This window comes from Durio zibethinus, chromosome 3 (genome assembly GCF_047325235.1).
Source record: "Durio zibethinus cultivar Kanyao isolate XHJ-2024 chromosome 3, ASM4732523v1, whole genome shotgun sequence".
Taxonomy (NCBI): Eukaryota; Viridiplantae; Streptophyta; class Magnoliopsida; order Malvales; family Malvaceae; genus Durio; species Durio zibethinus.
This window is the reverse complement of record NC_143164.1, coordinates 1,175,569-1,247,657: the sequence shown is the minus strand read 5'-3', so window position 1 is coordinate 1,247,657 and position 72,089 is coordinate 1,175,569. Positions and strand designations below refer to the sequence as shown.

The following is a 72,089-nucleotide window of genomic DNA, read 5'->3' as shown; positions in this document are numbered from 1 at the left end:
GCTAGAAGAAAGGCTAACAAGAAAACAACAAAAAGGTTTAAGTCAAGAATAAGGATGTTATTACTTAATGGTTCTAGTGTAGGTACAATGAGCATGAGGGACTCTTTATTTATAGCTAAGTCCCTTTTACATTTAGTGCTTGAGATACATTCCTAAACTCTAGAGAATGCCATCCCTTGATTCCAAGAGCAAAAATACAACCTTTGATTCTAGGGGATTTGGTGCTGTTGAACAATCCTTGACTTGCTAAAATCATGTTAAGCACTAAGCCTTCTAGAAACCTCCAAATCTAATCTTGCCAAGTCTGTGCTCAGGCATGGGCAAACCTAGGCCTAATCGTATACCCACACCTCAATCATCAGTGCTTCCATTTGGGTCTGACTGGGTGACCCTACATTGCTCACTAGCACCTGCCCTTAAAGTTGGCTTAATCCTGCTGAACTTGAACACCTTTTCTGAGCTTCTAGAGTCTTGATCACTACCTGCCCCATTGTTTTAGGCTAGTTCCAAGCAACCTGGATCTCTAGTGCACCTCATGGCTTGATCCCCTTGGCTGTCAGACTTTATCCCTATAGAACTAGAACTATCACTTGACTTGAAAAGAATCTCTAGGCTTGGCTAGCTTGTGAACTATGATAGATGCACTATGGGCATTTGGTGCTGATGATGGTCAAAGCATGTGCATGTGTCACAGTCTGCAAGCTGGTTGTCATGGGTCATACATTCTTTAGACCAAAATCATGTGTCCATGCGGCACCAAGACTACTCTTAGTCAAGGTCAACCTTTCTCAAATCTTTTTCTCCATGGGTAGATCATTTTTAATCTTTCAAGCTATATACTCGTGAGCCTTTCTTGGCTTGAACCCCATGGGTTGCTCACAATAATCTCAAACTTGGTAAGGAGGAACTTAACTCCCATCATCATAATCAACCCATGATTCTCAGGTGGCCCTAAACACCCATCTCTACCTGCAGGCATTGAGGTTCTAAGCACTAACCCACCTGGCTCATAAGGGTGCACACATTCTGGCATGTGAGAACTTAACACTATGCCTGCTTACATCATATACAAGCTTTTGTGCCTTAAACCCTAAGGCACAACATAGATGCTAGTCAACAGCTAGCTTAGAGCCACTATTAGCTAATCTCATCCCATTAAACTCATATCTCAGGGCCTCAGCCCTTAGCTTTATTCTAGGTTGCTCATATGCATGATGGACACTTGACATGATGCTTGGCTCACTTCAAGGAACTTGTGTGTGCTACCCTAGCCATAGCACACCTCTGTCGATTGGCCATAAGGGTCTAGCAACATGTTTGCTTGCTAGCCCGCTCATCCTTCAGGCTTGATAGTGCCCCTCCTATGCAAACACCATCTCATGATCCTTGGTTACTTATCGAACTAGCTCAAGAAAGAAAAACCGAAGGGTCTAAAAAACATTAGCATCTAAACCCATGGTTGAACACAAAGGCATGATACAAGGCATACTGACCCTAACTATCCTCGACTTTATGATAACCCAAGGAGGCATCATGCCACACTCATAACCTGATGATGCCTACCCATCTAGACACCACATGTGCCTAAGAGTTACTTATTTCAGACTAGCCAAACTGCCTTCTACCTATTACCCAAGGGGGTGGTGGAGAGCTAACACCAGTCATCCCCTATAAAGAGTGTAAGAAATTTCTTAATCATCCTACCTAGACATGTAAGACTGTCTGAAACGGGGACACTTTTTTCCCAACCATCTCAAAGCCTTTCTTTAGCTAGCTTAGGGCTTAGTGACCTATCTCTTAGCCATTATAATTCTCAAATTCAGCTCATTGCTACATTAACACATTCAAGGGTGCCTGTTCATGACTTTGACTGATAGCACCTGACTAGGTAACCAATTCCAAGGTGCCTGTCCTTTAGCTCACACTTACCCAAGCACCTTGGGACCTTAATTGTGCCCCTAGGGTATGATGACCATATGAGGGGAGATTAAATGAGATGACAAGTTTATAGTTTAATGCATCAAGCATGGAGACTACCAACTTGCATAACCATAGCATAATTCATATGCCTATTACTCAATGAGCGAGTAGAAAAAATAATGTATGAAGTCGGGCCATAACCGCTTGGCATTGGAAAAACACAAGCAATGGCTAGAAGACTACCCCTACCATCCAACAGGCAATAATGACACAACACAACTAATGGTTCGTCTAGCTGGGACCATACATGCAAACTCTATTGTCACCACCCTTGGGGGACATTGCCTAATTTGAGGATTTTTTTTTGGGGTTTTAGGTAGCATCAGTTAAATGTGTCATGAACCATGTAGGAGTCCAAAACCAAGAGGGTTTTATGATTAGACTTGGTCAAGATGATATGGGTAATGGACCAGGAAGGATCAAAATTGAGTCCTTAAAGGCACATACTTTACCCAAGTGTGTGGGCCAAGGCCAAGGTCAAAGTGTAAGAGTACACTAAAGGTAAGTTCATAGTGCCAGGGATGAGAATTACTCATTTGAAGGTTTTAAAAAGCCCTAGGATATGGCATGAATAGTTAGGCATAGAAAAGCCTAGGTCAACCTAGAGACTAGCTAGGTGAGTGGGCATGAAAGAGTCTAAAGAAGTTGAAAGGCTAGCTAGGTACGTGGGTACCAAAGGTTCTAGAAGGGTCAGGTGCAGGCATAGTGATGGGCATTATAGCACCCATATGAGAAAGCCTTTAGAAGGCTCTAGCTGTGGGTAAGGTGGCACCCAGATGGAGAAAGCTTTAAAACCTACTAGACGCAGGCACTCATTGGAAGTGTTTGGACTTTTTTAGAGCCAGGGGTTCGACGGGGAGCTTAAAACAAACAAATCTTTAGAAAGGCCTTAGCTAACCATGGTAGAGCCTGGGCACCCTAGTACTATCTAAATGGCCCTTAATGGCCATACACTCGGATTCATTGCAACCATAAGTACCAAAAGAGCTCAAGATAAATAGGAAAGCCTCCATTTCATTTGTACATAAGCAATAAAGAAGAGAAAAGTTAGAAGCAACAAGATAAGTAAGGAAGAAGAACTAAGAAATAGACTTGGGCATTGAGCAATTGTACATAGCATCAAGTAAATAGAAATAATATTGCTTTAACTCTCCTTCCTAGCTTTCTCTCAAGCTCATAGGGAGCTAATGGAGTGCACAGCAAAAGTGTTTAGCATAGAGTCAAAAAAAGGCTTACCTACGCACTTGAAGGATAGTTTCTAACCTAATGCCCCATGGGTGCTAGGCTTAAGCCCCAACTTATGACATATGCATAGGCTTGGCCAGGCTAACACATTTTTATGGTCAATAGGAAGGGACCATGAGACTACCAAATACCTAAAAGATTTGGCTAGACCAAGCTTGCGATCACAGCTTCTATTTGTATCCACCCAAGGAGTCATTGCCCAATTTAAGGACTTGGTCTAAGGTTTGGGATGGCATCAGCCATAGGTGTCATAGGCCAAGGGCTTAAGCCTAGCACCTATGTGGCTTTAGGCTAGAAACAACCATCCATGTGCCTAAGTTAACCTTTTTTCTGACTCTATTATGTATGCTTGTGCCATGCACTCTATTGTCTTCTTATGAGATTAGGAGAAAGTTAGGAAAGAGAGTTAAAGCAATTGTATTTGTATTTACTCGATGCTATGTACAATTGTTGAATGACCTTACAATGACTCCTATGTTTACCTCTAAGTCTCTAATATAGCCAAGTCTATGACTTGGTTCCTCTTACTTTTTTGTTATTGCTTCTTTTGTTAACTATAAATGAGGGAAAAGACCCCTATTTATACCTAAGCCTCCCAACACATATGGCTTTTATTGATCCAAGTGTGTGGCCTTTATAGGCCATCTAGACCCCTCCACGGCCCTTAGACACTTCCATAACCTTTGTAGAATCTAGCTTGTCTACTCTTGGTGAGTGCCCACACCTAGCAAGTTCCACAACTTTCACCATTTGATTCGTGCTCCACCTACAGTTAAGGCCTTTAAGACCCTTCTTCATTTGGGTGCAATAATACCTATTACTATTCCCATGCTAGGCTATTTTGGAACTTTTAGTGCCCGTGCACCTAGTTGGCCTCTAAACTTCTCCAGACTCTTCTATGCCCATACATCTAGCATGTCTTTAGGTTAATCTAGAGCCTTCTGTGCTTGTTTGCCCGTGCCACTCTTGTGAGGCATTCTTGATCTTTCCAATGAGTAGTCTCCATTCTTGGCACTAGGCTGCTCACCTCGCCAAGCTTTTGCACCTTAGCCTAGGCCTTGGTTAACACACTTGGGCATTGAATATGCCTTTAGGACCTTAGTCTTGATCCTTTCTAGTCCTTCACCCATACCAACTTGAACAAGCTACATCTTTTAACCCTCTTAGCTCAGGACTTTTGCATAGACCATGACATTCTCCCTTACTAATTTTAGCAATGCCCTCATTTTTAAGGGATGTGATACTTTCATCGTACATACATGTTGGATCAATGTCCCACTCTTGTCCTTATGGTCCTTGGCACATAATGGTTTTTGTTACATGATGGTTCTTGGTACACCTTCATAGTTGTCCGCTGCTTCACTCATGATCCCAATGCAATTCCCATGAAACCAAGCTTGTCAAAGCATGTAATGCCTTTGCTAGTGACATGCCATTACCCTTTTTCAATACTTAATAGGCCTTTTGAGGTGTACAATGCTCACGTCACATAGGCTTCTATGAATCTTTGCTTGTCGAAGCATTTAACACCTCTATGTCTGATGTGCCATTACCTTCTCCTCTTCACCATGGGGTCCTTACCCTTTCCCTACACTCAACGAGCCTTTTAGAGTGTACAGCAACACAAGTGCAGGGTGTGCGTCATTCATGACTAGGCTATTCCCCTTTCTTCGACAAACCATCCATCTTTAAGGTGGTGGCTCTTTACAGCCACTCATCTTGCCTTTATTATGAGCTTGAGAGATAATCTTTTTTTGCCTCAATCACCATCATGATTCTTATCATTAGACTCTTCCTAAGTCTTCATAATGGCTTTAGGCTTTTTCCACTATGGGAGCTCCCTGGCCATATACGATCCTAAATATAAGAAGTAATTAAAGGACATGGTCATTGTACCTTTATCCTGAATCGAACCTTTAGTCCTTACCTTTTGATGTTGTAGATTTTCATTTACTTCCTCTTCCCCTGAAGAATTGTTACTCTCACCTCTCCCATTCAAGCTCTTACCCCTAGGCTCAACTCTTACCCTTAGGCTATGGTGACTTAGTACACTCAGCCTCGACCACCGACTGAGCAATGGCAATACTCTGGCTTCAAGTCCTATACCTTACTACTTCACTTGGCTCTTACCTATAGTTTTTATGCTTATTTGGAGTCCTCTCATGCAGAGTCTAGTAATCATATATGATCTTTAGTGTTCTTAAACTGACTTTCAAGAATGAAAACCTCACTTTCGAATTAGCCTTACACATGGTTTAACGACCCTTATACACATCACTTGTGCACTCGACCATAAAAGCAAAGTGTAAACTAAGGATCGTCAACACATCTTTATAAGCAATCAAGTGTGCCCTACTCTCAGCACCAACAACCAGCAATGCCCATACCATGCAACTCCTTATGCAAGCTATCATCATAAGTGGCACACTAGCACATAAGCTGCCGGTACAACTCAAACCGACATCAACATTGATCACAACAAAGGTTTTTATCCCCATGTTGGGAACCTAATTTGATACCAATTGTCATGGGTGGAGGGCTTAAGCCTAGCACCTGTATTGCCTTAAGCTGGAAACTATCATCCATGTGCCTAAGCCAGCCTTTTTTTTGACTTTGTGCTAAACACTTATGCTATGCATTCTATTGGCTCCCTAAGTGCTTGGAAGAAAGCTAGGAAGAAGAGCTAAAGCAATTGTATTTCTATTTACTTGATACTATGTATAATTACTTAATGACAATGACTCCTAGGTCTAGCACCAAGTCTCTAATATGGCAAATTTTATGACTTGGTTCTTACTTTTCTCTTGTTAATTCTCTTATTAACTACAAATGAAGGGGAGGGCCCCTATTTATACCTAAGCCTCCCTAGCACATATCGCCCATATTGATCTAAGTGTGTGGCCTTTATAGGCCTTTTAGATCTTTTCATGGCCATTAGACACTTCCTAGGTTGGCTAATGGCTTTGCAAATTGTAGCTTGGTCTAGGCTCCCCATTAAGCTTTAGGTCTAGAAGAGTCTGGGCACTCCTGTTAAGTGCCCACGTATGGTGGGTTCTAGAACCTTTTATGTCTGGTTGCTACTTTGCTCGTAGCTAGGGTTTCAAGAGCCTTCCTTATCTAGGTGCTACAGTGCCTGTTACTATTCCCATGCCAACCTATTTTGGAACCTTTGATCCTTACACACATTGCTAGCCTCTAGGTTTTTCCAGACTCTTTTGTGCCTGTGCACCTAGCTTGTCTCCAAGCTAATCTAGAGCCTTTTTTGCCTATTTGCCCATGCGATTATTTTAGGGCATTTTAGATCCTTCTAATGAGCAGTCCTCATTCTTGGCACTAAGCTACTTACTTTGCCATGCTCTTACACATTAGCCTAGGCCCTAATCTACACACTCGAGCCTCGCATGTGCCTTTAGGGCTTGGTCTTCATTCTTCTCGGTCCTTTACCTACACCAACTCAAACAAACTATGTCTCTTGACCTTTTTGGCTTAGGACTTGCATATAAACCAAGACGTTCTCCCATACTCACTCTAGCAATGCCCTTATTACTAAAGGATGTCATTCTTTCACTATACGTGCATGCTAGACGATGTTCCACTCTTATCTTGATGGTCCATGGCATATGATGGTTCTTTGTACATGATAGTTTTTACTACACCTTAGCAGTCATCCCTTGCTTTGGTTTTGATCCCAATGTGGTTCCCACAAAATGATGCTTGGCAAAGCATGCAGTGCTCACATTACATAGGCTTCCATAAATCTTGGCTTGTTGAAAAGTGTAGTGCCTTTATGTTTGATATGCCATTACCTTTTCCTTTGCACTATGGGGTCTTTTCCCTTTTTCCACACTCAATGGGCTTTTGGAGTTACACAGTGACATAAGTGTAAGGCATGTAGGGTGTGCAGTGCTCATGTCTAGGACATTACCCTTTCTTCAACAAATCACCCATCTCTAAGACCTATGGCTCTTTGTAACAATATTGACCTTCCCCTTATCAGGAGCCTGAGAGATCATCTCTTCTCAGCCTAACTGCCATTACAACTCTTGTCATTGGACTTTCCCTATGTCCTCATAATTGCTTTAGGCTTCTTTCGCTATGGGTTTTCTCTAGCCTTATGTTGAGCATAAGAAGCAGCTAAAAGATATGGTCACCATACCTTTATCCTAGACCAAATCTTTGGCCTTGCCTTTCGATGGCGCAGCTCTTCATTGGCCTCATCTTCCCTTAAGAAACTACTACTTTTTTTTCCCACTTAACCTTTATCCCTGGGCTTAGCTTTTACCCTTGGGCTATGGAGACTTAGTGCACTTAGCCTCAACCACCAACTTAAAAATGGTAATATTTTACTTTAAATCTCGTACCCTACCAGTTCATTCAGCTCTTACTCATGGCTTTTACCCTTTTTTGGACTCCTCACACATGGAGTCTAGCAGTCCATGTGATCTTTGGTGTCTTCAAACTGGCTTTCATGGATGACATCTTCTTCAAAATAGCCTTTCTTTTCTTGTGCATGGGTGGGTGGCCCTCATGCACATCACCCATGCATTTAACCACAAACATGAAGCTTAAACCAAGGATTTCCCACATATCCTTATGAACAAACAAGCATCCTTGTGCCTTACTCTTGGCACGAACAACCAATAATGCCTGCACCACGTAATCCCATAAGTAAGCTATCATTATAAATGGAACATTAGAGTGCAAACTGCCTGTGCAACTTAAACTAGCATCAACATCAATCATAACAAAGGTTTTGATCCCCTTCGATTAGAACCTACTATGATACCAACTACCATAGGCTAGGGGTTTAAGCATAGCACCTGTCTGGCCTTAGACTAGAAACTACCAATGTTTCTAAGTTAGCCTCTTTTATGACTTAATGCCAAACACTTGTGCCATGCATTCCATTGGCTCCCTAAGAACTTGGGAGAAAGCTAGGAAAGAGAGTTAAAACAATTATATTTCTATTTACTTTATGCTACGTACAATTACTTAATGACCTTACACTGACTCCTATGTTTGTCCCCAAGTCTTTGATATGGCAAAGTCTATGACTTGGTTCCTCTTACTTTTTTCTTATTACTTTTCTTGTTAACTAAAAATGAGGGGGAAGGCCTCTATTTATACCTGAGCCTTCCTAGCACATATAGCCTTTATTAATCTAAGTACGTGGCCCTTATAGGCCTTCTAGATCCTTCCATAGCCATTTGACACTTACTAGGTCAGCTAAGGCCTTTGCAAAAATCCAGTTTGTTCTAGGCTCTCTATTGAGCCTCGAGTCTAGAAGAGTCTAGACACTTCTGCTGAGTGCCCATACCTAGCGAGTTTTAGAACCTTCCCTGTCTAGTCGCTATTCTACCTATAGCTTGGAACTTCAAAAGCCTTCCTAGTTTGGGTGCTACAATACCCACAAATATTCCCATACCAGGCTATTCTAGAACCTTTGGTGCCTGCACACCTAGCTGGCCTCCAAGGTTCTCCAAACTCTTCTGTGCCTATGCACCTGGCTTGTCACTAGGCTAACCTAGAGCCTTCTCTAACTATTTTCTTGCACCATTTTTCTAAGGCATTCTAAAGCTCTCATTGAGTATGCCAAGCAAGGTAAGACTAGGCAGTTTTGGTTGCAAGATGACTTATTATACATCAAGGGTAATAGGCTATTTGTCCCATAGCATGGGAAGCTCTGTAGGGAAGTTTTGCAAGAGTGTCATAATTCGAGGTGGGCTGGTCAGCTGGGAGTGAGTCACACCTTAAGCTTTTTAGAGGAATGGTACTACTGGCTACACATGAGGGAGGATATGAAGGCCTATGTGAAGATTTGTCTTAAGTCTCAATTGGACAAGGTGGAGCTTAAGAAACTAGGTGGTTTCTTGGAGCCATTGCCGATACCAGAGCGACCATAGGAGAACATCACTCTAGATTTCATAGTCAATCTACCAAAAATAGAGGGGATTGGGAACATCATGGTAGTGGTGGATAGGTTTTCCAAGTCAAGGATTTTCATTCTAGCAACCAAAGAGTGCCTAGCCAAAAAAGAAACATTATTTGTTCCTAAAGAATGTGGTGAAGTACTAGGGAGTATCGAGGACCATTATTAGTGATTAGGATGGGCATTTCATAGGGCAGCTCTAAACTGAGTTGTTCAAGCTATTAGGGTTAAACTTGAACTTTTCTACCAACATGCATCTGTAAACCGACAAGTAGACTGAGTGAGTGAATGGATTGTTTGAGGTACAATGTGAGTGCCATGCAAAGGGACTCGCCAAAGCTATTAGATGTCACCCAATTTTCATACAACTTGTAAAGGAGTGAAGAAATGAACTAGAGTCCTTTTGAGATTGTGATAGGTTAGCAATTGCTAACACCTAGTTTGATCATTATCAGTTATACAGGGCCTAATCTAGCAACGTACAAGTTTGCCAAGGCTCAATAAGAGTAAGCCAACTTGGCTAGAGTTTGTCCACACAAAGTTGCGAAAAGGTCAAAGAAGTGGGTAGACCAGAATAGGAGGGACATATAGTTCCAAGTAGGGGACTTGGTTTTGGTGAAGTGCACCTCATTGTGCACTACAAAGTGCTACACAAAGGCTTAGTCCAAAGGTACAAAAGACCTTTTAGAGTTCTTAAGAGGGTAGGCAAGGTTGCCTACAAGCTGGATATGCCACCCAAGCCAAGGGTACACCTAATGTTCCATGTTAGCATGCTTAAGCCATTCCATGAGGATGAGAGAGATCTAGGACAGGCAAAGTTGAAGTGTGCACCATTAAAAGTCAGGGCTTTATATAAAATGAAGGTCCATAGCATCATTGCTGATCGAGAGGTGAGACAAAAGAACTGCCAGCAAAGATAGGAGTACTTGGTGCATTGGAAGGGACTTCCAGACAGTAAGGCAAGTTGGAAGCTAGTAGAAGACTTATGGTAGTTCTAAGACCAGAATAGGTAGTTCCACATAGAGGATGTAACAAGGGCACTGTGCCATTAGGTGAGGGAGAATGTCATGCCCTGGATGAGTGCACCAAGCACTCAGGCCCGAGCACCAGGGATCAAAGCTCGAGCACTAGGGATAGTTGTAAAAGTTGGCACAATAAGCATGGAAGATAAGTCCAGACTGCCCGTACAACATACTAGCCTACTCACACATCTAGGGCCAACCTTGCAACATGCTCGCACTATACCTAGGTGGACCGAAAGGAGCCTAACCAATCTAAAATCTTCTAGAGGCATCTAAGATTGGTAGCATTCAGTAGGAGGATCTGGTTGACCCTAAAATTCAGGAGGAGCCTTATGTAATCTGTGTAACAATGTGTAATCCTTGATTTTTAGGAAACTTATAAATCCCATAATTTTAAGAGTTAGCCATAAGTAAAGCTAGGAGCCTCAACTATAAATAGAGGGTCACCCAATCCTCAGTTATACATCATCACATCCTTAGACACAATCTATCTTTAGTAATATACAACATATTCCAACATTCTCTATTGTGTTCTCTAACTTGTATATTCCACCCTTTGTTCTTCTTGTTTGCATGTACACTAGTTGTATAGGTTAGACTTAGGCATACAGACTTAATTCCAAGCCTTAAGGCCACATAGATTCAGGCTTAAGTTCGGAGCCCATGACACAATGACCAATTGTGTGAATCAGTGGTTCCACTCATACTAGGTTGAGTTGCTATTGTGATGCTGCCATCAATAGGGTTAAACTAACCTATCTCACAATGGTCTAAACCTAGCTTATGTTCCCTATTGGCAACACTTGGTGAATTCTACTTCATAATGATAGGAACACCTGATATCGAAGGATAAAAAAGCAACGTTGGCTACCACAAGTGGGATAATAAATAGGGATAGTGGGAATCTCATTAATCCATTCAAGCACATTACTAATTAGATGATGAGGCATTTGGCTATCTTAAGAGGTCACAGTTACTCCTGCTATTTACTCGTGCTTGGTTGAATTTCTTCACTTTGACATTCAAAGCACTAGGTAAAAATCACATTACTTGAGCATCTCTAGGGACCATCACAATGCTTTGGTTTAATTAAACAGTTGGATTTCCCTTCTCCGTATCAATTTTGAGCTGACTGTTCATTGCCTAAGGAAGGCCTCTAAGGCAGCTATTCTTAGTTCATCCCTTGGCTGACATGCGGTGGCCCACTCTCACTATGGGAATAGCTCAAGTAGTGCAATGGTAGCTGATGGGTTTAGAACTAGGACCCTTATGCCCAATCATTGGGCCAATCTTTTTCCTAATGTTACAGATACAATTTGCTGACTTTTTTTGTCTACATTGTTCCATTGACTAGAAGCTACTCATTTTAGAGACTTAATGTGATTATTAGTATGATTGGGCACTGACAGCACTTGCTCCTCCAAATTTTAGGGGCTACCGATGGTGAACCAGACACTATGCAACATATGGCACTCTTTTGGCCTTTGTTTGAGCTATTTCCAAGGTGGGCAGGCCATTAAAGAGAAAATAAAACTCTTCTTAAGGCCTTTACCTATGTCTTTAGACTCCCTGACATTATCATCAACCGTTGCATCCTGATTCAAGAATTTTAACCTGATTCCCTTTTGAAGCTTGCACTGGATGCACAATGAGATGGGCTTCCCTCATCTCTTAGGAATGACTAACCCATATGCAAGTGTATTCACATGAAACTTTTCCCTTTTTCATTCTCATTTGAATATTTGCTATTACCAGTAAGATTTGCTATTACCAGCAAGATTTGCACTGATGGCTACTCTGTTAGAACTTGTACCCTAAGTTTTACAGAAATCGTTGCACCTTCCTACTCATTGAGGCCTGGCCCTTACCCCGACAATTAGGTATAGGTTATGCACTTAAGTGCCATCCACTTTTGAGGTTACTTGATTTGGTAGGTGAGTTATTACACAATCCTTAGTGGATTTTAACTTCCATGACCACCATCCTGCTGTCTTAATTAAGCAACATCCTTTATAGGTTCTAAGATCATACATAGTTGGGCACTGTAACCTGGCTTTTGATTCATCCCACATCGATAGTTTGATTTACCAAAAATGGCCCACTTGGAGCTCTCGATTTTGTGGCACAGCTCAATGAAACAACCATGCCATCTTACCAATTTAAAGTTTGAGAATTGGTCAAAGATGTTATGCCTCTGATGCCTTTAATCATTGACCTTACCCAATAGAACTTGCTAAGGGCTCCAACTATCCTAAGGGAAACTTTAGAGGGAACTAGCTATCAGATGGTTCCATTAGTCTTTTAACCCTATACCTAATAAAATGAAAGATTTGCATGTCAGTATTATTGTAGGCCTCCACCAAAGTTTCTTTTGGCTTTGTCTTGCTCAAGTACAGTTCACTATCTTTTGGGTCTCGATAGGCATGCTCACACTTAAACCCTTTTTAGAAGATTAAGGTTAGTTAGCAGTACACTCATAAGGGATCTTACAAACTAGCTACCTTGTGTTTTATGGGTTTTCTAGCCCATTAACTAGCACACATTCAGACTCCTTGGTCCATGTTTCAATATGGGCCAGATAGGGAAATTGTAGGCTAATGCTAGGAACACACATGTGCTGAGGCACATTGATATGGCATGTGCTACATTTCGTGATTGCGATGATGATGTCTCCATAGGCATATCGAAAGCCCGAGCTTGGGCTATCATCATGACCTGTATCGATCCACACCCTGAGTTAATTGGTGGACCAACTTTCACCTATCTACATCTAATTGGGGTGTATCGTCAGCCCCCATCTACTTCTTTCCCCATAATTTCAAGCACTTTTTGACTCTCTTTTCAAAGTCCTTTTCATCTTTCCCTTTTAGTATTTGTTCACTAGCAATCTCTCACCTGTATTCAGCCTTGGACGAAATTTATTACCCAATTGGGACTACATTCCCAAACTACCTGACTCATAAATAGTGCCTCTTGGTGTGATAGGGTGTAAGCACAATGAGGCTCTCACCCTTTTCGGTCCACTACTAAGGATGCTTTTCCACACTACAATTTGGATACCATGAGTGCACAATTCTCAGGCTAGGCTCTTTCTGATTCACTCACCATTACTAAGGGAATCCTAGTAAGTTTCTTTTTGTATGCTTATTGATATACTTAAACTTAATCGATAATCTTGCTTGATGTAGGGTTGCAATACAAGCATCAACTAAGTGATACGAAGGTTCCAATAGGGTCCAAATGGATAACAAGAGCACATCACTGGAGACAAGGCATGCTGGGAGATTTACCACCAATGGTCATGGCGTTATCATTGTTGAGGACTCAATTTTGGGCCAACCATGACCAATGAGATCATAAGAGGCCATTTTCCACCCCTTCATCTGGAACCAATAGGCAGGGGGTTAGAAGGGGCAACAATGCATGACACCTAGGTAGGCATGCCCTTAACTAATGGCTTGAGGCATAGCTTGCATTTAAAGACTCAATGGTTCATAGGATTTTGCAATTCACACAAAGTATTGAATTTAACTATGTTCTTCATTGATGTGAGAGTTGAAATATCCATTATCAAGAGTCATTTTCGTTTTTCATAAAAAAAAGAGTTAAGGTGCTATACGCATACACAAAGCAAATGGGATGGCGATGGCACATGTGCTCTTTTTCATTTCAGTTTCATGGTGTAATTTGTGTCGAGGGTTTGTTATTTGGCTGTAGGAAATAATACTAATCATTTCAGTCGCCTGAAAAGTAGAACAAATCAACCATCATGGATGCTCAGGGCCAGAAGGGGTTTAGGCACAGAGGTGGCCTTGCCCTCACCCTTGATGTTTTGTTAACAGGTTCATAAGTCATTTATTGAGCAAGTTTCAACAATGATCCTTTCACAAGTTCACCTATGTAAACCTTGTTAAAACTTCTCCTTCTTCTAAATGATAGGATCTAATGGACTTTTTATGACATCTTGGGTAGTTAACCATCTACATCACTATGGTCTGAACACTTCACTAGACCATTCAATTAGTAGAAACAGCGGGTGGTATGTACAAAGGGTAGGGACATAGTCAACATGAGTTGATGACTCACGCTTACTAGGAATTCCTTATTGAAAACCAACAATTGCAATGATCTATCCCCATCATGATGAAATTTCAAAGATTACCTGAGCCTATCAACCAAGGCTATAGATTTCTTGAATACATCAGTATGGGGCATGTTGCCCAAAACATCTAAAGAAATAACAAACCTGTTATTGCCTTAAACTTTCTTGGCCTAAGAGGCCATAGTCCCTCTAAGAAGCTAGCCACAAAGGATCACCTCTACTAGTTGGTTAGTAGACTAAGGTTTCATTTCTTAACGAAATTAACTAGACAAATTGCTCCGCTAACTAAGAATGGCCATGCACCACTTCTTATAAAATCAAGAAAGAGCGCTCCTAATCTATCAATCTTTACTATATCTAGACTAAGAAGTTTCTCTGTGTTGAGTCAAATTATGCCTAGGTTCCATTGCTAGTGTGCCCTTCTATCAATTCCTTTAAGTTTCAACCTTGTGACCACACTCCCCTTAGAACCCAAAGACTTCAATTTCTCATAAGGTGTTGGTAGAGTCTTAAAAGTAACATCCATTAGTCTTTACTCGATATTGTTTATGGTTAAGACTAAGATAGTCCCCTAACTTTTGTTCTTGATTAATGAAAACATCATTGGCAAATGCTTTCACAATTGTTCATCTTTCATGAATCTAAAAATTTCACCTCTGACTATGAAATACAAATGCCCTTAATTATCCTTGTTAATCATTACTCCAATGCCAAAGGCTAACACATTATGATCGAAATCCTATGATGTTATCCAATCCTAATGTATACAAGCATAGGCCTACTTTGAGAACTCTAATTTCTTCAAAGTAACAACATCAAAGAAACAACTAAGCCAGTTAAGGTTAGGAGCACATTGTTGATAGTAGGGATGAGTAGACACATGTTTACCATGAGGCGAATCAAACAACCCAACTATAGCTCCAACCAAGAGCTTTTTAACTGCATCAACTTAAATATATGCAATTAGAGCTAGAATTATAACACCTACTAGCAATAGACTTGCCCTTAAATGGATCCTTATTAAGGGATTTAGATTGTATTCATTCCAATTACTAGACTCATAAAGCCCAGTATTGCTATTTATTATCACTACCTCCCCTTATCAAGATTGAATGATTAGCACACCTGTTGTTTTCCATAGATGTGGTAGCCATTTCTCATGCTTTCTTTCTAAAATCGAACCTTAATTGTCCTTTACTTGTCACCACTGTAGTAGACCACTGTCCAACCATCAAAAGTTGATAACGTAAAATTTGAATGATGTGTCACCAATACAAAGGTCGTATGATTCATCGAGTTATCATGAATCATTAGAGCAATGGGCAAAGCTCACATTAAGCTTTTATCCAATAAATGCATCCTTTCCAAAAGTCAAAGCTTGTTGCACAAATTAGCTTTAGAGTTGCTATAATTATCTTAGTAGTAAATACCATCAAACAAACTATAATTGATTTAACGAGCCATTCATAATTTCACAGTCTGAATTAGTTTGTACTTAAATGTGCATGGCTTAACCATTGAGACAAGCATATGACTACTGGCAAGATCAACTAGGTAGCATTCTTTTGGGATGTTGGCACTACATGGGCCTCAATGCATCGACTGAGCGACGAAGAGAGCCAACATGGAGCATGAGTGTCATGCATGTCAAGCATATTAAATCATAGCATTGGATGAACAAAGGTCAAAAGTCCACACCCACAAAATGTTTTGCATTTGATAGCATGATCGAACACCAGTGTACCAAAGTGGCCACAGAGGTTTGGGTGGTACACTTGGGACACAAAGCATGATTGAGGTCTAACGCATTGCCTCTAAGGACATAAGATAGATGAGGGATGGCAAGACATCCAGTTTCCATCAATTTAGGTATTAAGCATAGGATCCTGATTATGCCTCCAGGGTACATGACCATATGAGGGAGATTGAAGAGGATGATGGGTCAACAATTCAATGCATCGAGCATGAAGCCTACCAACATGCACAACCATAGCACCACTCATATGCCCGTTGTGTACAAGTGGCAACATTCATGCACACCAATCCATAACCCACCCAATCGATTACTCGATGATTGAACAAAGGAAACAACGTATGAGGCCATGCCATAACCATTTAGCATGGGAAAAACATAAGCAAGGGCCATGAGACTACCCCTAGCATCCAACAGGCAACAACAACATGACATCACCAATGCTTGGTTTGGCTAGGACTACATACACAAACTCTATTATGACCATCTTAGGGGGATATTCTCGATTAAGAGACTTGCTCTTGGGGGGTCTTGGGTAGCATCAGTTGTATGTGTCATAGGCTTTAATCTTAAGACCTGCAATCATGTAGCCCTAGGTGGAAAACTACCATTGATGTATGCCTAAGTTAGTCTTTAACTAGGTTGAATATGCCACTCACTAAGGATTAGTCAGACCCTAGAGGCAATCAAACACTATAACACACTAAAAAAGCACTGGTAAAAGAATACAAGATCTTTTTTTTTTTGCTAAAACAATGTGGCTTATGTACAAATTTGCTTAAATAGCTTTGTGGATTCACAAGCTTATTAGATCATAAGTTGCTTCTATAGGGGAGGAGGCACCCTTATTTATACTTGAGCCCCAATGGCCTAGGTGGTAATCAAGGAGCTAATGTGTGGCTTTAACAAACATCCTAGACGGTTCTAAGGCCGTTAGACACATACAAAGTTGGTTAGGGAATTTTTAGAAAAAAAATTGGTTCCAAACACTTTGTGGCACATCGAGTCCAAAAGTTTCCTGGCTCTCTTACAGAGTGCCTATACCTTAGGCCTTCCAGAAGCTTTCTTGCCTAGTGTAACAATAAACATACCCATTTTCGTATTTGGCTCTTCTAAAAGGTTTTATGTCCATGTATCTATCTTGTGTCCAAGGTTATATAGAGCCTTCACACCTATAATGCTTACACCTCTTTTTTAGGGCTTTCTATAAGCTTCTCCTAAATGGTCCTCAAGCTTAGTATTAGGTAACTCTAGCAAGGACTGATTCTTGTAATCCATGCGCTAGTGCTTGGGCCTTGGCCTCAATGGTGCACATGGAGGTGTGACATTCTCCCCCATTTGTTTCATTGATGCCCTCATTGTGTATTTTTCGTATAACCTATCGACCTAATCCTAGAACTACCATAATGTTTTAATTGGCTTTTAGCTTATCTTAGTATCTAGCTAACTTTTCTATTGTACCAAGTACTCATGCCTAGGTATTTTTTACATCTATCGTACCATGTGATTGATTAAGATGCGCTCAACTTCTCGATCATAAGAAGCCTTAATGCCCACTAGTGCTTTCTTTGATTGGCCTTAAAATGGATCATTTGAGTCTTTGTGGTTGGGTTTAAGCAAACTTACATGAAAACTCAGATGTACCTTGACTATAAAAGTAGCTCAAGCTTGTATGCAGTCTTGCCTACTAGGTTAAAAACTTTGAAAAAACCTTCATACCTCTAAGTAAGCCTCTTATGCATCCCTGGATGCTATAGCACCAAGTGTAGCTTGACTAATACCGAGTCACCTACTTGATACTGCATGTTCCTCCACTATTAATCATCCCACTTTTTTGATTACTTCATGGCCTTGTGTACACACACTCAAGCTAAATCAACTTTTTCTTGCCATGCTTTGGAAAATTTGTAAGCTACTAGGTTTAATCCCATGTACCCTATGGCAATAGCACCGAGTGCACATGGCTATTGCCCTATTGTAATCTCAAAGGGTCTTTGATTCATAATGTCACTTTGCTAAAGATTGTATGAGAATTGAGCTATGTCCAACAATTTGGGCCAATATCGCTAGAAAGCACTGACATAATGTCAAAGGCACCTCTTTTAGAAGCTATTCACCCTCTTAGTTTACCATCTATCTAAGGGTGCATAATGGTAGAAAACCTCAAGTTAGACTCATGGAGCCTAAACAGTTCACTCTAAAACTTGTCGATAAATCAACCATCTCAATCAATGATGATGGATTAAGGAACACGCTAGTACTTGACTATGGTTTTGAGGAACAATTAGGTTGCTTCCTTTATTAGGCATTCTTTAGTTGCTAGAATAAAGGTTTCATACTTCAAAAACTGGTCCACCACTATGAAGATGTTGCCATACCCATCCACCTTGGGTAATCAAATAATAAAGTCCATGGAAACACTCTCTCATGGGTGTTTAGGAACTGACAGTGGTTCTAGGAGGTCGATTAGGGATTTTGCTCTATCTTGTCTTGTTAGCACACAAGACAAGTTCTAATATAGGCCATCATATCATCCCTTATCCTAGTCCAATAATATCGATCCTTAATAAGAGCTAAGGTGTGGTGCACACCTGGATGACCTACCTATCATGAGTTGTGAAACTCCTTTATGATTTCCTTTCACAGCTTGCTAAATTGTGCAACAAAGTTGGTTTTTTTTGTTGTAGAGTAGATCCCCCTAAAGATAGAACCATCTAGTCTTCCCTTGTTTCACATCTTCAATCAAGGTTTTGGTCGTGGGATCTTAGATTAGTCCTTTTTTGATATGTGCAAGTAGGGAACCCTTTGGCCTACTAATCATTGCTAATTTAGCCTTGTGGCTGAGTGCATCTACCATGACATTGGCCTTTCTTAGCTGGTGCTCCATGGTAAAATTAAACTTGGCTAAGAAGTCTTGCTAGCAAGCTTGTTTGAGAGTAAGCTTTTTTTGACTTTGCAAGTAACTGGTAGCCATGTTGTTGGTCATCACCATAAACTTACTTCCCAACAAGTCAAGCCTTCACGTGTGCAAGCAATGCACCACAGTAGTCATCTCTTTCTCTTGGACTATAAATTAATGCTCGATCTCATTAAGCTTTTTACTCTCGAAGGTAATTGGATGCCAGTCTTGCATCAACACATTGTTAAAAGCAAAGTTGGATGCATCAGTGCATACATAATATAGCTTGGTGTAGTCAAGGAGAGCTAAGACTGGCTCTTCTATGATAGCTTGCTTTAGGTGATTGAAGACCTCCTAACTCTCAAGACTCTACTCCCAAACTTTTCCCTTATTGAGCATGTCGATCAAGGGTGCTATAATGGTTGAGTACCCCTTTATGAATCGTCAATAGCTATTTGCTAGACCAAGGAATGATTGCAACTCTATGACCTTGGTTGGCAGTTCCCACTCTTGGATTACATTGACCTTATCACCATTCATCTGGATCTGACCATTTCCCATAATATGGCCTAAGAATGAGACCTCATGCTAGGTGAATGAACATTTCTCCTTTTTTATGTATCGTTTATTCTCCCTTAGTACTTGGAACACTTGTCGTAAATGATCCACATGTTCTTCAAGTGATCAGTTATAGATAACAATATCATTAAGGCATATTATAACAAATCGATCAAGAAAGGGTTTTAGTACCTTGTTCATTAACATTCAGAATGTCATGGGCATGTTTATCAGACCAAAAGGCATTACTAGGAACTCTATGCCTTATAGTGAGTCACACATGACGTCTTTGGTTCATCACCTTTAGAATCTTAGATCTAGCTTGGTAAACGACCATGCTCCTCCCAACTGGTTGGACAAGTCAACAACAGGGGGAATAGGATACTTGTTTTTCACCATGAGCTTGTTTAGTGCTCAATAGTCAACGCACATCCATAAGGCCCCAACATACTTCCATGAAATAGGACTAGTGCACCTTTATAGCTTTAGGGGGCTTGATGAACCACTAAATCTATAAGCTCCTTGAGATATCTCTTTAGCTCTTTCAACTTTGGAGGTCACATCTTATATCAGGCTCAGCCTGGTGGCTTCGCATTAAGCACCAGTTTGATCTTATGGTCTACCTCATTTTTGGGTGGTAGTCTCTTGGGCAATTCTGCAAGCATGACATCCTTGAAGGACTCCAACACCTCTAAGAGGGTGTTGTCATTCAATTGTTGAGGGTCATTCTTGTTTAGGGCCACCAAGAAGCTAGGCTCTTCCTTTTCCATGCCCTGGCAAGTTGGATGGTTAATATTGCCTTGGTTACGGTCCCTTGCTCTCATTTCACTGTGACAATACAATGGCATCGATGGTCCATGATACAAATGTAGTTAGTGAAGGGAACAAGGAGTGCATTGATCCTATCAAGAAAATCTAAGTCGATGACAAAGTCATAGTCATCAAGAGGGATTATGTCAATAGATTCCTTACTTTTCCACACTCGAAGTTGTAACTCAACTCCTTATGCCATGCCAATGATCAGAACATCTTTGGAGTTAATGGTCTTGATCCATCCCACGTTTTTCTTGAACTTGAGCCGTAGTCTCTTCGCCATTCCTTTGAACATGAAGAGATCAGATGTACCTATGTCCACCAAGGCTTTTAAGCGCTTCCTTGTAAATGAGATTTTGATGAACATGAGCCCCTTTCTCTTATACCCCTTCTTTGCTAATATAAAACTTAGCATGATCAAACCAAGTTTTAGTCCCTCCTACTTGGGTTGCTCTTTGTACCCCTTGATGATGGCCATAAGCTCAGCTCCATTAGGGTAATCCTTGGCTCGATGTTGACCATCACATAAAAAATTGACCATAGGTCCATCCTTTATCACTGGCCATTTGTTCTTCTTTTTGTCTCCCTCTTTAAAAGACTTCCATTTGTGCATTAGTGTCCTACCACTGCTACTCTTGTCCTCGTCTCCCCCACCTTTGCCCTTGCCTTTGGGTTTAGAAGACTTAAACTTGTCCCTTTTTGTTGAATTCCACAAAGGATTCAATAGTAGTCATGGCTCGGGTGAAGTCTTGGACACCTATCTTTATTAGCTCTTGCTTAGCTCATGGCTTAAGCCTATCCATAAATGTGTAAAGTGCCCTATCCTTCCCAAGGTTGGGAATTCAGAGCATAAGTTTTGAGAACTCAAGAATATACTCACACACCTCTCCACATTGGGTGAGCCATCATAGATTGGTGAGTGCAACCTATACGACATATTATGGGTAAAACTATTGCCTAAACTCCCTTTGGAACTCCTTCCACTTTCCAATGGTAATACCCCTATGCCTATTTCTCTTTGGACCTATGATGCCACCATAAAAGTGTGATGTTTACAAGATACATAAAGGTGGTGTTTACCTTAGTAGCATCCCCTTTAATACCCATTGCATGGAAATACTACTCTATGCCCTATAAGATGCTATCTACATTATTTGCAGACCATGTCCCTTTGAACTTCTTAGGCTTGGGAACCTCCACCCTAGTCCTAAGAGTTATTACAAATATACCTCCCCTTACGATTGCCTCACATACGAAGAGGGTTCTCTTGGGCTACTCCATCTCTTCCCTCATGGCCTCTACCAAGGCCTTTAGGGTAGAGTTCTTATGGGTAAGGCTTTTGATTTCTTTAGAAAGAGTTTGCTTTATCTTTTTCATGATCTCTTTTCTAGTCGAGACCAAATCTTCCATTTGGTCTTTATAATTGTCTTATATTTTAACCATTACCAACTCCACCTTGGCCAACTAGGTATCAAAGGCTGAGATCATGTCCCTACTAGTGCCTTTCTTACGCTTTCTAGTAGTGCATGTCTTACAAGCCTTTTGCCCCTCAGTGTGCTGATGGCTCATTTTGGAAGTAAGCATTATCTTGGATTGGGGTCACACACTAAACTGTTCTTTGATACCATCACTGACTTTGGTCTTAAGCTTTGCAACCATGCAACCTTTGATAGGAAACTACTATTTATGTATACGTAAGTCAGTCTTTAACCAGGTTGAGTAAGCATGCCACTCACCAAGGACTAATTAGGCCCTCAAGAAATTGAACACTATAGTACACTAAGAAGGCATTGGTAAAAGAATACAAGATCTTTTCTATTGCTGGAAAAATGTGGCTAATGTACAAATGTGCTTGAGTAGCTTTGTGGGTTCACAAGTTCACTAGCTCATAAGTTGGTCCAATAAGGGAAGGGGCACCCCTATTTATACTTAAGCCCCCATGGCCTTGGTGGTTACCAAGCGGACAAGTGTATGGCTCTTATATACATTATAAAGTGTTCCAAGGCCTCTAGACACATACAAGGTTGGTTAGGGAATTTCTAGAAAGAAGCTAGTTCTAGACACTTTATGACACACTAGGTCCAGAAGGTTCTAGGCTCTCTCACAAAGTGCCCATGCCTCAGGTCTTCCATAAGCTTCCCTACCTAGTGTTATAGTAACCATACCCATTTTTGTATCTAGCTCTTCTAGAAGGTTTTACACCCATGCACCTGGCCCATGTTTAGGTTTATCTAGAGCCCTTGCACCTATAGTGCCTACATCACCTTTTCGGGACTTCTAGAAGTGTTTTCCAAATGGTCTTTAGGCTTAGCATCGGGTAACTCTCACAAGGACTCATTCTTGCAGCTTGGTGCTTGAGTGGGGGTCTGGCCTTTAGCCTTAGGCGCTCAAGCCTTGCCCTTGATGGTGGTCTTGCAGAGTGTGACACATGCATAGGCTTGGCCAAGCCAAGGCATTTTTATGGTCGATGAGAAGGGACCACGAAACTGCCAAATAGTCGAAAGACTTGGCCAGACCAAGCTTGTGACCACAGCTTCTACTTGCACCTCCTTGAAACTATTGCTTGATTGAAGGACTTGCCCTGAGGTTTAGGGCAGCATCAACTATAGGTACGAGCTTGAGCTTGGCACAACTGAGCCCCTTTTCCACATGCATGCCAACCAGTTGAGGCCATCAGCACCTGTAGCTCATCGAGCAACTAGTCACCAAATAGCTGACTAGAAGGCATGCATAACTTAGATTTTGCTCCAGGGATGCTGCCATGGATGTACACAATGACAGTCCTATCATGCACACCTTTGGATAATCACACCCTATAGAGCATGATAGATTTTACAGATTTGCTACCAATAGACATTAAAGTGTCTGCAATAGGGAACTTTTTCATACAAGTATATCTCGCACAACAAGTCCACAAGTGCTAGTGGTGGTTAAAGTATGTGTTGACACTAAGGCCCAGCATATGCCGATGGAGTTTGTGGGAAGTGCCCATAGCAAGGGATAGCTTGTGCTAATGGTATTCAAGGCAACTGCCCGTACCAAGGGCTATCTTCTGCTAATGCTGATCGAGGCATGTGCTTGCACAAGTCTAGATTATGCCAATATTAATCGAGGCGTGTGCCCACACTAGGTCTAGATTATGCCAATACTGATCGAGGCATGTGCTTGCACCAAGGGCTAACATATGCCAATGTTGGTTGAGGCAAATGCCCATACCAAGGGCTAGCTTATGCTGATGATGGTCAAGCCAAGTGCCCATACCAAAGGCCAACTTGTGCTAATGATTTTTGAAGCCTTGACTAAAGTTCAATTCTGGGCCACAGTGTACATGCTGGGCTCAAGCATGTGCTGGTGCCACATTTTTTTGGCTAGGGCAGCATCATTAGAGCATCATCAAAGAACCTAGTTGGGAGCATTTAGGCTTTCGATGATTAGGGGTGGAAAGCTGAGGGGGCGTGCACACATGATTTGTGATGGGTACTAGTCCTTGGGCCTTATATTGGCCACTTATCCCCTAAGCAAGCTTGACAACTCACACCCTCTTAAAGAGCAAACTTTTATAGGTTTGCTACTGGTAGCCATTCAAGTGTTTGAAATGGAGATGCTTTTTTCAAATAGCTACAAATTCTATACTTTGATATTTTAGCTAAATTTTTTTATGGATGCCAAAAAAATACGTGGATCACATATACCAAATTTAGGGCCAAAACTATTTTTAAAAAAATTTCAAAAAATCTCAAACAATAAAAAATTTTAAAATTTATGAAAAATAAAAAATAAGTCATCTTGCCATGAAACTTCACATGAAGGTTTAAGGGACCATTATATGAATTTACAAGTGATAAATATGGCATTGGTATGGTAGAAATATAAAGATGTGCTTGAACTGACTTACTGCCCAGTCATGGTGCACATGGTGCGTAGCTCGAGCCTAAGATATCTGTGCACACAGTGTGCAACCAAGCATGTGCCAATGGTGTTCAAGGGAGCTACCCATACAAGGGCCAACATGTGCCTATGGTGGTTGAAGTATGTATGAATACAAAGGTGCAACAAGTCTCGATGGTGGTCAAGGCATGTGCTTGTGTCACAAGCTGAGATTTAAGCTCCAAGCTTACACGACTCTAGTACATGAGAATGAACTCTTTCGTTTCCCAAATTAATCTAATTTAAGAAATGATGTTAGACACTCTAGACTGTGGGGCTTGGCCTCCTAGTACACTACAAAGTGAAAGGGCACAACAAGTGCTAGAATAAAGGCTAACAAAAGAACAACAAAAAAGTTGAAGGCTTGAGTAAAGATGTTATTACTCAATGGTTCTGATGTGTGTACAATGAGGGTGGGGGAATCTCTATTTATAGCTGAGTCCCCCTTACATTTAGTGCCTGAGATACATTTTTGAACTCTAGAGATTAGAATCCTTTGATTCTAGGAGCTAAGATACAATCCCTAATTCTAGGGGATTTAGTGCTGCTGTACAACCATTAACTCACTAAAATCATGCTGAACACCAAGACTTCTAGAAGCCCCCAAATTTGATCCTCTTAGAGGTGTGCCCACACTTGGGCTTAACCATACACCTATCCTCAGTCATTAGTGCTCTTGACTAGGTCCGATTGGGTGCCCACGCATTGCTCACTAGTGTCACCCTTGGGCCTAACTCAATCTTACAAAACCTGAACACCTTCCTTGAGCCTCTAGAGTCTTAATCACTACTTACCTCATTATTTTGGGCTAGTTCCCCATGACCTGGACCTTTAATGCACCTCAGGGCATTGTCCCCTTTACTGTCAAACTTTATCTTGCTAGAACTAGAACTACACTTAACTCAGAAAGAACCCCACTTGTCACAAGCTGGGACTCAAACACTAGGCTTGCATGACTCTAGGACATGGGAATGGACTCTTTGCATCTTAGATCAGCCTAACACAAGAAATGGTGCATGGACAATCTAGACTACAAGGCTTGGCAGCCTAGTATGTTGCAAAATGAAAGGGCATAGCAAATGCTAGAAGGAAGGCTAACAAAAGAACAACAAAAAGGTTTAAGGCAAGAGTAAAAATGTCAGTACTAAATGGTTTTGGTGAGTGTACAATAAAGGTAAGGGACTCTCTATTTATGGCTAAGCTTCCATTTACATTTAGTGCCTGAGATACATTTCTAAGCTCTAGAGATTACAATCCCTTAATTCAAAGAACTAAGTTACAATCCTTGATTCTAAGGGATTTAGTGCTGCTACACAATCTTTGACTTGCTAAATTCATGCTAAGCGGCAGGCTTTCTAAAAGCCCCCAAATCTGGTCCTCCCAGGTTTGTGATTAGGCATGCCTACACTTGGGCTTAACCATGTGCCTACCCCTCAATCATCAATGCTCACAGCTGGGTCTAACTAGGTGTCTATGCATTGCTCACCATTTTTTACCTTTAATTTTGGCTCAATCCTACCAAACCTGAACACTTTTTCTGAGCCTTTAGAGTCTCGTTCACTGCTTGCCTCATTATTTTAGGCTAGTTCCTCATAACCTGGACTACTAGTGCACCTTAGGGCTTGGTCCCCTTAGTAGTTAGACTCTATCCTACTAGAACTAGAATTGTCATTCGACTCAAAGAGAACCCCTAGGTCTGGACCACTTTACGAACTATAAAGTTCTCCTCCACTCATTCTAGCAACACCCTCATTGCTAAGGGGATGATGTGCCCAGCTTTGACATTGGTTCCAACTTTTACACCACAAACCAATTTTCCAACATTTTGGTCCCATACCCAAACATGTACTTTGTTGGCTTTCGTCATTCTCAATCTTAGGTTCCTTAGCACTTTGCTATAATGGCCTCTTCTGCCCATGCTGCCAATATTTCTTGTGCTTTTTTTGAGTTGCTCATGACACACTCTCTTATGAAGAATTTGGCCGTACTGTGGGACTCATGCTGAGGCACTCAGCTACCACTAATTTCCCTTCATCAGCTCCTCGAGAGTTCTTAACCTTCCGATAGTCTTAACTAGCACTTGGCCACTCTTGTTTAGGCTCCTTCTTGTGTTGTTTACCATTGCCACTTTTGGTTTTGGATACCCTTCTACCTGCTTGATGGCTGAAAGCTTCAAGCACTCCCTAACCTAATATGGACTGGCACAAAATAGTAACTCAAAGGCCTTTTACCCCTATTGGCAACTTTTTTAGTGTTGCAAAATCTAGGTTCCCTTGTAGCCATTTCCTTTCTCGAGGAATAAACATCGATGTCTCCCCCTTCTGGCTTTTTCCTTTTAACCTTGAAGACTTGGTGCACTTAACCTAAGTTAATGATTCCATAGCAACTCTGGCCTGACTTGACTCTTGTACACCATTTTGTTGTATCATTGCCTTTACCCATGACTTTAGTCCATCAATAAAATGCTTAGGCACCTCCACTCTCAGTCCTAAACTTGCACTAACAACAACGATGGCTCATAATGCAGCATGGTCAAACTTGAGCCTAGCTAGCTCCTATCGTAAAGTTCTCACCACAGACTCTAATGCCTCATTACACTGCATGAGCGTCTCCATTGCCTTATTCAAGAATCACTCAACATCTCTAAGCTAATCTATTATCTAAAGAACGACCTCCTCACACTTCGCTAATCGAGTACCTGTTAGCACATATCTTGTTGAAACCTTCCTCTACTTCTCTATAGGTAAGCACTCCTTGAGTAACTTGGTTTGGTCTTCTGTATGCTTTTCGCAAGCCATGCCACAACACAAAGCACACAAACAGTTAGATCACAGATGCACAAATGAAAAGATTACCTTAACTCAAGTAGGCACTCAAGTGATCTGATTCTAGTTCTCATAAGCTAGCACATCAATCTGTCAACATGGCACACCATACAACACACACTGTCGAGCACTAGTCTGCACAATAGCTTAATACACAAGCCTCTCGATCAGGCTCTAGTATACACACTTGCACACCTACACATCCGTACAATGGCATAGGCTAGGAGCTTAAGCCTAGCTATGGTATGGCCTTAGGCGAGAAACTACCATCTATATGCCTAAATCAGACCTTTCCTTGACTTTATGTTGAACACTTTTGCCGTGCATTCCATTAGCTCCTAAGAAGTTTGGGAGAAAGCTAAGAAGGAGAGTTAAAGTAATTGTAACTTCTATTTACTTGATGCTATATACAATTGTTCAATGCCTAAGTTAATGACTTGGTTTTTCTTACTTGTGTAGCTTCTAACTTCCTATAAATAAGGAGGAGGGCTCCTATTTATACTTGCGCCTCCCTAGCACATATGGCCCTTACTGATCCAAGTGTGTGGCCATCATAGGCCTTTTAGACCATTCCACTGTTCCCAAACACTTCCTAGGTTGGCTAAGGCCTTTGTAGAATCTTGCTGGTTCCAAGTTCCTTGCTAAGCCTCGAGTTTGAAAGAGTCTAGGCAATCTTGCTGAGTGCTTGTGCCTAGTGGGTTTCAGATCCTTCCTTGTCTGGTCACTGCTCTACCCATAGCTAAGGCCTTCTAGATCTTTCCTCATCTAGGTGCTATAGTACCTACTACTATTCTCATGCCTGGCTCTTTTAGAACCTTTGGTACCCATCCACCTAGCCTACCTCTAGGCTTCTCTAGACTCTTCTACATTCACGTGCATAGTGTATCTCCAAGCTAATATAGAGCCTTCTGTACCTACTGCTCGCACCAATTTGTTGATGCATTCTAGACCTTTCTAACAAGTAGTCCTCATTTTCAATACTAGGATGCTCACCTTGCCATGATTTCACACCTTAGCCTAGGCTTTGGTCCATACACTTAAGCCTTATATGTGTTTTTCAGACCTTGGTTTTAATCCTTCATGGTCCTTTGCCCATACCAACTCAAACAAGCTACACTTTTCAACCCAGTCAGCTTAGGATTTGTGCACAAATCATGACATTCTCCCCTACTTGTTTTAGCAACGCCCTCATTGCTAGGGAATGTCATTCATTCATAGCATGTGCATGTTGGATTGATGTCGCACTCTCATCCTGATTCTTTTAGGCACACATTAGTTCTTGGTACATGATAGTTCTTAGTACACCTTTATAGTCATCCCTTGTTTTGATCATGATCCCAATGTGGTTCCCATGAAACCATGCTCATCAAAACATGTAGTGCCTTAGCTAGAGACATGCCACTACCTTTTCCCTGCACTCAATGGGCCTTTTAAGGTATGCAACACTCATGCTACTTGGGCTTCTATGATCTTGGCTTGTGAAAGCATGCACCGCCTTTATGTTTGATGTACCATTACCCTTTCCTCTACACCATGGGGTCCTTACCTTCTTCTTATGCTTAATAGGCCCTTTGAGGTGTGTAGCACACATGGGTGTAGGGTATGCAGTGCTCACGCCTAAGCCATTACCCATTCTGTGACAAATCATCTATCTCCAGGATCAGTGACTCGTCATAGCCACATTCACCTTGCCTTCATTAGGAGCCTGTGAGATCCCTTTTTCTCAGCTTAACCACCATTGTGACTCTTACCATTGGACATTCCCTAAGTCCTCACAATGGCTCTGGGTTTTTTTCGCTATGCATGTTCCCTCACCTTATGTGGTCCTGAGCATAAGAAACAATCAAAGGACATGGTAACCCATGCCTTTGTCCTAGATTGAACCCTTGATTTTTGCCTTTAAATGTTGTAGTTCTTCATTGGCTTCTTCTTCCCCTATTAAACTGCTACTATTATCTCCTCTATCAAGGCCTTACCCTTGGGCTCAACCTTTAGCCTTAGCCTATGGAGACTTAGTGCACTCAGCCTCAACCATTAACTTAACAATTACAATACTCTTGCTTTAAGTCCCATACCCTACTACTTCACTTGGCTTTTACCCATGGCTTTTACCCTTCTTTAGACTCCTCTCGTGTGGAGTCTAGCACTTGGATGAGATCCTTGGTGCCCTTAAACTAGCTTTCATGGACAACAATCTCTCCTTTGAACTAGCCTTTCTCCCATTGCATGTGGGTGGGTAGTCTTCATGCATATTAGCCATGCACTCAAAGATAAATATGAAGCTCGAACTAAGGATCTCCCACATTTCCTTCGGAGCACTTAAGCATCCTTATGCCTTACTCTCAACACCTATGATCAATAATGCCTACACCACCAACCTTAACTGCAAGTTAATAATGCAATCGGTACACTAGCATGCAAGCTACTTATGCAACCTAAACTGACATTAACATCGATCATAATAAAAGTTTTGAAACCTTTTGGTTGGAACCTGCTCTGATACCAACTATCATGGGATGGGAGCTTAAGCCTAGCTATCGTGCGACTTTCGACAAAAAACTACCATCTGTATTCCTAAGTCAGCCTTTTCCTTGACTCTTTGCTAAACACATTTGCCATGCACTCCATTGGCACCCTAGAAGCTTAGGAGAAAGATAGGAAGGAGAGTTAAAGTAGTTGTAACTTCTATTTACTTGATGCTATATACAATTGCTCAATGCCCAAGTCTATCACTTGGTTTTTCATACTTGTGCAGCTTTTAACTTCTTACAAATAAGAGGAAGGGCCCTTATTTCTAATTGGGACTCCCTGGCACATATGGCCCTTATTGATCCTAGTGTGTAGCCATCATAGGCCTTGTCGACCATTCCATAGTCCCTAAACACTTTCTAGGTCAACTAAGGCCTTTGTAGAATCCAACTGGTTCTAGGCTCCTAACTTAGCCTTGAGTCTGGAAGAATTCAGAAACTCTCATTGAGTGCTTGCACCTAACAGGTTCCAAAACCTTTCCCATTTGGTCACTGCTTTACTCACAACTAAGGCCTGCCAAAGCCTTTCTCATCTAGTTGCTACAGTACCCACTATTATTCTCGTGCTTGGCCCTTCAAAGCCTTTAATGCCATGCACCTAGCCAACCTCTAGGCTTCTACAGACTATTTTGCACTGCATGCTTGGCCTATCTTCAGGATAATCTAGAGCCTTCTATCCTGGCCTACCCATGACACATTTTTAAGGCATTCTAGTTTTTTCCAATAAGTAGTCCCCATTCTCGGGACTAGGCTACCCACCATGCCATGCTCTCGCACCTTAACCTAGGCCTTGGTTTGCACACTTGGGCTTCGTATGTGTTTTTAGGACCTTAGTCTCAATCCTTCCTAGTCCGTCATTTGAACCTACTCAAACAAGCTGCATCTTTTGACCTACTTGGCTTAGGATTTATTCACAGACCATGACACATAGCTTGCCCAACACACCCACAACACATAGCAACAAGTTGTCGAGCACCTGTCCTGCACTCTAGCATGCCTGCACCAGCACACTAGGAGCGTTTAACTAGCACACAAGTACAGTAGCCTATCTAGGATGTGCACACCAAGTAGTAAACCACCCATACCATATAGTTGAATGTCTATACACATAGCAGGATGTCTACACAACTCACCACAATTCCTACAAACCATACCAGGATGCTTATATGCAAGTCCCCCAACCTATACTAACTCCAACTCTGGTTGTCATAGCAACTTTAGTTGCTCTTGTCACGAGCAGGGATTTGTTACACACTCTAAACCAAGGCTCAAGTCACTACCTCTAGTCTTATCTAGGCTCTGATACCCCCTGGTATCTAGTTCTGTTGCCTACTCTAAATGTTCCCCCAAACTAGGCTTTGATACCACTTGTCATGGGTCGAGACTCAAACTCCAAGCTAGCACAGCTCCATGATATAAGAATGGACTCTTTCGCATCTCAGATTAGCCTAACATAAGAAATGGTGCACAGACACTTTCGATTATAGGGCTTGGCCACCTAATATGCTGTCAAATGAAAAGGCATAGCAAGTGCTAAAAGAAAGGCTAACAAAAGAACAACAAAAGTGTTTGAGGCAAGACTAAAGACATTATTACTCAATGGTTCTAGTATGTGTACAATGAGGGTGGGGGACTCTCTATTTATAGTTGAGTCCCACTTATATTTAGTGCCTAAGATACATTCCTAAACTCTAGAGATTACAATCCCTTGATTCTAGGAGCTAAGATACAATCCTTGATTCTAGGGTATTCGGTGCTGCTGCATAATCCTTGACTTGCTAATACCATGCTAAGCATCAAGCTTTCTAAAAGCTTCCAAATATAATATTCCCAGGTCTGTGTTTAGGCATGCCCACACCTAGGCATGATCATGTGCCCGTAGCTCAATCATCAGGGCTCCTACTTGGGTCTAACTAGGTGCCTTTGTATTGCTGACCAATGTCTACCCCTAGGCTTGGCTTAATCTTGCCAAACTGAAACACCTTCCCTAAGCCTGTAGAGTTTTGATCACTACCTACCTTATTGTTCTAGGGTAGTTCTTTGTGACCTAGATCTCTAATGCACATCAAGGCCTAGTCCCCTTAATTGTCAGACTTTGTCCTGCTTGAACTAGAACTATCACTCAATTCGGAGAGTACCCCAGGGCCTGGACCAGCTTGCGAACAATGACACATGCACTAAGGGCCATTTGGTGTCGATGATGATCGAGGCATGTGTATATGTCATGGTCCGTGAGCTAGCTATCATGGGCCATGCTTTGCCTAAATTGAAACTGCACTTCTATGTAGCACCAACACTACTTTTAGTTGAGGTCAGCCTTTCTCGAGTCCATTTCTCCTTAGACAAATCATTTTTTATCCTTCAAGCCACATATTCATGAGCCCTTATTGGTTCAAACCCCATAAAGTCAAATACAACATTCTCAAACTCAATGAGGAGGAACCCAACTCCTATCATCAGAAACAACCTATGATTCTCAAGGTGGCTTAAAGCACCCATCTCTGCCCACAGGCATGAAGGTCTTGAGCATTGACCCACCTAGCTCATAAGGGTGGACAACCTCGGTTCCAATGATATTATCTCATTCTAACATGGTAAGAACTTAACACCTTGCCTACTCGTATCATACGTAAGCTCTTGTACCTTGAACCTAAAAGCACAACACAAATACTGGTTAACAGCCAACTCAAAGCCACACTTGGCTCATCTCATCCCACAAAGCTCATATCTTAAGGCTTTAATGCTTAGCCTTATTCTAGGCTACCCACATGCATGACGGACTCTCGACATGATGCCCATCCCGTCTTGTGAAACTTGGGTGTGCTACCTGGCTATAGCACACCTCTACCAATTGGCCACAAAGGTCTAGCAATGTGCCTGCCTACTAACCCACTCATCTTTTAAGCTCAATGGTGCCCCTTCTATTCAAACACCATCTCATGATCTGTAGTTGCTCATCGAATTAGCTCAAGGAGGGGTCGATGCTCCTATGCCTAATATCATCACACCTGCACCTTTGCCATAATAAGGCTACATCAGTGAGATACATAGCAGTGGTGCTTACCTTTATTATCTCATCCTGCATGCCCGTGGCCTGGAAAGACTGCTCCATACCCCATAGGTAGTTGTTTACTTCAGTAGCCGCCTTAGTTCCTTTGAACTCTTTAGGCTTGGGGACATCCATCTTAGACTTCGACACTCCAACAAACATGCCATTCCCAATGGCAGTCTTGCAAGCAGTGAGCTTCTGGTAAGCTCCTCCATCTGCTAGTGCATGGCTTCCATGCCATCGCGTAAGGTCAACACTTCAGCCTCCAAGGCTTCATTCCTTTGGGTGATCATGTCCATGCCTTTTTTAAGAGCAGCTTGTAGCTAACCTTGGATCTTCTCCCCCATGGAGTCTAGTGATGCAATGTGAATCTCCACTTCCTGAAGCTTCTCTCCCATGTCACCTATGGTCACTTTCACCTTGGCCAAACTATCGTTTATGGTAGACCATATATCTCTTGAACTGGCTTTCCTACCTCTTCCACGCCCTTGCTCCTGGGCCTCTAGTTATTGGCTAGCAACGTCACTTTGGGATGCCATCTCCTCAACCACGATCTAACCTGCATAACACAAACACGCAGAACTAAACTTGCTCTGATACTAACTGTCATGGGCTCTGACCTTAGACTCAGAATCCATGCGGCCTTAGGCTTGGAATCTCCTTCTTTATGCCTAAGTCAGCCTAAAACATAAGCTTGCAGGCACTAGAACAATGGGAAGGGTTGATTATGCAAGTTAAAGAGAAACAGGATAACAAGGTAGAATGCTGGAAACATGCTCTGTATTCACTGAAAAAGAAGTGTTTGATGCTGTACAAATGAGGTTGGAGCAGCCTTCTATTTATAATTGACACTTCAGCTACACTTAATGGCAATATCCCTAGAATAAAGGCTAAAATCAAGGAATTACAAAGATTACAATCAATCAGGATTCTAACTCCTGAATCCTAGGGTCAACCAAATCTGTCAGGAGGCTACTGTTGATCCTGTAAGCTTCCAGAAGATTCACTTGCATGTCTCCCACCTTGGGCCCCTTTGAATGTGGTACGGTAGCCTGCAAGCCAAGCCTTGGCCTCATGGGCTGGCCTGCAAGTTGGGTGGGCGTTCTGGCCTTGTCTCCTAGGCCTTATGCATAAATACCCGTCAGCACACCTGGTGTGTCAGCCTCATCCACTGGCTCATGTGTTGGTGTGCCTAATGTGCCTGACACACCCGCCCAGGGTGTAACATGAGCACATGCCTTGAACGAATGCGGGCGGTTACCTCGACCACCATCGGTACATGCTGGGCTTGGTGCGAGCACATGCCTTAACCACCATCGGCATAAGCCAGCCCGTGGTGCAGGCACTTGCCTCGATCACCGTCAACACGTGCCATGCCTTGATCAGCATCGATAGAAGATGGCCCCTAGTGTGGGCAGTTGCCTTGAACACCATTAGCACGTGCTGGGCCTTGGTGTCAGTAGATGCCTTAACCACTATCGATGCATGCATGCCTCGATTAGCATGTACACAAGCTGGAACCGGTGCATGCACCTACCTCGATTAGCATTGGCAGAAGATGGCCCTTGGTGTGGGCAATCGCATCGAACACCATCACCACACGCTGGCCCTTGGTGCCGGCACATGCTTCGACCACCATCGGCACCTATTCACCCTCGGTGCAAGATATGCCTGTGTTGGAAAAGTGTCCCCATTTTAGACACTTTAACATCTACTGGTAGCATATCTACAAAATCTCTAATGTTCTTTAGGTGGTGGTGGTCTGGCACCCCTTTTCCCCCTCAATAGGGGGAGTACGTGTGTGTGATGGGCCTCCCATTGTGTACATGCAGGGTAATGTCCCTCAAGCAAAATACACGGCATGCATGCCTTCTGGCTATTTTGTCCGGTGATTGGTTGCTCCGGTGACCAACAGGTGCCCATGGCCTCGATCGGTTGACGTGCATGCCAAAAAAGAGAGCCGAGCTCGAGCTCGTGCACATGATGGATGCTGCCCTAGACCCTAGACCAAGTCCCTGAATTGGGCAATAGTACACTGGGATAGTGCCACCAGAAGCTATGATTACAAGCTTGGCCCGACCAAGTCTTTCGATATTTGACGGTCTCGTAATCCCTTCTCGTCGACCATAAAAATGCCTTGGCCTCGACAAGGCCGTGCACACAGCCGATGCTATCCAAGACCCCAGGAATAAGTCCCTGAATCGGGCAACGTCCCTCTAGGGTGGTGTCAGCAGAGCTTGCGCGTGCGGTCCCAGCTAGGCCAAGCATTGGTGGTATCATGCTGTTGTTACCTGTCGGATGGCAAGGGTAGTCTCATGGCCCTTGCTTGTGTTTTTCTCATGCCAAGCAGTTGTGGCATGGACTCACACATCGTTTCCTCTGCACACTCATCGAGTAATCAATTGGGTGGGTTGTGGACTGGCGCGCATGGATGCTGCGACTTGTACACAATGGGTATACGAGTGGTGCTATGGTTGTGCGTGTTGGTAGGCTTCGTGCTTGATGCATCGAACTGTCAACCCATCATCCTCTTCAATCTCCCCTAATGCGATCGTCGTACCCCGGGGGCACGATCGGGATCCTGTGTTGCATACCTGAATCGATAGAAACTGGATGTCTCACCATCCCTCTTCCATATCGTGTCCTGAAGGGCTACGGGTAGGATGTCAATCATGGTCGATGTCCTAAACATGCCACCTAATCCTTTATGGTCGCATTGGTGCATCGATGTTCGATCATGCTCTTGGATGCGAAACGTATAGCAAGCTCAGGCTCTCGACCCCCGTTCGTCTGATGCTATGCATTTCACGTGCTCAACGTGTACAATGCTTGCGCTTCACGTTAGGCTGTCTCCATCGCTCAGTTGATGCATCGAGGCCCACGCAGTGCCAACGTCCTGAAGGAATGCTACCTGGTTGATCCTGCTAGTAGTCATATGTTTGTCTCAAAAATTAAGCCATGCAAGTGTAAGTATGAACTAATTCAGACTGTGAAACTATGAATGGCTCATTAAATTAGCTATAGTTTTTTTGATGGTATCTACTACTCAGATAACCACGGTAATTCTAGAGCTAATACGTGCAATAAGCCTAGATTCCTAGAAGGGATGCATTTATTAGATAAAAGGTCGACGCGGGCTATGCCCGTAGCTTTGATTATTCATGATAACTCGACAGATCACATGGCCTTTGTCCTAGTGATGCATCATTCAAATTTCTACCCTATCAACTTTTAATGGTAGGATAGTGGCCTACTATGGTGGTGACGGGTGACAGAGAATTAAGGTTCAATTTCGGAGAGAGAGCCTGAGAAATGGCTACCACATCCAAAGAAGGCAGTAGGCACACAAATACCTAATCATGACATGGAGAGGTAGTTGGTGGAGCAATTTGTCTAGTTAATTTCGTTAACAAACGAGACCTCAGCCTGCTAACTAGCTACGCAGAGGTGATCCTTCGTGGCTAGCTTCTTAGAGGGATTATGGCCGTTTAGGCCAAGAAAGTTTGAGGCAATAACAGGTCTGTGATGCCCTTAGATGTTCTGGGTCGCACGCACGCTATATTGATGTATTCAATGAGTCTATAGCCTTGGTTGACAGGCCCAGGTAATTTTCAAAATTTCATCATGATGGGAATAGATCATTGCAATTGTTGGTCTTCAACAAAGAATTTCTAGTAAGTGCGAGTCATCAGCTCGTGTTGACTACGTCCCTGCCCTTTTTACACATCGCCTATCGCTCCTACTGATTGAATGGTCCGAAGAAGTGTTCGGATTATGGTGATGTGGATGGTTTGCTGCCTGTGACATCATAAGAAGTCCACTGAACCTTATCATTTAAAGGAAGGAGAAGTCGTAACAAGGTTTTCATAGGTGAACCTATGGAAGGATCATTGTCAAAACCCTTCTCGACGGACGACCCACCGACACATTAACAAAACACCGAGGGGGCGAGGGTGCCCCCGTACCCCGAGCCCCTTCTTACCCCGGGCGGGCGTGAAGGTCGCTTCGTGCCCCTTATCGGGTGGGTGAAATGATCGACATCATCTCACTCACTGTTGAACAATGAACCCTCGGTGTGAATCATGCCAAGGAACCGAAACAAAAATGGAGCGCACACATCGTCGCTATCCTGTTTACGGTGCATGCGTAGGAAGCGTCGTGACTCCTTTTGTCATAAAAAAATGAAACAACCCTCGACAACGGATATCTCAGCTCTCGCATCGATGAAGAACATAGCAAAATATGATACTTGGTGGGAATTACAGAATCCTGTGATCCATCAAGTCTTTGAACGCAAGTTGTGCCCTAAGCCATTAGGTCAAGGGCACGCCTGCCTGGATGTGATGCACCATCACCCCCTCTTTGACCCGCTGCCCATCGGGCTTTAGGGGAAGGGGGTGGGTGGAAGATGGCCTTTTGTGATCCTGTTGGTTGTGGTTGGCCTAAAAGTGAGTCCCCGGCAATGACAGCATCGTGATCATCAGTGGTAGAGCTCCTGACGTGCCTTGTCCTCGGTGACGCGCACTCGTTGTCCACCTAGATTCCGTCAGACCCCCCGTATCACTCGATCAATGCTCGCGTTGTGACCCCAGGTCAGGCGAGATTATCCGCTAAGTTTAAGCATATCAATAAGCGAAGGAAAAGAAACTTACTAGGATTCCCCTAGTAATGGTAAGTGAACTGGGAAGAGCCCATCTTGAGAATCGAGCACCCCCGGCATCCGAATCATAGTCTAAACAAGCATCCTCAATGGGGGACCAGGCCCAAGTCCTCTGGAAAGGGGCACCGAAGAGGGTGAGAGCCCCATTATGCCCAGACTCTATCACACCATGAGGCACTGTCCGTGAGTTAGGTTATTTGGGAATGCAGCCCCGATCGGGCAGTAAATTTCATCCAAGGCTGAATACGGGTAAGAGATCGATAGCAAACAAGTACCGCGAGGGAAAGATTAAAAGAACTTTGAAAAGAAAGTCAAAGAGTGCTTGAAATTATTGGAATGAAAGCCGATGAGGGCCGGTGATGCGCTCCGATCATATGTGAAACGGCAAGAGTCAATCCATCGATCGACTTGGGGCGTAGACCAATGCAGGTCACGACGGTGGCCCAAGCCCTAGCTTTCGATGTGCCCACGGAGACATCACCACCGCGATCATGGAATAGAGCACACACTGTCTCGACGTACCTCAGCACCCGCGCGTGCTTTTGGAGTCAGCCTGTGGGCTCCTCATCCAGCTTGTCTTGAAACACAGACTAAGGATTCTGACATGTGTACGAGTCAATGGGCCAAGAAACCCTAAGGCACAAGGAAGCTGATTGATGGGATCCCTTGCAGGTGCACCGTCGATTGACCTTGATCTTCTGAGAAGGGTTCGAGTGCGAGCATGCCTGTCGGGACTCGAAAGATGGTGAACTATGCCTGAGTGGGGTGAAGCCAGAGGAAACTCTGGTAGAGGCCCGTAGCGATACTAACGTGTAAATCATTCGTCTGACTTGGGTATAGGGGCAAAAGACTAATCAAATTATGTAGTAGCTGGTTCCTTTCGAAGTTTCCCTCGAGATAGTTAGAGCCCCTGGCGAGTTCTATCGAGTAAAGCTAATGATTAAAGGCATCAGGGGTGCATTGCCCTTGACCTACTCTCAAACTTTAAATAGGTAGGACGACGCGACTGCTTCATTGAGCTACACCATGAAATCAAAAGCTACAAGTGGGCCATTTTTGGTAAGCAAAATTGGCGATGCAGGATGAACCGAAAGTCAGGTTACGATACCCAACTACGTGCTAACCCAAAACCCATAAAGGGTGTTGGTCAATTAAGACAGTAGGACAGTGGTCATGGAAGTCAAAATCTGCTAAGGAGTGTGTAACAACTCACTTGCCGAATCAATTAGCCTAAAAATGGATGGCGTTTAAGCGCGTGACCTATACTCGATCATCGGGGCAAGGGCCAGGCCCCGATGAGTAAGAGGGTGTGGTAGTCGCCACAAAACTTGGGGCACGAGCCCAAGGGAAAGGCCATCAGTGCAGATCTTGGTGGTAGTAGCAAATATTCAAATGAAAACTTTAAAAGTCGAAGAGGGGAAAGGTTCCATGTGAATGGCACTTGCAAATGGGTTAGTCGATCCTAAGAGATAGGGAAAGTCCATCCGACAGCGTGTCCTGTGCGAGCTTCGAAAAGGAATCAGGTTAAAATTCTTGAACCGGGATGCAACGGCTGACGACAACATTAGGGAGTCCGAAGACATCAGCAAGAGCCTCGAGAAGAGTTATATTTTCTGTTTAACGACCCGCCCACCCTGGAAATGGCTCAATCGGAGGTAGGGTCCAACGATCGAATGAGCACCGCACGTCGCGTGGTGTCAGGTGCACCCTCTGTGGCCTTGAAGATCTAGAGGACCGAGTGCCATCCACACCCAGTAGTACTCATAACCGCATCAGGTCTCCAAGGTGAACAACCTCTAGTCGATGGAACAATGTAGGCAAGGGAAGTCGACAAAATGGATCTGTAACCTTGGGAAAAAGATTGGCTTTGAGGGCTGGGCATGAGGGTCTCAGTCTCGAACCCATCGACTATCAGTGCACTCCTCTAGCTACTCCCGTGGTGAGAACGGGTCACCACATGCTGACCGAGGGATGAACTGGGAACGACTCCCTCGGGGGTCCCAGTTCTGAACCCATCGACTACTGGTGCACTGCTCGAGCTACTCTCACGATGAGAGTGGGTTACCGCGTGCTGATCGAGGGAAGGACTGGGAATAGCTCCCTCAGGGGCCTTCCTCGGGTGACAAACAGTTGAATTAAAATTGGTACGGACAAGGGGAATTTGACTGTTTAATTAAAATAAAGCATTGTGATGGTCCCTACGGATGCTGACACAACGTGATTTCTACCCAGTGCTCTGAATGTCAAAGTGAAAAAATTCAACCAAGCACGAGTAAACGACAAGAGTAACTATGACTCTCTTAAGGTAGCCAAATGCCTCGTTATCTAATTAGTGACACGCATGAATGGATTAACGAGATTCCCACTGTCCTTATCTACTAACCAGCGAAGCCACAGCAAAAGGAACAGGCTTGGCAAAATCAGTGGGAAAAATAAACCCTATTGAGCTTGACTCTAGTCTGACTTTATGAAATGACTTAAGAGGTGTAGGATAAGTGGGAGCCCCCGGACGAAATTGAAATTCCACTACTTTTAACGTTATTTTACTTATTTCATGAATTAGAAGTGGGGCACAACCCCTTCTTTTGGACCCAAGGTCTGCCTCGACCGATCGATCTAGGTGGAAGACATTGTTAAGTAGGGAGTTTGGCTGGGGTGGCACATCTGTTAAAAGATAATGTAGGTGTCCTAAGATGAGCTCAATGAGAATAGAAATCTCATGTGGAATAAAAGGTAAAGCTCGTTTGATTTTGATTTCCAGTACGAATATGAACTGTGAAAATGTGGCCTATCGATCTTTTAGACCTTTGAGATTTGAAGCTAGAGGTGTCAAAAAAGTTACCATAGGGATAACTGGCTTGTGGCCGCCAAGCGTTCATAGCGACGTTGCTTTTTGATCCTTCGATGTCAGCTCTTCCTATCATTGTGAAGCAGAATTCACCAAGTGTTGGATTATTCACTCATCAATAGGAAACATGAACTGGGTTTAGACCATCGTGAGATAGGTTAGTTTTACCCTACTAATGGCGGCGTCATGACTGTAATTCAACCTAGTACGAGAGGAACCATTGATTCGCATAATTGGTCATCGTGCTTAGTTGAAAAGCCAGTGGTGTGAAGCTATCGTGTGCTAGATTATGACTGAACACCTCTAAGTTGAAATCCAAGCTAGAAGTGACGTGCACAACTGCCGCTCGATTGCTGACCCACAGTAGGGGCCCATGGCCCCCAAGGGCACGTGTCCTAGGTGTAGCCCCCGCGGTGGACGAGCCGCGTGGGCATCCTTGGAGCTCAATTCCCACTGAGCAGCGGGTAGAATCCTTTGCAGATGAGTTAAATAAGCAACAGGGTATTGTACGTAGCAGAGTGGCGTTGCTACCATGATCCACTAAGATTTAACCCTTTGTCGCTTCGATTCGTCCCTCCCCCCTTCCCCTTTCCCCCATTGACCTTTTTTCTTTTCACGTCACCCCCCTCTGGGGTTGGGCATGACCCGAGGCCCTCCATCCCTGGATCTCGATCGGGAACGAACTCCACTCTCCCTAGTCGACCCATAAAACGAGTGTGCAGGCACTAAACCAACCACGAGGGCAGGATGCGTGAGCCAAGGATCTTGCTGTAGGTCCCCCTCGGTGGTTGCTGCAAATGCTGTTGATAACATTTGGCCCTTGGTTGGTTAAGACTAGGAATTCACTACATATGCCTAAGTCAACCCATGAAACGAGCGTGCGGGCACTAAGCCAGCCAGAGAGCCAAAATACGTAAGCTAGGGATCGACCCGATCCCCCTCGGTGTGTCACGAATCCTACTACGGTTCCCTTGGTCCAGTCGAGGCTTAGACTGGGAATGAACTCCATATGCCTAAGTCAACTCACAAAACGAGTGTAGGGGCACTAAGGCGGCTAGAGAGCTAGGATGCATAAGCTGAAGACCGGCCCGGTCCCTTTCTATGTGCTGTGGATCCTTCTAGGGGTCTCTCGGTCTGATTAAGACTTAGACTGGGAATGAACTCTGTAGGCCTAAGTCAACCCACGAAATGAGCATGAGGGCACTGAGCTGGCCAGAGAAGCAGAATACACAAGCCAAGGATCAGCCCAGTCCCCTTCTACGTGCTGTCGATCTTGCTGCGGGTCCTGCTGCCACAACCCTCGATCCAGTCTGAGCTTAGACTAAGAATGAATTCCGTATACCTAAGTCAACCTAAGAAACGAGCGTGTAGGCACTAAGGCAGCCAGAGAGGCAAGATGTGCAAGCTGAGGATCGGCCCGGTCCCCCTCTGCATGTTGTCGATCCTGTTGCGTGTTCTGCCGCTACAACTCTTGGTTTGGTTTGAGCTTAGACTGGGAATGAACTCCGTATGCTTAGATTGGGAATGAACTCCGTATGCCTAAGTCAACCTACGAAATGAGCGTGCGGGCACTGAGCCAGCCAGAGAGGCAAGATGTGCAAGTTGAGGATCGGCCTGATCCCCTTTTGCGTGCTGTCGATCCTACTATGGGTCAGGCTACCGATCTGATCTTAGATTGGGAATGAACTCCATATGCCTAAGTCAACCTACAAAACAAGCGGATGGCCACTACGTCAGCCAAAGAGGTAGGATGCGCAAGCTGAGGATCGATCGGGTTCCCTACTGTGTGCTGCTGATCTTACTGCGGGTCCTGCTACCACAACCCTCAGTCCGGTCAGAGGTTAGACTGGGAATGAACTCCGTATGCCAAAGCCATTTTTGTGGCACATGAATTCATATGAGCCCTCCCCAATGCCCGCGTAACACTCGCGGGTGTCTTGAGCCTGGGTCGAGCACCAATGCATGCCACGATCGGGTGGTAGGTGGGTTTAGGCACATCTTCATATTTCTACCATACCAATACCATTTTTATGGCCTGTGAATTCACATGAGCAGTCCCCAGCACCTGCACACCATGCACGGGTGTCCTGAGCCTAGACCGTGCACCATGTGCGCCACGATCGGGTGGTAGGTTGGTTTAGGTACATCTTCATATTTCTACCATGTCAATGCCATTTTTATGGCTTGTAAATTCATACAATGGTCCCCTAAGCCTTCATGTGAAGTTTCATGGCAAGATGACTCATTTTTTATTTTTCACAATTTTCAAAATTTTTTACGGTTCGAGATTTTTTAAAATTTTTTTAGAAGGATTTTTGGCCCCAAATTTGGTAGACATGATCCTTGTATTTTTTTCGAAATGCACAAAAATATTCAGCTACAAACTCGAAGTGTAGAAGATTTTGTGACCATTTGAAAAAAGTGTCCCCATTTTAGACACTTGAATGGCTACTGGCAGCAAACATGTAAAATCTCATATGCTCTTTAAGGGGGTGTGAGTTTTTGAGGTTTGTTGAGGGATAGGGGGCCAATATAAGGGCCAAGCACCAGCACCCATCGTACATCATATGCGCACACCCCCCAATCGTCGGAACCCCCAATGCAGTAGGTTAGGTTCTCCGACGATGCTCTGACGATGGTGCCCTGGGCAAAAAAAATACAGCACCAGCACATGCCTGAGCCTAGCATGTGCACCGTGGCTCAAAATTAAACTTTGGGCAAGGCCTCAACCATCAACGGCACATGATGGTGCATGGTGATGGCATATGCATCGACCATCATCGGCACAGGTTACCCTTTGGTACAGGTAGTTACCTTGACCGCCATCGACACAAGTTGGCCCTTGGTACAGGCACTTACCTCAACCACCATTGACATATGCATGCCTCGATGAGCATCGACAGAAGATGGCCCTTGGTGCGGGCAGTTGCCTCAAGCACCATCGGCATGTGTTAGGCCTTGGTGCGGGCACATGCCTCGACCACCATCATCACAAGCTGGCCAATGGTATGGGCACTTGTCTAGACCAGCATCGGTAGAAGCTAGCCCTTGGTACGGGCACTTACCTCGACCACCATCGGTAGAAGATGGCCCTTGGTGTGGTCGGTTACCTCGATCACCATTGGTAGAAGATGGCCCCTAGTGCGGGCGATTGCCTCGAACACCATCGGCACATGCTAGGCCTTGGTGCAGGCGGTTGCCTTGATCACCATCGGTAGAAGATGGCCCTTGGTGTGGGCGGTTACCTCAGACACCAATGGCACATGCTGGACCTTGGTACGGGCATTTGCCTCAAACACCATTGGCACATGCTGGGCCTTGGTGCAGGCACATGCTTCAAGTTGGTACGGGCGGTTGCCTCGACCACCATCGACACGTGCTGGGCCTTGGTATGGGCACATGCCTTGACCATCATTGGTAAAAGATGGCCCCTGGTATGGGTGATTACATCGATCACCATCGGTAGAAGATGGCCTCTAGTGCAAGCGGTTGCCTCGATCACCATCTGTACAAGATGGCCCCTGCTGCAGGCGGTTGCCTCAAACACCATCAGCACATGCTGGGCCTTGGTATGGGTGGTTACCTTGATCACCATCGGTAAAAAATAGCCCCTGGTGTGGGCAGTTGCCTTGAACACCATCGGCACATGCTAGGCCTTGGTGCTGGCGATTACCGTGAATACCATCGGCACGAGCTGGGCCTTGGTGCAGGCACATGCCTCGAGTTGGTGCGGGTGGTTGCCTCGACCACCATTGGCACATGCTGGGCCTTGGTGTGGGCACATGCCTCGACCACCATCGGCATAAATCAACCCTTGGTGTGGGCACTTGCCTCGATCACCATCGGCACGTGCCATGCCTTGATCAGCATCGGTAAAAAATGGCCCCTGATGTGGGCAGTTACCTCGAACACCATAGGCGCATGCATGCCTCAATCAGCATGAGCACAAGTTGGAACCGATGCGGGCACCTATCTCGATCAGCATCGACAGAAGATGGCCTTTGGTACAGGCAGTCGCATCGAACACCATCGGTATCGCTGGCCCTTGGTGTGGGCACATGCCTCGACCACCATCGGCACCTACTCACCCTCGGTGTGGGATATGCCTGTGTTGAAAAAAATGTCCCTGTTTCAGACACTTTAATGTCTACTGGTAGCATATCTACAAAATCTCTAATGCTCTTTAGGGGGTGGTGGTCCGGCACCCCCTCTCCCCCCACGAGGGGAGTAGGAGTGCGTGATAGGCCTTCCATTGCGTACACCCAGGGTAACATCCCTCGAGTGAAATATAGGGTGTGCATGCCTTCTGGCTATTTTGTCTAGTGACTGGTTGCTCCGATGACCGACAGGCACCCATGGCCTCGATCAGTTGGTATGCATGCGAAAAAAAAGAGTCGAGCTTGAGCCCATGAACACGATGGATGCTGCATTAGACCCCAGACCAAGTCCCTGAATGGGCAATGGCTCCCTGTGATGGTGTGAGTAGAAGCTATGGTTATGGGCTTGGCCCGACCAAGTTTCTTGGTATTTGATGGTCTCGCGGTCCCTTCTCATCAACCATAAAAATGCCTTGGCCTCGATGAGGCCGTGCACATAGCCGATGCTGCCCAAGATCTCAAGAACAAGTCCCTGAATCAGGCAACGTCCCTTGGGGTGGTGTCAACGAAGCTCACGCGTGCGGTCTCAGCCAAGCCAAGCATTGGTGGGATCACACCGTTGTTGCTTGTTGGATGGTAGGGGTAGTCTCGTGGCCCTTGCTTGTGTTTTTCTCGTGCCAAGTGGTTGTGGCGTGGCCTCGCACGTCATTGCCTCCACTCGCTTATTAAGTAATCGATCGGGTGGGTTGTGGATCGATGCGCGTGGATGCTGCCACTTGTACACAATGGGCATATGAGTGGTGCTATGGTTGTGCATGTTGGCAGGCTCTGTGCTCGATGCATCGAACTGTCGACCCGTCATCCTCTTCAATCTCCCCCCATGCAATCGTCATACCCTGAAGGTGCGATTGGGATCCTGTGCTGCATACTTGAATCGATGAAAATCGAATGTCTCACCATCCCTCATCTGTCTCGTGTCTCGAAAGGCTACAAGTTGGACGTCAATCGTGGTCGGTGTCCCAAGTGCGCCACCCAATCCTCTGTGGCTGCATTGGTGCACCGGTGTTTGATCGTGCTCTCGGATTCGAAACATTTAGCAGGCGCGGGCTCTTGGCCCCTATTCGTCTGATGCTGTGCATTTCACTTGCTCGATATGCACGATGCTTGCACTTCGCGTTGGGCTCTCTCCTCCGCTCGATAGGTGCGTTGAGGCCCACGCGGTGCCAACGTCCCAAAGGAATGCTTCTTGGTTGATCCTGCTAGTAGTCAGATGCTTGTCTCAAAGATTAAGCCATGCATGTGTAAGTATGAACTAATTTAGACTGTGAAACTATGAATGGCTCATTAAATTAGTTATAGTTTGTTTGATAGTATCTACTACTTAGATAACCGTAGTAATTCTAGAGCTAATACAGGTAACAAACTCGACTTCTGGAAGGGATGCATTTATTAGATAAAAGGTCGATGCGAGCTATGCCCATTACTCTGATGATTCATGATAACTCGACGGATCGCACGGCTTTGTACCGGTGACACATCATTCAAATTTTTGCTTTATCAACTTTCAATGGTAGGATAATGGCCTACTATGGTGGTGACAGGTGACAGAGAATTAGGGTTCGATTTCGGAGAGGGAGCTTGAGAAATGGCTACCACATCCAAGGAAGGCAGTAGGCGTGCAAATTACCCAATCCTGACACGAGGAGGTAATGACAATAAATAATAATACCGGGCTCTATGTGTCTAGTAATTGGAATAACTACAATCTAAATCCTTTATTAAGGATCCATTGGAGGGCAAGTCTGGTGCCAGCAGCCATGGTAATTCTAGCTCCAATAGCATATATTTAAGTTGTTGCAGTTAAAAAGCCCATAGTTGGAACTAGGGTTGGGTCATCCGGTCCGCCTCATGGTGAGCACCGGTCTACTCGTCCCTACTGTTGGTGATGCACTCCTGGACTTAATTGACCGAGTCATTCCTCTGGTGCTGTTACTTTGAATAAATTAGAGTGCTCAAAGTAGGCCTACGCTTGTATATGTTAGCATGGGATAACATCATAAGATTTCGGTCCTATTGTGTTGGCCTTCGGGATTGAAGTAATGATTAACAGGGACAATCGAGGGCATTCATATTTCATAGTCAGAGGTGAAATTCTTGGATTTATGAAAGATGAACAACTGTGAAAGCATTTTCCAAGGATGTTTTCATTAATCAAGAACGAAAGTTGAGGGCTCGAAGATGATCAAATACCGTCCTAGTCTTAACCATAAACGATGCCGACTAGGGATCGACAGATGTTACTTTTAAGACTCCGTCGACACCTTATGAGAAATCAAAGTCTTTGGGTTTTGAGGGGAGTATGGTTGCAAGGTTGAAACTTAAAGGAATTGACGAAAGGCACCACTAGGAGTGGAGCCTACGGCCTAATTTGACTCAACATGGGGAAAGTTACTAGGTCCGGACATAGTAAGGATTGACAGACTGAGAGCTCTTTCTTGATTCTATGGGTGGTGGTGCATGGCCGTTCTTAGTTGGTGAAGTGATTTATCTAGTTAATTTCGTTAACGAATGAGACCTCAGCCTGCTAACTAGCTATGCGGAGGTGATCCTTCATGGCTAGCTTCTTAGAAGGACTATGGCCGTTTAGGCCAAGGAAGTTTGAGGCAATAACGGTCTGTGATGCCCTTAGATGTTCTGGGCCGCTAGCATGCTACACTGATGTATTCAACAAGTCTATAGCGTTAGCCAATAAGCTTGGGTAATCTTTGAAATTTCATCATGATGGGGATAGATCATTGCAATTGTTGGTCTTCAACGAGGAATTCCTAGTAAGCGTGAGTCATCAGCTCCCATTGACTACGTCCCTGCTCTTTGTACACACGCTCATCACTCCTATCGATTGAATGGTCCAGTGAAGTGCTCGAATAGCGGTGACGTGGATGGTTCACCACCCATGACATCGTGAGAAGTCCACTAAACCTTATCATTTAGAGGAAAGAGAAGTCGTAACAAGGTTTTTATAGATGAATTTGTAGAAGGATCAATGTTGAAACGCCGCTCGACGGACGACCCACGGATGCGTTAATAAAACATCGAGGGGGCGAAGGTGCCCTCGTGCCCCTTCCGACCTTGGGCAGACGAGACGGTCACTTTATGCCCCCTACCGGGCGGGCGAAATGATCGACATCGTGTCACTCGCTGTCAAACAACGAACCCCTGACGTAAATTGCGCCAAGGAACCAAAACAAAAATAGAGCGCGTGCACCATCACCATCCCGTTCACGGTGTGTGCGTGGGTAGTGTCGTGACTCCTTTTGTTGTGAAAAAATGAAACGACTCTCGACAACAAATATCTCAGCTCTCACATCGATGAAAAACATAGCGAAATGCGATACTTGGTGTGAATTGTAGAATCTCGTGAACCATCGAGTCTTTGAATGCAAGTTGCACCTCTGTCACTTTTTACCACCATAGTAGGCCACTATCCTATCATTGAAAGTTAATAGGATAGAAATTTGAATGATGCATCACTAGCACAAAGGTCGTGCAATCCATCAATTATCATGAATCATAAGAGAAATGAACCAAGCCTATGTCAAACTTTTATCTATTAAATGTATCATTTCCAGAAGGTGGGGTTTGTTGTAAGTATTAACACTATAATTACTATGGTTATCCGAGTAGTAGATACCATCAAACAAACTATAACTAATTTAATAAGCCACTCACAATTTCATAGTATGAATTACTTCATTCTTACACATGTATGGCTTAATCTTTAAGACAAGCATATGACTACTGGTAGGATCAATCAGGTAACTTTCTTTTAGGATGTTGGCACTACATGGACCTCAATGCATTAATTGAGTGGCAGATAGGGCCAACATAGAGCACAAGTGTCATGCATGTTGAGCACATAAAATACATAGCATCGAACAAATAAAGGTCAAAAAGCTAGTGCTTACGAAACATTTTGCATTCAAGAACATGATCGAACACTAGTGCAACAATGCAGCCATGGAGGTTAGGTGTCATGCTTGGGACACGGGGCACAATTAAGGTTCAACCCATAGCCTTCAAGGATACAGGATGGATGAGGGACGGCAAGACATCTAGTTTCCATCAGTTTAGGCATGAAACATAAGATTCTGATTGTGCCCTCATAGCATGATGACCACATGGATGGGGAGATTGAAGAGGATGATAGGTTAATAGTTTAATGCATCAAGCATGGAACCTGCTAACATGCACAACCATAACACCACTCATATGTCCATTGCGTACAAGTAGTAGCATCTATGCACATCGATGCACAACCCACCCATTCAATTACTTAATGAATGAGTATAAGAAATGAAGTATGAGGCCTTGCCACAATCGCTTGGCATAGGAAAAACACAAGCCAGGGCCATGAGACTGTTGTTACCATCCAACGGGCACCAACAGCATGACAACACCAATGCTTGATCTACTTGGGGCTGCACACAAAAACTCCACTATCACCACCCCAGGGTGACACTGTTCAATTCAAGACTTATTCTTGCGGTCTTAGGTAGCATCGTCTATATGCACGAGCTTGGCCAAGCCAAGGCATTTTTCTAATTAAGGATAAGGGACCACGAGACTACCAAATACTTGAGGGACTTGGCCAGACCAAGCCTATGACCATAGCTTCTACTTGCACCAACCTAGGGAGCTATTTCTTGATTTAGGGACTTGGTTTAAGGTATGGGGTAGCATTAGCAGTAGGTGTCATTTTATAGGGGCTTAAGCCTAGCACACATGTGGCCTTAGGGTAGAAACAACCATCCATGTGCCTAAGTTAGCCTCTTTTCCAACTCTATGCTGAATGCTTGTGCCGTGCATTCCATTGGCTCAATTTCGTGATCCACCTTTCTCTTTGGTTATAGCCTTTTGGGCAATTTAATTGGCATCATATTTCTAAATGACTCTAGCACCTCTAGTACTTCTAAGGGGTAGTCAACACTGTTCTGCTTGGACTTTTCCATCTTTAAGGCTGTAAGGAAAGTGTCTTTTTTTTTCTACTCACTCTCCTAGGTAATTGTATGGCAAACAGCATCTTGGTCCTTGACCTTGATTCTTATCTCATCGACGTGATGCATCGGTATCGACTATCCAATATGCAAATACAAAAGGTGAAAGACACCACAAGTGCACTAATATGGTCAAGGAATTCTAAACCAGCAACAAGATCATAATCATCTAAAAGAATTACCTCGATTGATTCCTTGCCTTTCCACTCCCCAAGTTATAGCTCCACTCCATGTGATATGTCAATTGTTAGATCTCTTTAGGGTTAACTGTTTTGTCATAATAGCCCATTTTTGTACCTTTAGGTTTAACTTTTGGGTTGTATCTCTAGATACGAACAAATAAGATACTCTTGTGTCCATAAGTGCATTCAGTTTCTTACCCTCAATTATCATGTCTACAAACATCAATCTTTTCTACTTGCGGCACCCTTTGGCCTAGATTGAATTTATCACTATCAGACCAAGCTTCATGGTTTCCTTCCCTAACTCATCACCATCCTCCTTGTTGATGGTAGATAGCTAGGTTTTCTTAGGGTAACTCTCGACAAGTGTGGACCTTTACAAATGTAACAAGTAGTGGCTCACGGTCCTTATTGTTCCACTACTTTGGCTTTTACTTTCCATTTGGTGGCTTGCCTTGACCATTCTTGGTCTATCGACCTTTGTCCCCATCCTTGGACTATTGGTCTTTGTCTCCCTCCATGGACTATCGGTCTCTGCCATCACATGTTGGCTTAAATGACTCAAACTTCTTTTATGGCCAAATCTCTACCAAGGATTTAGTAGCTATCATGGCTTTGGCCAGATCTTTGACAACCTTTCATTGTAACTCATTCTTGGCCCATGATTTGAGTCCATCCATGAAACAAAAGAGACCTTTCTCTTCTCGAAGGTTTGAAATTTGAAGCATTAGTTCTAAAAACTCTCAAACATACTCCCATACCTTGCCTTTTTGACTAAGCTTCTGAATTTTCACCCTTAACTCATCATTAGAATACTTAGGGTAGAACTACTGCTTAAACTTTGCCATGAACTCCTCCCAAGTCTAGACAATAGCATCTCTATAGCTTGCATCATTACACCTGCATCTCCACCATAACAATGCAATGTCAACCAAATACATAGAGGTTATACTTACCTTAGTGGCATCCTTATCAATGCCCATGGCTTGAAAGTATTGCTCCATTTCCCATAGAATGTTTTCCACATCTTTTGTGGACCTAGCTCCCTTACACTCCTTTAGCTTGGGAACTGCCACTTAAGCCTTAGTTGTTATAGCTAACACACCATTTCCAATGGTTGCCTTGCATGTTGTTAGCTCCTCTTTGAGCTCATTCATCTCTTTGCACATCACCTTAACCATGTACTCTAAGGATTCATTCTTTTGGGTGAACATATGGATGGTTTTGTTGAGCGCACCATGAAATCCTTCCTTCATCTCCTTTTTAGTTTCCTCAAACTTCTCCCTAAGTTTTAACACTATCACCTTCAACTTAGCTAAATGGCCAGTCATGATTGACATCATGTCTTTCAAGGTAGCCTTTTTCCCCTTTCCATAGGTTGGCTCCTAGACCTCTAGTTGTTAGATACCAACATATCTTAGAGATGCCATTTCCTTGAACACTTTTAGTGTGAACTAAACACAACCTTGAAGTAAATCCTACTCTAATACCAATTATCATGGGTTAAGACTCAGCTTCGACTCATGCAACTCCAAGACTCGAGAATGGACTCATTCGGTGTCTTAGATCAGCCTTTAATTGAACTAATGCATAGGCATGCAGTACTCTAGGGCCAATCACCCAACTTATTGCTAGACAAGGCTACACATAAGATGTTTAATGGAAAGCTAAAGAGAACAATAGAGATAGGAAAGAGAAAACTTGTATTATTCAAGTTATGATGTGTACATCAAATGAGGGTATGAAAGCCCTCTATTTAAAGCCCCTATGAATCAAGGCTAGGATTGACTCAATCCAATGACTATTATAAAGTCCAAGATTACAAAGAGATTACATGAGATATATATCAAGAGTTTAAATTGTACAGGGAAATATACTATCCTTAGTAGTCTCCAAATCCTTCTAGAATGCTCTATCTGTTATGTCTGTTTAGACCTGTGCTTTGTTGGGTCTACTAGGGATTTCATCACTTGGCTAAATCGGTTGTAATGGAGAACACCATTCATTCCCAACCCCAAAAGGGTGTGGTGTAAAAAAATCAAGTGAGAAGACTTTGATGGGTGCGGTAGGGGGAGGAATGAATTGAAGTGATAAAGGGCTGAATCTTAGTGGATTGTGGTAGTAAGGCCACTCTACCCCTTACAATACCCCATTACGTATTTTAGTCATTTGTAAAGGATTCTACCCATTGCTCAATGAGAATTGAGCTTCAAGAGTCCTAGATGGCCTGTCTGCCATGAGGGCTGCACCTACAACATTTGTTCTTTTGGTCCATGGGCCCTGACTATAGGTTGGCAATTGAATGATCGGCATGTGCATTGCTTCTAGCCTAGATTCTTACTTAGAGGCATTTAGTCATAATCCAAAGCTTGGTAACTTCATGCCACTAACTTTTTAATTGAGTATGATGACCAATTGAGTGAATCAATGGTTCCTCACATACTAGGTTGAATTACTATTGTGACATTGCCATCAGTAAGGTAAAACTAACCTATCTCATGACAATCTAAACCTAACTTACATTCCCTATTGCTGTGTGAACAATCCAACATTTGGTGAATTATGCTTCACAATGATAGGAAGAGCAGACATCGAAGGATCAAAAAGCAATGTCACTATGAACACTTGACTACCACAAGCTAGTTATCCTTGTGTTAACTTTTCTGACACCTCTTGCTTTAAATTTCAAATGATTGATAGGCCGTGTTTTCATAGGTCATATTCATATTGGAAATTAGAATCAAACAAGCTTTTACCCTTTTGTTCCACATGAGATTTCTATTCTCATTAAGTTCATTTTTGGACACTTGTATTATCTTTTAATAGATGTGCTGCCCCAACCAATCTACCCTTTTGACATTGTCTTCTACCATGATCAATCGAGCAAGGCCAGCCTTGGGTCTAAAATAAGGGGTCATGCCTTGCCTCTGATTCATCGAATAGGTAAAACAATGTTAAAAGTAGTGGTATTTCAATTTTGCTCGAGGGCTCCCACTTGTCCTACACCTCTCAAGTCATTTCACAAAGTTGGACTAGAGTCAAGCTTAACAAGGTCTTCTTTCCCTATTGATTCTACCAAGCCCATTCCATTGGCTATGGTTTCCCTATATGGTAGACAGGGATAGTGGGAATCTCATTAATTCATTCATGTGCATCACTAATTAGTTGATGAGGCATTTGGCTACCTTTAGAGAGTTATAGTTACTCCTACCATTTACCTGTGCATGGTTAAATTTCTTCACTTTGACATTCAGAGCACTGGGTAGAAATCACATTACGTGAATCCGTAGAGACCTTCGCAATGCTTTGTTTTAATTAAATAGTCAAATTCCTCTTGTCTGTACTAGTTTTAAGTCAACTATTTATCACTTAAAAAATGCCCCTGAGGCTGCCATTCCCAACCATCCCCTGATTGGCATGTAGTGACCTACTCTCACCATGGGAGCAGTTCAAGCAGTGCACCAACACCAAATGGGTTCAGGATTGGGACCTCCATACCTAGCCCTTAGAGCTAATCCTTTTGTCGAGGTTATAGATCCATTTTACTGACTTCCTTTGCCAACACTATTCCATTGACAAGAAGCTATTCACTTTAGAGACCTGATAGATTATAAGTACCATCGAGTGCAGATAGCACTCAGTCCTCTAGATTTTCAAAGCCTATTGGGGGCACACTGAACACCATGCAACATGCGGTGTTTTTTTTAGCCACTAAACCCTACTTCTGATTGAGACATTTTTTAGGTGGGCAGGTTGTTAAACAGAAAAGAAAACTTTTCCCAAGGCCCCTACTGATATCTTTAAACTACCTAATGTCGCCATCAATCATCATGTCCTAGTTTAGGAATTTTAACCCGATTCCCTTTTGTAGCTTATGCTGGATGCACTATCGGATAGGCTTCCCTTATCTCTTAGGATTGACCAACCCATGTGCAAGTGCTATTCACATGGGACCTTTCCACTCATAGGCTTATGCCCCGACCCATGACACATGCACGAGCTTGGCTAGACAAAGGCATTTTTATGGTCAATGAGAAAAGGCCATAAGACTACCAAATACCTAAAAAACTTGGCTAGACCAAGCCTATGATCGTAGCTTCTAGTTGCACCACCTTAGGGAGCCATTACTTGATTCAAGGACTTGGTAAAAGGTCAATGATTTAGGGTAGCATTAGTAATAGGTGTCATAGGCTGGGGGTTTAAGCCAAGTACCCATGTGGCCTTAGGCTAAAAACTACTATGTATGTGCCTAAGATAGCCTCTTTTCTAACTCTATGCTAAACGCTTGTGTTATGGACTCCATTGGCTCTTTAAGAGCTTGGAAAAAAGCTAGGAAAGAGAGTTAAAGCAATTCTATTTCTATTTACTTGATGCTATGCACAATTGCTTTTACATTGACTCTTATGTCTATCCCCATGTCTCTAATCTGACAAAGTCTATGCCTTGGTTCCTCTTACTTTTCTCTTGTTGCTTCTCCTATGAATTACGAATGAGAGGGAAGGGCTCTATTTATACCTGAGGCTCTCAACATATATGGCCTTTATTGATCTAAGTGTGTGGCTTTTGTAAGCCTTTTAGACCTTTCCATGGCCCCTAAACGCATCCTAGTTTGGCTAAGGCCTTTATAGAATCTAGCTTGTTCTAGGCTCCCTGCTGAACCTTAGGTCAGAAGAGTTTGGGCACTCCTGCTAAGTGCCCATGCCTAATGAGTTCCAGAACCTTCCTTGTCTAGTTATTACTCTACCCATAATTAGGGCGTTCTTGAGCCTTCCTCATCTGGGCATTACAATACCTACTACTGTTCTTGCTCTAGGCCATTCTAGAACCTTTAGTACTTGCACACTAGGCTAGCCTCCAAGCTTCTCCAAACTCTTTTATGCCAATGCACCTAGCCTATCTCCTGGCTAATCTAGAGCCATCTTTCTAACGAGCCCTCCCTATTCTTGACATTAGGTTGCTCACCTTGCCATGCTCTCAAACTTTAGCCTAGGCCCTAGTCTACACACTCATGCCTCATATGTGCCTTTAGGACCTTGGTCTCGATCCTTATTGGTCCTTCGACTGCACCAACTTAAACAAGCTATGTCTCATAATCCTTTAAACTTAGAACTTACGCATGGATTATGACATTGTCCTTCACTTGTTCTAGCAACACCCCTATTGTTAGGAAATGTAATTCCTTCACTACATGTGCACACTAGATTGATGTCCTGTCTTATCTCAATGGTCCTTAGCACATGATGGTTTTTAGTATATGATAGTTCTCAGTACACCTTCATAGTCATCCCTTACTTCGATCACAATCCCAATGATGTTCCCACAAAACCATGCTTTTCAAAGCATGTAGTGCCTTAGTTGGTGATGTGCCATTACCTTATCTTTGTGCATAATGGGCCCTTCAGGGCATGCAGCACTCACGTCACATAGGCTTCCATGAATCCTGGCTTATTGAAGTGTTCAACACCTCTATGTCTAATGTGCCATTACCCTCTCCTCTACACTATGCATTCCTTACCTTTTTCCCACACTTAATAGGCCTTTTAAGGTGTACAGTGCACATAGGTGCAAGGCATGTAGCACTCACATCTAGGCTATTACACTTTATTTGACAAACCCTCTATCTACAGGGCCAGTGGCTTTTTGTAGCTAACTCATTGTGCCCTCATTAATAGCCTGAGAGATCCTCTTTTCTTGGGTCAACCACCATCACTACTCTTGCCATTAAACTCTCTCTAAATCCTCTCAATGGCTTTAAGCTTCTTCTGCTATGGGTGTTCCTTGGCCTCTTGTAGTCTTAAGCACAAGAAGTAGTTAAAGGGCATAGTCATCATACTTGTCCTAGATCGAACCCTTATTCCATGCCTTCTAATGTTGTATCTCTTTATTGGCCTCCTCTTCCTCTGAAGAATTGCTACTCCTATCTCTCTCACTCAAGCCCTTACCCCTAGGCTCAGTTGTTACCCTTGGGCTATGGAGACTTAGTGCACTAAACCTCAACCACTGACTTAGCAATGGTAATACTCCTATTTCAAGTCTCGTACACTATCACTTCACTCGGCTCTTACCCATGGCTTTTACCCTTTTATGCACTCTTCTGACATAGAGTCTAGCACTCATATATGATCTTTGGTGTTCTCAAACTAACTTTCATGGATGATAACCACTTTTTCGACTAGCCTTCCTCTCCTTACACATGGGTGGGTAGCCATCATGCACATCACCTATACACCCAACCACAAATGTGAAGCTCAAACTAAGGATCTCGCATACATCCTTATGAGCACTCAAGCATCCTTGTGCCCTACTCTCAGCACCAGCAACCAACAATACCCATACCATGCAAGCTATCATCACAAGCGGCACACTAGCATACAAGTTGCTCGCATAACTTAAACTAACATCAACACTGCACATAATGAAGGTTCTAATCCCCCTCTATTGAAACTTGGTCTGATACCAACTATCATAGGCTAGGGGCTTAAGCCTGGCACCCATGCGACCTTAGCTAGAAACTACCATCTATGTGCCTAAGTTAGCCTTTTTTCTAACTCTGTGCTAAACACTTTTTCCGTGCATTCCATTGGCTCCCAAGGTGCATGGGAGAAAGCTAGGAAAAAGAGTTAAAGCAATTGTAATTTTTATTTACTTGATGCTATGTGCAATTGCTCAATGACCTTATAATGACTCTTATGTCTATCCTCAAGTCTTTAATATGGCTAAGTCCATGCCTTGGTTCCTCTTACTTTTCTCTTATTGGTTCTCTTGTTAACTACAAATAAGGGGGAAGCCTCTATTTATACCTAGGCCTCCCCAGCACATATGGCCCTTATTGATCCAAGTGTGTTGCCTTTATAGGCTTTCTAGAGCCTTCCATGGCCTCTAGACACTTCCTAGGTCAGCTAAGGCACTTGTAGAATCAAGCTTATTCCAAGCTCCTCGTTAAGCATTGGGTTTGGAAGAGTCCAAGCACTCTTATTGAGTGCCCTACCTAGTGGGTTCCTGAACCTTCCCCATCTGGTCACTGCTCTACCCATAGTTAGGGCCTTCTAGAGCCTTCCTCGTTTGGGCTACAGTACACGTAACTATTCCCATACTAGGTTATTTTGGAACTTTTGGTGCCATGCAGTTGGCTAGCCTCCATGCTTCTCCAGGCTCTTTTGTGCCCATGAACATGGCTCGTCTCTTGGCTAATCTAGAACCTGTTATGCCTATTTGCCAGTGCCACTCTTTCAGGCCATTTTAGATCTTTCCAATGAGAAATCCCCATTCTTGGCATTAGGTTGCTCACCTTGCCATGCTCTTGTACCTTAGCTTAGGCCCTGGTCCACACATTTGAGCCTCATATGTGCTTTAAGGACCTTGGTCTTGATCTTTCTCGGTCCTTCACCCATACCAACTCAAACAAGCTACATATCTTAACCCTCTTAGCTTAGGACTTGCATACAGACCATGACATTCTCCCCTATTCGTTCTAGTAACACCCTCATTACTAAGGGATCTTATTCCTTCACTATGTGTGCATGCTGGATTGATGTCCCACTCTTATTCTGATGGTTTTTGGCATATTTTGGTTATTGTTACATGATGGTTCTCAATAAACCTTCACAGTTATCATTTGCTCTGATTGTGATCCCAATGTGGTTCCTATGAAACCATGCTTGTCAAAGCATGCAATGCCTTAGCTAGTGACATGCCATTACCCTATCCCCACACTCAATGGACCTTTTGGGGCATGTAGCACTCATGTCATGTAGGCTTTCACAAATCTTGGCATGTCGAAAAGTGTAGCACTTCTATGTTCGATGTGCCATTACCTTTTCCTTTGCACCATAGGGTCTTTACCCTCTTCTCCCCTTCGAGATGTATAAGGCACACTGATGCAAGGTGTGCAATGCTCACAGCTAGGCCATTACACTTTCTTCAACCACACTTGCCTTACCCTCATCAGGAGCCTAAGAGATCCCTTCTTCTCAGCTTAATTGCCATTGTAACTTTTGCCGTTGGACTCTCCTTAAGTCCTTACAATGGCTCCAGGCTTCTTCCACTTTGGCTGTTTATTGGCCATATATGGTCCTAAGCATAATGAGCAGTTAAAAGACATGGTCACTGTACCTTTATCCTGGACCAAACCGTTGGTCCTTGCCTTTCGATGCTGTGGTTCTTCATTGGCCTCTTTTTCCCTTGAAGAACTACTATTCTCATCTCTTCAACTCAAGCCCTTGCCCTTGGGCTTAACTTTTACTTTTGGGCTGTAAAGACTTAGTGCAGTCAGCCTCGACCACCAATTCAGCAATGGCAATACTCTTACTTTAAGTTCCATACCTTACCACTTTACTTAACTATTACCCATGGTTTTTACCCTTTTTTGGACTCCTCCCATATTGAGTCTAGCACTTGCATATGATCCTTAGTGCCTTCAAATAGGTTTTCATGGTTGACAATCTCTCTTTTGAACTAGCCTTTCTCTCTTTACACATAAGTGGGTGGCCCTAATGCACATAACCTGTTCACTTAACCATAAATGTGAAGCTAGAAGTAAGGATCTCCCACACATCCTTATGAGCCCTCAAGTGTCCTTGTGCCCTACTCCTGGCTCTAACAACCAATAAAGCCAACACTATGCAACCTCACATGCAAGCAATCATCACAAGTAGCACATTAGCACACATGTTGCTTGTACAACTCAAACTCGCTTCAACACTGGTCATAACAAAAGTTCTAATCCCCCTTGGTCAAAACCTACTTTGATACCAATTGTCATGGGCTAGAGGCCTAAGCCTAGCACCCATGTGGCCATAGGCTAGAAACTACCATCCATGATATAAGTCAACCTCTTTTCTAACTCTTTTCTGAACACTTGTGCCATGCATTCCATTGGCTTCCAAGGATCTTAGTAGAAATCTAAAAAAGAGAGTTAAAGCAATTGTTTTTCTATTTACTTGATGCTATGTACAATTGCTCAATGACCATACAATGACTCTAATGTCTACCTGAAGTCTCTAATATGGCTAAGTCTATGACTTGGTTCCTCTTACCTTTCTCTTGTTACATCTTTTGTTAACTACAAATGTGGGGAAGGGCCCTTGTTTATACCCACACATGGTGTGCAGCCTAGCATGTGCCAATGATGTTCAAAGAAACTATCCGCACAAAGGGCTAGCATGTGCTAATGGTGGTCGAAGCATGTGTCAAGACCAAGGGCCAACATGTCCTGATAGTGGTCGAGGCATGTGGATGATCACAATCTGTAAGCAGGTCTTAGCACATGGGTTCTCTCTGAGTTGAGGAATAGTTCTAGTTTTAGTAGGATAGGGTTAGCCAGAGTGACTAAGCTTTGAGCCCTACTGGAGGCCCAGGTCATAGGGAACTAGCCTAGAATAATGGTATGGCAGTGATCAAGACTCTAGAGGCTCAAGCATGGTGTTCAGGTTTGGCAGAACTGAGCTAGGCCTAGGTACTGGCACTGGTGAGTGATTCTTAAGCACACAATCAGACCAAAGTGTGGGCATTGATGATGAAGGTGCTGGCACATAGACAGACCCATGTGCAGGCCCTAATGATCGATGTGCAAGTGCACGATCAAACCCAGATGTGGGCACACTTGAACACAGTATCAAGAGGATTAGATTTATGGGCTTATGGAAGGCCTAGTATTACAACACAATCTTTGGCAAGCTAGAATTGTGTTGAGCACTTGAGTTTTGTAGGCTGACTTAGGCAGACAAAGTCAATCCCCTATCCAAGGTCGTACAAAGTTTGGCAAGATCGAAGACCATGACACATGGATTGAGTGTCATTTGGTGCCTATGGCGATCGGGAGGCAGACAAGTATCTTGAGTGGGAGGTTTATGGTACACATGCTGCACCAAGTGCCAACATCTACTAAAAAGATGTCTAAGGCAACAACCCGTACCAAGGGCCCACTTGCACCAATAATGGTTGAAGCAAGTGCTTGCACCAAGTGCTAGCATTTAGCAATGATGTCCAAGGCAACATCCTATACCAAGGGGCTAGCATCTACTGATGGCATATGAGGCAACAATACCCATCACATATTTAAGTTATCTACAAAGGATTCTACCCATCACTTGGTTAGAATTGAGCTCTAAGAAGGCCCATACGGCTTGTCTATTGCAAGGGCTACACCTATGACATATGCCTTTAGAGGGCATCGACCCCTATTGCAGGTCAGCAATTAGGCAACAGGTGCATGCATCACTTCTAGCCTAGGTTTTGACATAAAGGCATTTAGTCATAATCTAGCGCATGGTAGCTTCACGCCACCAACTTTTCAACCATGTGCGATTACCAATTGTGAGAATCAATGGTTCCTCTCACACTAGGTTGAATTACTATTACGACACTGCCATCAGTAGGGTAAAACTACCTTATCTCATGATGGTCTAAACCAAGCTCACATTCCCTATTGGTGGGTGAAAAATCAAACACATGGTGAATTTTGCTTCATAATGATAGGAAAAGCTTACATCAAAGGATGAAAAAGCAATGTCACTATGAACGATTGGTTACCACAAGCCAGTTATCCTTGAGGTAACATTTTTTACACCTTTAGCTTGAAATTTTGAAGGTCTAATAGATTGATAGGCCATGCTTTCATCATTGATATTCATACTGTAAATCATAATCAAATGAGCTTTTACCCTTTTATTTCATATGAGATTTCAATTCTTATTGAGCTCATCTTAGGACACTTGCATTATCTTTTAACATATGTGCTACCCTAACTAAACTCCCCACCTAACAATGTTTTTTGCCAGGATCAACCAATTGAGGTTGGCCTTAGGTCTGAAAGTCATACCCCACCTCTGATACATGGAATAAGTAAAATAACATTAAAAGTTGTGGTATTTCAATTTCACCTGAGGGTTGTCACTTATCCTACACTTATTAAGTCATTTCACAAAGTTGGACTAAAGTTAAGCTCAACAGGGTCTTCTTTCCCCATAGAATCTACCAAGCCTATTCCTTTGGCTATGGTTTCACTAGATAGTAGACAGAGACAGTGGGAATCTTGTTAATCCATTCATGCTTGTTACTAATTAGATGACAAGGCATATGGCTACCTTAAGAGAGTCATAGTTACTTCTGTCATTTACCCGTGTTTGGTTAAATTTCTTCACTTTGACAATCAAAGCACTGGCAACAATCATATTCTATAAGCATTTACAAGGACCATCATAATGCTATGTTTTAATTAAATAGTCGGATTCCCTTTGCCTATACTAGTTCTGAGTTGATTGTTCATCACTCGAGGAAAGCCCACAAGGGAGGCATTCCTAGTCTATCCTTCAGCTAGCAAGCTATGACCCACTCAAACTATGGGAACAGCTATAGTAGTGCATTGACAATCAATGGGTTCAAGACTAGGACCCCCATGCCTAACCTTCAAAGCTAATCTTTTTCTTGAGCTTATAGTCCATTTTGCTGACTTCCCCTACCTACATTATTCCATCAACTAGAGGCTGTTCATCTAGGAGACCTAATGCGATTATGAGTACAACCAAGCATAAATGGCACTCGATCCTCTAGATTTTTAAGGGCCATTAGGGTGCACTAGACATTGCATGATGTGCGGTGCTCTTCTTGCTACTAGACCCTACCTCTGGTTGCATCGTTTCTAGGGTGGGCAAGCAATTAAACAGAAAAGATAACTCTTCTTGAGGCCATCACCAATGTCTTTAAACTCCTTAATGTTGTTGTTAGCTATCGTATTCTAGTTTAGGAATTTTAACCCAATTCCCTTTTAAAGCTAACACTGGACATGCTATCAGATGAATTTCCCCCATCTTTTAGGATCAACTAACCCATGTGCAAGTGTCATTCACATGGAACCTTTCCCCTTTTCAACCTTCAAAATTCTCATTTGAATATTTGTTACAACCATCAAGATCTACATCGACGGTTGCTCTGCCCAGGCTCATACCATGGGTTTTGCAATGATCGCCTTGCCTTCTCACTCATCAGGGCCCGATCCTTTCCCCGACAGCCAAGTATAGGTCACATACTTAAGCACCATCCATTTTTGGGTCTAGTTGATTGGTAGGTGAGTTGTTATATACTCTTTAGTAGATTTTGACTTCTATGACCACCATCCTGCTATCTTAATTGACCAACCCCTTTATGGGTTCTAAGTTAGCATGTAGTTAGGCACTGTAACTTGGCTTTCAGCTCAACCCACATTGCTAGTTTTGCTTACCAAAAATGGCCCCCTTAGAGCTATTGATTCCATGGCATGGCTCAATGGAGTAGCAGCATCATCCTCCCAATTTGAAGTTTGAGAATAGGTCAAGGGCATTGCACCCCTAATGCCTCTAATCATTAGCTTTACCCTATAGAACTCACTAATGGTGCAACTATCCTAAGGGAAACTTCAAAAGGAACTAGCTACTAGATGGTTTGATTAGTTTTTTGCCCGTATACCTAAGTTAGATGAACAATTTCAACATCAATATCACTGTAGGCCTCCATCAAAGTTTTCTTTGGCTTCACCTTGCTCAGGTATGGTTCACCATCTTTTAGGTCTTGACAAGCATGCTCACACTCAAACCCTTCTTAAAAGATCAAGGTTGGTAGGTAATGCACCCATGAGGTATCCCACTAATCAACTTCCTTATGCCTTATGGGTTTTCTAGCCCATTGACTCACACACATGTCAAACTCCTTAGTTCATGTTTTAAGATGGGCTATATTGGGAGCCTATAGGTTGATGTCAGGAGCATATGGGTACCAAGTTACACCAATGTGGTGTGTGTTGTATTCCACAATCATGGTGACAATGTCTCTAAGAGCATATCAAAATCTTGGGCTTGGGCCACTGCTGTGACCTAAGTTGGTCCATTCTCCGAGCTGATCGACAGATTGGCTGATCGACAAACTGGCTCTTGCCATTCTACATTCGACTAGGGTGTGTACTAGCCCCATCTGCTTTCTTCCTAATAATTTCAAGCACTCTTTGACTCTCTTTCCAAAGTCCTTTTCATCTTTCACTTACAATACTTGTTCGTTATCGGTCTCTCGAGTGTATTTAGCCTCATACAGAATTTATAACCCGATTAGGGTTGCATTTTTAAACAACCTGACTCACAGACAATGCTTCATGGTGTGACAAGGTCTCGACCAAATAGGGCTCTCACCCTCTTGGTGCCCCTTTCTAAGGAAGTTCAGTGTAGTCTACTATTGAGGATGCTTCTCCAACCTATAATTTAGACATCGTGGGTGCTCAATTCTCAAGCTAGGCTCTACTCGGTTTGCTCATCATTACTAAGTGAATCCTGGTAAGTTTCTTTTTCTCCACTTATCAATGTGCTTAAACTCAATAGGTAATCCCACCTAACTAAGGTCATGATGCAAGCATCAACCAAGCAATACAAAGGGTCTGATGGGGTCTAGATGGATGATGAGTGTGCATCACTAGAGACAAGGCATGTTGAAAGCTTTACCACCAATGATTATGGCACTATCATTGTTGGGGACTCACTTTTGGGCCAACCACAACTGATGAGATCACGGGATGCCATCTTTTGCCTTCTCACCCAAAGCCTGATGGGTGGGGGGTTGGAGGGGGTGATGATGCATGACACCTAGGCAGGTATGCCCTCAACCTAATGGCTTGGGGTGCAACTTGCATTCAAAGATGTGATGGTTCATGAGATTCTAAAATTCACACCAAGTATCACATTTTGCTGTGTTCTTCATTGATGCAAGAGCCAAGATATCATTTGTCAAGAGTCATTTTTGTTTTTTATGACAAAAAGAGTCATGGTAACGCCTATGAACATATCGCAAATAGGATGGTCATCACACATACGCTCTTTTTCATTCTGGTTCTTTTGCATGATTCATGTCAAGGGTTTGTTATTTAGTCATGAAAGATGATATTGATCATTTCACCTACCCAGGAGGCAAAACAAATTGACCGTCATGTATGCCTAGAGCTAAAGAGGACTCCGAGCATAGAGGCACCCTCACCCCCTTGGTGTTTCATTAACGCATTCACAAGTTGTTAATTAAACATGTTTTGACAATGATCCTTCTTTAGGGTCACTTATAGAAACCTTGTTACGGCTTCTCCTTCCCCTAAATGATAAGGTTTAGTGGACTTTTTATGAAATTGCAAGCAAAAAATTGTCCACATCATTATAATCCAAACACTTCATTAGACCATTCAATCGGTAAAAGTGACAAGCAGTGTGTACAAAAGGCAGGGACTTAGTCAACACAAGCTATTGACTCGCACTTGTTGGGAATTCCTCGTTGAAGACCAATAATTGCAATGATCTATCCCCATCATGATGAAATTTCAAAGATTACCTAGGCCTGTCAGCCAAGGCTATAGATTAGTTGAATACATTAATGTAGCATGCTTGTGGCCCATAACATCTAAGGGCATAATAGACCTATTATTGCTTCAAACTTCCTTGGCCTAAGTGGCCATAGTCCCTCTAAGAAGCTGGCCATGAAGGATCACCTTCTTATATCTAGTTAGCAGGCTGAGGTCTTGTTTATTAACAAAATTAACTAGATAAATCACTCCACCAATTAAGAAAAGCCATGCACCACCACCCATAGAATCAAGAAAGAGCTCTCAATCAGTCAATACTTATTATGTCTGGACCTAGTAAGTTTCCTCATGTTGAGTCAAATTAAGCTGCATGCTCCACTCTTGGTGGTGCCTTTTAGTGAGCATATTCCCCTCGAAACCCAAAGACTTTGATTTCTTATAAGGTGCTAGCGGAGTCTTAAAAATAACATCCTCTGATCCCTGGTCAGCATCATTTATGGTAGAGACTAGAATGGCATCTAATCATCTTCAAGCCCCTAACATTCATTCTTGATTAATGAAAGCATCCTTGGTAAATGCTTTCATAGTTGTTCATTTTTCATAAATCAAAGAATTCCACCTTTGACTATGAAAAATGAATGCCTCTAATTGTCCATATTAATCATTACTCCGATCTTGAAGGCCAACATAATAGGATCAAAATGCTATAATGTTATCCCATGCTAATGTATACAAGTGTAGGCTTGCTTTAAGCACTCTAATTTCTTCAAAGGAATAACACTAAAGGAATGACCTGGCTAGTTAAGGCAATGACGGCATCATCTAGATTGGTGCTCATTATGAGATGGACCGATGACCCAACCTTAGTTCCAACTATGAGCTTTTTTACTACAACAATTGAAATATATTTATTGGAGCTAGAATTACTATGGTTGTTCGCATAAGACTTGCCCTTATATGGATCCTTGTTAAAGGATTTAGATTATATTCATTTCAATTACTAGACTTATAGAGCCTAGTATTGTTATTTATTGTCACTACCTCCTCATGTTAGGATTGGGTAATTTGTGCACCTACTGCCTTCCTTGGATGTGGTAGCTATTTCTTAAGCTCCCTTTATAGAATCAAACCCTAATTTTCCATCACCCATCACCGCTATAGTAGGCCACTACCATAAAAAATTGATAGGGAAAATTTTGAATGATGCATCGCTGGCACAAAGATGATGCAATTTGTTGAGTTATCATGAATCATCAGAGCAATGGGAAAAGCCCTCATCGACCTTTTATCTGATAAATGCATCCCTCTAGAAATTAGGGTTTGTTGCACGTATTAGCTCTAGAATTACTATGATTATTCGAGTAATAGATCCATTAAGCAGACTATAATTTGATTTAATGAGCCATTCATAATTAAACAGCCTAAATTAGTTCATACTTAGACATGCATGGCTTTATCTTTGAGACAAGCTTATGACTACTAGCAGGATCAACCAAGTCACATTCCTTTAGGATGTTGGCATCGCATGGGCCTCAACACAATGACTGAGTGGCAGAGAGAGACAAAACAAAGCATAAGCGTTAAGTGTGTGAAGCACGTAAAATGCATAGCATTAGATGAACAAGGGTTAAGAGCCATGCCTACAAAAAATTTTACATTTGAGAGCACGATTGAATACCAATGCACCAATGTGGCCATAGAGGTTTGGGTGGCATACTTGGGACACTAGGCATAATTAAGGTCTGGCTCATAGCCCCTAAAGACACAAGATGGATAAGGGATGGCAAGACATCTAGTTTTTATCGATTTAGGTACATAGCATAGGATCTTGATTGCACCCCCAGGGTATGATGACCACATGGGGGAGATTGAAGAGGATGACAGGTTGATAGTTTGATGCAATAAGCATGGAGCCTATTAACATGCATAACCATAGCACTATTTATATACCCATTATGTACAATTGGCGATATCCACACACACTGATCCACAACCTACCCAATCAATTATGCAACGAGTGAGTGGAGGAAATGATGTGCAAGGCCATGCTGCAACTACATGGCATGGGAAAATACAAGGAAAGGCCATGAGATTACCCCTGCCATACAACAGATAACAATGGCATGACACCACAATACTTGGTCTGGCTAGGACCGCACATGCAAACTCCTCTATCACCTGCACAAGGGATGTTACTCAATTTAATTACTTGTTCTTGGGGTCTTAGGTAGCCTCAACTACATGCAAGGGCTTGGCCAAGCCAAGGCATTTTTATGGTCAACAAGAAAGGATGCCATGACTACCAAATACCTAAGAGACTTGGCCAGACCAAGCCTATGACCTTAGCTTTTGCTTGCCCCACCCTAAGAAAGTATTGCAAGATTTAGAGACTTGCTTTGGGGTCTAAGGTAGCATCAACCATAGGTATAAGCTTAAGCTTGGCACAATTGAGCCCTTTTTTAGTATGCACATCAATCAATCGAGGCCATAACCACCTGTGAGTCACCAAAGTAACCAGTCACTGGACAACACTACAAAAAGGCATGCACAGCCTAGATTTTGCTCCAAAGACATTGTTGTTGATGAACACAACGATAGGTCCATCACGCACACCTACTCCCTTTGTGGGGGGACAAGGGGCCCAAACAACCACCCTTTAAAAAGCATAAGAGATTTGATAGATATGCTAGCAGTAGACATTAAAATGTCTAAAATAGGGAAATTTTTTCAAATAAACATATCCAGGACCAAGGATCCATAGGTGCTAATGATGGTTGAGGTAATTACTCACATCAAGGGCCATATTTTATCGATGCTGATCGAAGCATATGCTTGTATCATGGGCTCCAACCTTAGACTCAGAATCCATGCGGCTTTAGGCTTGGAATCACCTCATTGTAGCCTAAGTTAGCCTAAAATGCCAGCGAGCATTAGAACAATGGGAAGGGCTAAATGCGTAAGTTTGAGAGAAACAGGAAAACATGATAGATTGCTGGAATATGCTTTGTACTCACTAAAACAAAAGTGTCTGATGGTGTACAAATGAGGGTAGAGCAGCCCTCTATTTATAGTTAAGGCTCCAGCTACACTTAATGGCAAATCCTTAGAATCAAGGCTAAAATAAAGGAATTACAAAGATTATAATCAATCAGGATTCTAACTCTTGAATTCTAGGGTCAACCAAATATGCCAAGAGGCTCCTACTGATCATGTAGGCTTTTAGAAGATCTTGCATATCTCCCACCTTGGGCCCTTTTGGTTATGGTGCCGACATTCTACAGGCCAGGCCTTGGCCTCACGGGCTGGCCTGCAAGCTATGCGGGCATTTGGCCTTGTCACCTAGGCCTTGCATGCAAATACCTGCCAGCGTGCCTAGTGTGCGGGCTTTAACCTCTAGCTTGCATGCTGGTGTGCCTGATGTGCCTGGCGTGCCCGCCCAAGGCATGACATTCTTCCCCACCTGATTATGTAATGCCCTCATTACGTCCTCTACATGGTTTAACTTGATCTGGTCCCTAAATTGCCATAAGTCCTTTGTTGGTTCCCAACTCACCTTACTGTCTGGAAGTCTCTTCCAATGCACCAAGTACTCTTATATTAGTCGATAGTTTTTCTATCTCACCTTTCGATCAGCTATGATGCTGTGGACCTCCTTTTCATATGAGGCCCTTGCTCCCAATGGTGCACATTTTGACTTTACCCATCTTGGATCTCCTTCATCCTCATGGAACGGCTTGAGCATGCTTACATGGAACATCGGGTGTACCCTCGACTTGGGTGGCATATCTAGCTTGTAGGCAACCTTGCCTACCTTTTTGACTACTCGAAAAGGTCGTCATACCTTTAAACTAGGCCTTTATGCAGCCCGCTGTGGTGCACAATGGGATGCAGCTTCACCAACACCAAGTCTCCAACCTGGAACTGCACATCCCACCTATTCTAGTCTACCCACTTCTTCGACCTCTTTGCCACCTTATGTAGACAGACTCTAGCCAAGTCAGTTTGCTCCTGCCATGCCTTGGCAAACTTGTATGCTACTGGATTTGACCCTGTATAACTTGCAACAATCGAACCAGGTGATAGTGGTTGTTGACCTATCACAACCTTAAATGGGCTCTAGTTCATTGCCTCGCTCCTTTGTAAGTTGTAGGAAAACTATGCAACATCTAGCAGCTTTGGCTAGTCCCTTTGTGTGGCACTCACATAGTGCCTGAGGTAGACATCCAATAGTCCATTCATACGCTCTATTTGTCGATCGATCTATGGATGCATGCTGGTGGAAAAGTTCAAGTCTGACCTCAATAGCTTGAACAACTCAGTCTAGAACCTGCCCGTGAAACGCCCATCCCAATCACTAACAATGGTCTTCAGTACTCCCCAGTACTTAACCATGTTCTTTAGGAACAATCGAGCTACCTCCTCGATTGGGCACTCATTGGTTGCTGGAATGAAGATTCCATACTTGGAAAACCTGTCCACCACTACCATGATGCTTCCCAACCTCTCTGCCTTGGGTAGACCGACTATAAAGTTCAAAGAAACACTTTCCCATGGTCGCTCTGGCACTGGCAATGGCTCTAAGAGACTACCTAGTTTCTTAAGCTCTACCCTGTCCTGTTGGAACACAAGACAAGTCTTCATATAGGCCTCCACATCGTTCCTCATAAGCAGCCAGTAATACCAATCTTCTAGCAACACCAAGGTGTGACTCACTCCTGGCTGTCCAGCCTACCTTGAATCATGGCACTCTTGGAAAACTTCGTTGTGGAGCTTCCCATGTTGTGGCATAAATAGTCTACTATCTTTAGTGTACAACAAACCATATTGCACCCAAAACCACCTAGTCTTACCTTGCTGGGCGTACTTCATAAGAGCCTTGGCTGTAGGATCATGCACAAGTCCCTTCTTGATGTGTGGCACCAGTAACCCCTCTAGTTGGCTAATGTAGCATGGTTAGCCTTCCTACTCAGAGCGTCTGCCACCAGGTTCGCCTGCCCTAGCTTGTACTCCATTTGGAAATCAAATTTTGTAAGAAAATCTTACCATCTCGCCTACTTGTGGGATAGCTTCTTTTTGTGTCTAGAAGTAGCTGGTCACCACATTGTCTGTCCTAACCATGAACCTTGACCCCAATAGGTAATGATGCCAAGTGCGCAAGAAGTGCACCACTACAGTTATCTCCTTCTCTTGGACAATGTACTTGTGCTCAGTCTCATTCAGCTTCCTAGTCTCAAACGCAACTAGATATCCCTCTTGCATTAACACGCCCCATATGGTAAAGTCTGATGCATTCATATGCACCTCATATGGCTTGGCTTGGTCTGGCAAGGCCAAGACTGGCTCTTCAATCATAGCCTACTTCAACCTATCAAAGGCTTCCTGGTACCTTACGCTCCATACCCTCCCTTTCTTGAGCAAATCAGTCAATGGCATGGCTATTGCTAAGTGACCTTTGATGAAGTGCCTGTAGTAGTTAACTAACCTAAGGAATGACCTCAACTCAGTGACCTGGGCTAGTGGTTCCCACTCCAGGATGGCATGCACCTTGCCTTCATCCATGTGTATCCTGCCACCTCCCACTATTTGGCCTAGGAATGAGATCTCCTACTAGGCAAATGAGCACTTCTCTCTCTTGACAAATAGCTTGCACACCCACAACACCTCAAACACCTGTCTTAAGTGGTCTACATGCTCTCTCAAAGTTTGGCTATAGATCACAATGTCATCCAAATAAACCATAACAAACCAATCAAGGAACAACTGAAGTACCTTATTCATAAGGGTGCAGAATGTTGCTGGGGCATTCATGAGTCTGAATGGCATGACCAGGAACTCATACGAACTATACTGAGTGAAACATGCTACCTTTGGCTCATCTTCCTCTGTGATCCTAACTTGGTAGTAGCTCGACCTCAAATCTAGTTTGGTGAACCACCTTGCACTCCCAAGTTGGTCGAACAAGTTCGCAATGAGTGGGATAGGGTACTTGTTCTTGATGGCCAGCTTGTTTAAAGCCCAGTACTCTATGCATAGCTGTAATGACCCATCGTGCTTATGCTGGAATAGAACCAGTGCACCATATGGTGCCTTCGATGGCTTAATGAAACAAGCATCAACTAACTCTTTGAGCTACTTCCTTAACTCCTTCAGCTTTGGTAAGGACATTCGATAAGGGGCTCTAGCTGGTGGCTTGGCCTCAGACACTAGCTCGATCTTATGATCCACCTCTCTCTTAAGTGGTAGCTAGCTAGGTAGCTTTGTGGGCATCACATCACTAAAGGTCTTCAGCACCTTTAGCACCTCTAAGGGTGACTCGATCTCTTTCTCCGTTGACTCTTCATACTTCAGGGCTGCCAAGAAGGTATTTTTTTCTCTACTTACCACCTTAGTAAATTGGATGGCTGACACCACCCATGACCCAACTCCAGACCCTCTCTTCAATGGTACTAGGCATTAGCACCGTGCATCCAGAATGTAAATACAATTGGCAAAAGGCATAAGGAGGGCATTAATCCGAACAAGGAAATCCAACCCAATCACAAACTCATAGTCGTCAAGGGGTATTACCTCAATGGTCTCTTTGCCTTTCCAATCTCTAAGTTGAACTCCACTCTCCGCGCTACTCCAATGACTAAAACCTCCTGGAGTTCACCATTTTAGTGGTACCAGTCCCTTTCTGCACCTTTAGTTTGAGCTTTTGGGCTCCATTACCTGAAGATGTGAGGTACTTGTGTCCATTAGTGCACTCACCTTCTGACCTGTAACCATCAAATCTGTAAACATTAAGCCCTTTAGCTTGCAGCTTCCCTTACTTTGGATAGCATTAAGCACCAATGACCTAAGCTTTGCTACCCCTAACTCTAGCTCCTCATCAAACTCCTTGTCTATAGCAGCCAGCTTGCCCTTCTGTAGTTAATTGCGTGCTATGTGGCTCCCTCCACATAAGTAGCATGCTAGTGGCTCTCAGTCCCCCCTTACTTTCCACTTACCTGCTGGTGGCTTTCTCTCGACATCCTTGGTTGAACAATCTTGGTCCCCATCCTTTGACTCCCAGTCACGGTCCTTCCCTTTGGACTGCTTCTTCTAGTCCTTCTAATCCCTACCCTTACCCTTGGGCTTGGAAGACTCGAACTTGTTTAGAGGCTTAAACTCTATCAAAGACTCAGCAATAGTCATGGCTTTAGCCAAGTCATGAACTCTCTTCCATTGTAGCTCATGCTTCACCCACGGCTTTAGCCCATCCATGAAAGCAAATAAGGCATCCTTCTTACCTAGATTTGATATCTGTAGCATTAGTTCAAAGAATTTTTGGACATACTCCCTTATGTCCCCTTGCCAGCCTACGTAACTTTGCCCGTGCCTCATTGTCAACATACTCTAGGTAAAATTGCTCCCTGAACTCCTTTTAGAACTCTGCCCAGGTTCCAATCTTGGTGCTTCCATGCCTAACATCATCACACCTGCGCCTCCACCATAATAAGGCTACATCAGTGAGATACATAGCAGTGGAACTTACCTTTATTGTCTCGTCTTACATGCCCATGGCCTGGAAATACTACTCCATACCCCATAAATAGTTGTCTACTTCCTTGGCTACCCTAGTTCCCTTGAACTCTTTAGGCTTGAGGACATCTATCTTGAACTTAGACACTCCAACAAACATGCCATTCCCAATGGTAGTCTTGCAAGCAATGAGCTCATTGGTGAGCTCCTTCATTCTTTTGCTTAAAGCCTCCACCACAGGCTCCAAGGTCTCATTCTTTTAGATGATCACATCCATGCCTTTGTTGAGAGTAGCTTGCAACTCACCATTGAGCTCCTCCTTCATTGAGTCTAGCACTTCAATGTGAGTTTCCACATCCTCAAGCTTCTCTTGCATGTCACCTATGCTCACCTCCACCTTGGCCAGCCTACCATCCATGGTAGATCAGATGTCTCTCGAACTGGCCTTTTTGCCTCTTCCATACCCCTACTCTTGAGCCTCTAGTTGTTGACTAGCAACGTCACTCTAGGATACCATCTCTTCGACTGTGATCTAACCTGAACAACAAAACACACAGAACCAAACTTGCTCTGATACCAACTATCACAGGCTCTGACCTTAGACTCAGAATCCGTATGACCTTAGGCTTGGAATCACCTCATTATAGCCTAAGTCAACCTAACACACTAGCGTGCGGGTACTAGAACAATAAAAAATGCAGAATGCACAAGTTTGAGAGAAATAGAAAAATAGGATAGATTACTGGAATATGCTTTGTATTCACTAAAACATAAGTGTCTGATGGTGTACAAATAAGGGTGGAGCAGCCCTCT

The 72,089-nt window shown here is 43.4% G+C and overlaps 4 non-coding genes and 8 pseudogenes across 4 annotated transcripts; 5 read left to right on the top strand and 7 right to left on the bottom strand.

Annotated features, from left to right (window-relative positions):
• Positions 1–10,753: 10,753 nt before the first annotated feature.
• LOC149519489 (25S ribosomal RNA) lies at positions 10,754–13,369 on the bottom strand (annotated as a pseudogene).
• Positions 13,370–13,600: 231 nt separating this feature from the next.
• Positions 13,601–13,755, bottom strand: LOC149519488 (5.8S ribosomal RNA; annotated as a pseudogene).
• A 294-nt stretch (positions 13,756–14,049) lies between these two features.
• On the bottom strand, positions 14,050–15,835 carry LOC149519487 (18S ribosomal RNA; annotated as a pseudogene).
• A 19,703-nt stretch (positions 15,836–35,538) lies between these two features.
• Positions 35,539–36,523, top strand: LOC149519486 (18S ribosomal RNA; annotated as a pseudogene; the record flags this gene model as incomplete).
• A 295-nt stretch (positions 36,524–36,818) lies between these two features.
• On the top strand, positions 36,819–36,974 carry LOC149519485 (5.8S ribosomal RNA). Its single transcript, XR_016341203.1, has one exon. It is a non-coding gene; the product is annotated as a 5.8S ribosomal RNA (ribosomal RNA).
• A 239-nt stretch (positions 36,975–37,213) lies between these two features.
• LOC149519484 (25S ribosomal RNA) lies at positions 37,214–40,710 on the top strand. Its single transcript, XR_016341209.1, has one exon. It is a non-coding gene; the product is annotated as a 25S ribosomal RNA (ribosomal RNA).
• A 4,768-nt stretch (positions 40,711–45,478) lies between these two features.
• Positions 45,479–47,281, top strand: LOC149519483 (18S ribosomal RNA; annotated as a pseudogene).
• Positions 47,282–47,569: 288 nt separating this feature from the next.
• LOC149519482 (5.8S ribosomal RNA) lies at positions 47,570–47,701 on the top strand (annotated as a pseudogene).
• A 3,849-nt stretch (positions 47,702–51,550) lies between these two features.
• On the bottom strand, positions 51,551–53,044 carry LOC149519481 (25S ribosomal RNA; annotated as a pseudogene).
• Positions 53,045–59,461: 6,417 nt separating this feature from the next.
• LOC149519480 (25S ribosomal RNA) lies at positions 59,462–62,834 on the bottom strand. The gene has a single exon (XR_016341211.1). It is a non-coding gene; the product is annotated as a 25S ribosomal RNA (ribosomal RNA).
• Positions 62,835–63,066: 232 nt separating this feature from the next.
• Positions 63,067–63,222, bottom strand: LOC149519479 (5.8S ribosomal RNA). Its single transcript, XR_016341223.1, has one exon. It is a non-coding gene; the product is annotated as a 5.8S ribosomal RNA (ribosomal RNA).
• Positions 63,223–63,513: 291 nt separating this feature from the next.
• Positions 63,514–65,272, bottom strand: LOC149519478 (18S ribosomal RNA; annotated as a pseudogene).
• Between the last annotated feature and the right edge of the window lie 6,817 nt (positions 65,273–72,089).